We start from the raw sequence: 72,089 nt of genomic DNA on the forward strand, positions 1-72,089 counted from the left end.
ACTAACCAACTTATCTAAAAATGATTCAAATGGCTCTGAGCACTATGGGACTTAACATCTACGGTCATCAGTCCCCTAGAACTTAGAACTACTTAAACCTAACTAACCTAAGGACATCACACAACACCCAGTCATCACGAGGCAGTGAAAATCCCTGACCCCACCAGGAATCGAACCCGGGAACCTGGGCGTGGGAAGCGAGAACGCTACGCACGACCACGAGCTGCGGACTATCAACTTCTCTCCCTCATCAAAGATTCTAGGAACAATAACAGCCAAAAATCTGATGTGCAGTGTGCAAGAGGACATCAATATATATATGTGTTCTCTCCTCCTCTTTAGACCTCAAAATGGAGCTTGTATATACATTTATGCTTCCCATTCATTACAGCGATGTTTTGTTGCATGGTCATTCACAAGAGGGCTCGTGACTCTTGTTACTGGCTATGAACGCCTGTAAATAGATGTATATTGGGACACGAGCGCAGTTTTATAAATAGGGACATTTTATATAAAAATAACGTACAAAATCAAAAGCATCATTTTCTAAATAAAACAAAAGGGAAATATGCACACAGAAAATGGCATTTTCATATATAAATAACCGCAAAAACTCAATTTACACGCTCATGCCATCATAAGAGGGCAAACTGACAGGAATAAATTTAATAAGATAGCTGAAATTATACATTCAAATACGTTTTAAGTAAAGTAATGCACAGTCAGATTCAGAGCAAAAATTTCAGTTAATGGAACACCTTATCATTATTTTTAAGCTTCTTCATACCTTTATAAATCATTTTAATACTACTATCATCAAAAAACTGAAAGTTCCAACCAGTAATAAATTTTGAGTATCTGTCTCATTATTAAGCTTCACAAAAATGTTCTCCCCGTATCTAGTTTTTGAATATACTGTAATATACTGTAATAAACTTCATTTACCTCTAGATCACTAATGTTTTTAAACTGAATGGAATAACTTGTGTAATTAAGCTTCTTCAGTAGTATGTTCATTTTTATAAATTAAAAATTTAGTAAGTTGATAAATTTTTATCCTACAAATACATCTAATGTATGGGACTAATTTGAATTTGACATTCTTGTTGAGAGAAGTAATAGACCAGGAGCGACAAGTTGAATGAAATATTTGTAAAAAAATATTTTAAATCATATAGAACATTTGAGAAGTCAGTACTATATTGACAGAATTGATATATTAAATCAAATTTATGGAGAAGAAGAATGCAAAATTAGATTTAGTAGTTACAAGGAAATTTATATAGAGATTCTTCTATTATTTTTCAATTGCATTCAACTTCCTAAAATTCTCTTGTTTAGTTGGGGGATATTGCATATATTATCTGGTAGATAGTTACCTGCATCAAAGCGATCAATAATTGATTTTGTATCTTCATAGAAATATTCCGTTTGTATAATAGATTTGGCTGATAGTTGTCCACCTTCTTTAATATACTCTCATAATCGGCATAGATAACAACTGGAACTTTCTGTGTATTCCGATAATTTCCAAAACGTTCATATGATCTTTTCTGTGGTAATTGTACATTAATGGTTCTTTAACCAAGTAGTTTGGTGTGAGTCTACCTAATTTTTCATTCCTACTGAAGTGGAGTAAGCACATATCAGAAATATATTTTGATTCTATGTTTTGAGATTTGGACTGAAATGAGTTGCGATAAATCTTTAATCCAACAATAATATGAGTTTCCAACGTTCTATTGTTTTTAAAATATAATAAATTTACAAGTTTTTCTCTTTTACTTTATTAAATTTTTAATGGAAACACTTGAGCTTTTCTAGCAACTGAATAAACGTTAATAGATACATTAATTCCACTCTCAGTTTTTGGAATGTTGTCAAACACCACAGGAAATTCAAAATTTTCTAGTATCTGATCAAGATCAAGACCAACACTTCTCTACTTTACGACCTATTGTGGAATTTATTTACAGGATATAATGCAGATTTTATAGACCACAGAAAACATTTTTGATCATTTTTTTAAATAATACAAACTTGTTTTTTTTCTGGTAATTCGATCTTGAAGAACTGCTCAGTGTGACATATCTGTTAACTCCCAATCCAAGTCCAATAATTTTATTTAATGTCTATCCTCATCCTGTTCCTTGTAAATTAGATAATTTGGTTAAAAATCTCGTTTTCCATGCTCTAATTTTTTAATCAGATCCTTCTTCATAATGATAGTATAGGTCTGGTTTTGTTGTCCAAATTGCTGAACTTTATCATGTCTGCAATCTCTTCTCACAAGATAAATTAAAATTTATTTTCAAGCCATTAAATAGTTTTAAATTTTCTTTAATTGTTTTCAAAATTTTTGCTTTTTCTGCATTAAAGAAATGATTAGGTGCAACTGAGTTTATATTATTTTCAGAAGTTATAGTTCGCAATTTGCTTTTAAATGCTGTATCAACTAGATAATCTCTAATTGTTCTTCTGTCTCTGCTTCTCAAATACATTATTATAAAACGGAAACATTTTTTGCAATGATTTAGATTCTTTACTTTGGAAAGTTTCATCATCATTTCCAATTTAATAAAATGGTAGTTGTTTTCAAAGATGGCTGTTAATTGCAGATTCCAGGACCTTGCTGAAGACCGAGGTAAGGCTGATGGGACAGTAGGAGGAGACGGCCGACGGCGGTTTGCCAGGTTTAAGGAACATGAGGATACAGGAGGTTTTCCACAGGTCGGGGTAGTAACCGGTGGACAGGGCTACATTGTATAGCCTGGCCAGGGTGGAGAGGAAAGAGACAGGAGCTTCACGAAGGTGACGGTAGGTGACACGATCGTGACCGGGAGCGGTGTTGCGTTTCGTGCAGAGTATATCAATGAGATCCGGTGTTGTGATGGGGGCATTGAGTTCCGTGTGTGCAATGTTGTCCAAGTACTGGAAGCCAGGAGCGAGGGGAGGGACAGAGGTGTCAGTTCGATCGCGGATATCCGGGAAGAGGGAGTAATCGAACTGTGGATCATCGGGGATGGAAAAAACATCGGAGAGGTAGGAGGCAAAGTGATTGGCCTTCCTAAGGGTGTCAGGGAAAGGGTGATCATCATGGAGAAGAGGATAATAGGGGGAGGGTTTAGTTCTGGTAAGGCGACGGAAGGCCGACCAGAACTGGGATGAGTTGGTTGGTAGGGTAGCATTTAAACGGGTGCATGTCTGTCGCCAGTCGCGGCGTTTCTTAGCTGCGAGCAAATTACAAATGTGTCGCTGGAGTTGCCGGTGGCGTCGTAGTGTGTCCGGGTCACGCGTGCGGAGGAAGGCACGGTAGAGACGACGGGATTCACGGAGGAGGAGGACGGCCTGTGGGGGTAAGGTAGGACGGTGGGGGTGGATGGCGACAGTAGGGACGTGAGCCTCCACGGCCTCAGACAAGGTGTGCTGGAGAAAGGGGGCGGCATGGGAGACATCGTCAGGGTGGTGGTAGGTGAAGGGGTGGCTATGGCTATCGACCTGGGTGGGAAGGGTATCCCGGTAGGCATTCCAGTTGGCACGGGAATAGTCATGGACGTACTTAGGGGGAGGGTCAGTACGAGGGTCGGGGCGGGGGCGACGACCGTCTGAAATGGTGAGGAGGACAGGGAGATGGTCGCTACAAATAGGCTCCAGGACATCCACCGTTATGCGGCCAAGGGGGTTGGGGGAGGAGAGGATAACATCAGGAGTGGAGTTGGATTTGGGACGGGTGTGCTGGGGGATGGGGATGAGGTCGTCTTGAAGGGAGGAGAGGAACCGATGCCACCGCCGTACCTGGGCAGCGGAATGACTATGGATGTTGAGGTCGGCAGCGATCACGTAGGAGGAGAAGGTACGGTCGATGTGGGAGAGGAAGTCGAAAGGAATAGGGGCGTTGGGGCGGACATAGATGGTGGCGCAGGTAATGGTAAGGCCGGGGAAGAAGAGATTAAGGATCAGGTGTTCGGTGGGGTCGGGAAGGAGAAGTTGGAGCCGAACGGGGATCTGGCGGTGGTGACCAATGGCAACTCCGCCACACGCAATTGGGAGGGGTTATCTGAGTGGTGGAGGAGATAGGGTGAGGTGTGGATGGAGTGGTGGGGTTGGAGGAAGGTTTCATTGAGGAGGAAGGCATCCACGCGGTGGGTGGCAAGGGTCTGAGGGAAGAGGTTCTTGTTGGCGGGAAGGGAGCGGATATTGTTGAAAAGGATACCTTGCTGTCGCGCCATGACAGGGATTTAGACGAGGGTGTCAAGACGGGAGAAGGTGAAATGGGCCTGGTTGTTGGAGTAGGTGGCGTACATTTTGAGTTGGAAAATGGAACGGGCGGCAAGGGAGATCTGTTGGAGGATGTGGGGGCGCTGAAAGGGATGGACATTCTGATGGACGATGGTGATGAACCTGATGATGTCCTCAGCGGTAGGGGGGGAAGAAGGGAATTGCCAGGAGGGGTGGGGGCGTCCAGAGAACGGACAGGGACGGTGAGTTCAGGAGTGGTCGGAGGGGGTCAGGCTTCACACTTTTGGGAGTAGGTGGGTTGGGGGAGATTGCAGGTATTGCAGGAGGGAGGGGATTGAAGGATAGGGCATTGCCGGAGGAAGTGCGCTTGCCTACAATGCGGGCAGGTGGGGGCCTCGCGGCATTCAGCTGTTGGGTGTGTGTTATAGCGCAGACACCTCTGGCAGCGCAGGGATTGAGGAGGGGAACGGGAGGGGTCGACCTTGTAGCACTGGCTGAAGAGGAGGGCACCCTCCTTCAGGAGACGGTCAATGGAGGGGGCGTCCTCGGAGAAAACCCGCATAAGGCGAGTGGGGCCGGCCGAGTTGAAAATGCGGCGGACTGCCCGCTGATTTGTGGAAACTACCTGTAGTACACTGTTTGATGATAGTTTATCTCATGTTATGAAATACTTAGAATATACAGCGAGCATAAAATGGAAAAAAATACAGAACTTAGATTATGCATTTTGGAGTGTCATCTTCAGGCACAAACCAATATATATATTGACAATGTGTACTTTTTTGACTTCGTACCCTTGTGAATGTCTATTAAAAATTACTAAACAGTCAGTACTACAAGCAGAAATTTTCCATTGTGGAAAACACTGAAATGATGTAGCAGTTATTCCAAAAAACTAATAGCTCTTATTCCATGAACATAATATCTGCATCAACACTGACTTCCTCAAGAGATGGGTAAGTGACAAGTTCTTGTCAAAGTACAGGTGAGATTTTTGTTTTTGGTAGAAATGACCGCCAAACAACTGCATAAATATGTTAAAAGTTACTTTATTTTGCACTACCTGGTAAGAGGAAACCTCTTCCTCATTATCAGGTGCCTTTTTGTAGTTGCAATGGATAAAATACGCAAAAAAAAAAAAAAAAAATAAAATAAAATAAAATAATATTTACAGGTGAGAATTTGCTTCTGATAATTCGATACATCAAGTTTGTTCAAATCCAAGAACATAATAATTCCTGTATTAAAGTATTTAATAGAAGCAATTTTATTATGCCTCGTAGAAACAACGTGGCATTTGTGCAAAACAGGAAATAAGGTACATCTCTTACATTCAGGTGATCGCCCTACTGTGGCGTAATGCACAACTTCATCAAAATCATTCTGTAGAGATGAGAATCTTCTGTAATTAAATTTTCAGTCATTAAAAATGAAACACCTTGGACAAAAATCGGTGAAATATATCAGGAAAAGTATCGGCTGCTGACATTTTCCTTCATGTTAGGAAAACACACCTACTGAAATCAAAGGCGGTCTACCCATATTTCTCTGGTCCTTGCGTGAATGAAATCTAGTACGGAAATGCCTACGACACATATCTTTTAACTTGTTTCGATCACTGGGATTTGAATATTTCGTTGTCTGTTAGATATGTTCATACACTTACAAATAATGTTATGAATGGAATTCTATGTGAGAGCCTGTCGAAAATTAGTTGTCTGTAACTGCATTTTAGCAAAAATTCTGATCACATTCTTTCCTTTCGTTCACGCAATTATTGTGTGTTGCAATTACTTTACCGGTTACTGGAGACAAAAATGAACCACAAGCAAAAAATGTCTAAAATCACATACATCTAGACGCAAACTGTGCTCGGTTAGTAAGCAAAAAAGTTGAATAAACTCTTAATTGGGATGCATATATTTTATCCGTCATTGCAGACCTGCTGTTTTTCAGTTATTAAATACGTATGCCTACAACTGAGTTCTTGATTGCTAGGTTTCTAAGTATATCTTGCATCAAAGTTTACCAGTATTCAGAAATCCAGTATATGTGTACCCAGCACAACTTTAATTCATATAAAACTTTCATGGATGCAGTTTAGACAGAGGCGCTATCTGTTCTGAAGTGACAAGATGTTAGGACGCTGCCGGTCACATGACATCTTCTGTGTGACGTACGCGGTGCAGCCTGTCTTTCTTGTTGGTCGTCTTTCTCATTGGCCTCGTACGGGTCGTAACAAATGCAAAGCCACATGTGGGTTGCAATTTCCGGGTCACGCCACCTTCTTTCACAAGTCATAATTCTGGAACTAATTAGCAGGGGAAACTAATACTTTATACATGGGTGTTCCACACGTGTTAGAATTAGTGTACTGAATTTCAGTCAAATCAGAGACTATGAGCTGGAGCCCCTGGTTGAACTGACATGGAATGATCCCTGTGGTAAGTAGCAGCTTTACTAAATAAACCTGTGAAATGGTTCTGTTTAGTTTGAGTGTTAATTGTAATTTATAAACATAACCTGTATACATAGACCAAACTTTTATCATACTAATGTTACATAATCGATTATTTTTAGCAGGTTTGTGAGCTGCATTTCCATGCACACAGTATAGAAAGTACTACATCAGCATATTATGCTAAGACTGGAAGATTAATTACAGCGCCTCTTGACCGCCCACGTCTAAGGAAAGTTAAGTTGTTTGTTTACGGACTTCGAGTTAGGTTATATAATTATTGGATGAATCTCTTACGCTTTTGGTTTAAATGGTAAGGTACTGAGAATTAATTTTTTTTTATATAGTTGCAATACCAGCACTATTGCCAGGATGTCCTGAATATTTATCTACACCGTCAGCACCAAGAGAACATCCTGAAGATAGAAGACAGTGTTTGGAAAATGCTTTCATCAGATCTATGCTGAAAGTAAGTTTGATTACTCATGACAACCATAAGAAGGCAATATCATTCTCTTCATTGAAGAAATTATGTGATAAAATTAATAGTAGTGATTTGAATGAGTGGACCTATGTCAAAAAATTGAATAGTGTGTATTTTATTTTAATTAGTGAAGTGCCATTTTTGAAAGTTCTGTGTTATGTTACAATTAACACAAATCTCACTCTCACTGTCCATGTCAATGATTTACAGCTTGGTCAAACAGGGAACATAAAGTTTACAGTAACTGTAAGTACCACAACACAGCTAACTAATATTCTTAATATTGTCAAATTAAAATTTAGCAACAGAGAAGATCAGGAACCTAATGAGAGTATTGATTTCATAACCACTATTTTGAATAATTTATCTGAAAAGTTGCCAGATAAACATGAAATTATAAACTTTATGAAAGAGCAGATGTCATTGCTAAAATGCAAGAAGAATAGTGCAAGATATTCATGGGATATTTTAGTTTTGTGGTCATTAGTTCATTCTATTTACCCTCACTGTTACAAGTTTTTAAGAAGCAGTGGTATAATAACTATGCCTAGCCCTGCTACTCTGACTAGAATACGTGGTGGATTTGCTCATAATCCTGCTCTTGAACAAGTTCCTGCACATTTTCTTGGATACAAAACTAAGAAAGTGACATTTTAACTGAAGAAGACTGGATAGTTCTGCTCTCGATGGATGAAATCCATTTAAAGTCACAGATGGACTCCACAGGGGGAAACATAGTTGGCCAGGCCTATAATAGTAGTGAATGTGCATCTGCAGCCTACATATTCATGGTACGTAGTTTGGATACACAGCACACTGATGTAGCTTATATTCTGCTGGTCAAAGGTATGCAGGCCCCTGCTCTTTTCACCTTCTTTAAAAGATATTGTATTGAAGTTAGAAAGCATGGGGTTTGAAGTTGTTGGTATTGTATCTGATAATAATGCCATCGATAAGAAAGCTGTATCTTACTTCAGTGTTCCACCTGAACTTAAAATTAAGTACTGACACCCTTCTCCAGGTGATGGAAGTAGGCCTTTTTATTTTATATTTGATAGTGTGCACCTATTAAAATGCATACGTAAAAATTGGCTGAATCAGAAAGAAGAGATTATAGAGTTCCCAGATTTTAATAATGAGCTGGATGGTGGTTTTGTGTCTTTCAATAGTTTGAAATTTCTTCATTTGGTGGAAAAGGCAAATTTATTGAAATTTGCAAACAAGCTATGTGTTAAATCACTGTATCCCTCAACCATAGAAAGGCAGAATGTAAAACTTGCTCTCCATATTTTTGACCATACAGCAGCTATTGCTCTTAGGGAATTAGGCCGTAAACACAATATTGAATACTGCAACAATGCTGCAACTTTCATTGAGGTCATTTGCAAGTGGTGGGATGCAGTTAATGTAAAAATATTGTTAAAAGGTCAAAGGTTATTAAATAGGTTTCAAGAGCCAATAACCAGGAATTCTGAGCACATACCAGAGTTCCTACACCAGTTTGCAAATTGGGTAATAAAGGAAAATTCTCAGGGTTTAATTGGTCTTAGCAGACAAACACATTTAGCTCTTAGGCATACCACTCTTGCATTGGTGGATCTGGCTAGGTATTGGCTCAATGAGAAAAAGAAGCAATACTTTCTAACAGGCAAGGTTCAAACTGATGACCTGGAAAGCAGGTTTGGTAAATTTCGTCAGATGGCTGACGGTAATTACCATGTATCAATTAGACAAATTTTTGAGACAGAAAGTAAACTGAAGGTACAAAGCTATGTATCATTAATATTAAAGTCCCAAAAAATGGGTGATGTAATTGCCAAGGATGATATTTTTTCTAATGAGACAGACATAAATGACCTTCCAAAAGTGACATATAATGAAGAGTTAAATGTAGTTGTGGAAGATATTGATATACAGGAATTAGATGAGGATGTGTGGCCTGTACTTCACTACATAAGTGGTTACTGCTCATAAACAGTCATTAAGAAACTTAAATGTGATTATTGTAAAATGTATCTAACAGGAGATGATGAGAATGTAAAAGATGCCAGAAATCGTTGAACAACTGTGACCAGTAGAAGTGGTGTCTGCTATCCTAGTCAGGATGTTATAACATGTGTAGTATGTGTATATGTTACTGCACAGAAACTGCTTACAGAAAAAGAAGAGTTATTTCATCAGGAAAAGTGTCAAAGAAATGTATTGCTTTGTGTGTCATAGCAACTTGCCCGATGACATATTTGTTGGGTTTGCTTGCACTGCAAATCACTCTGTACATGAAATCATTGACAATATACTTGGTGCTGCTGTCAATATTCTTTTGAATAATTATACAAAGAGGGTCAATGACATTGTAAATACAAATAATGTTACAACCCCCAAGAGAAAGAGAAAAATGGACTGAAAATTTGGCTCTGTTTATTTTATTATGCTTTTAGATAATAAACAAATATGATAACTGTGTAAACATAAATACAAATTCATTGCTTATTGAATTCCCAAACATTTCCTTGATTTCTGTAAACACATTTATACAGATAATTCATGATTTCACTTAACTTCAAATTACTTAAGTTGAAAGGAGACTTTATGAAATAAAGTTTATTGTAAAAAAATAAGGAAACATTATTTAAAGTATTAGAATTTCTTTTTATTTTAGATAAATGAATTATTAGATAAACAGAAAGTCCAATACACACTTGCAGCTACAAGTTTCTCACGACTCAGAGCGCAGTGGTGTGACTCTTACGCTGACGTCACACATGTAGTGTAGCGGCCACATTCCTAGGTGGCACTGGTTGAAGGTGTTGCGAGTTTTAACTTTGAAGACGAAATTTTTGGCAGAGAGAAAGATCTGTGTTTGTTATTGTTTTCGTCAAGGTGGTAGATGCTGCACAGAACTCTTGTAGTAACTCAGTAATAGGCTTTGTACTATGGTGGTTTCTAAGAGACAAAAAACGGAACGCAAAATTATTGGAGAGAAAACAGCAAACATAATATACATTCTCATTCACGTCGGTTAAAATGATTGTGGTTAGAATACTGTATTTTCCCATAGAATATAAATGTATAGGATTTATTTAATATTGTGACTATGTACTCAAGCTGCACGTGTAGTGTTGTACTCATGAACATTATAAACGGCAGATTCAGTTTCATAGCTGTGTTGTATGGAACTTAGTACTGTTGTAAGGCTTCTTGAAAGGTAACTCTCGTTTAAACATATTGATATGTTAAGTAATGGAGTAGTTGAACTTTATTTTTACTCACTGGAGTATGTAGTGACGAAACTCGATAAAAACAGGAAGAGAAATGCAACAAAACTGCAATACTGTGGGAAATATGCATTTGCAAAACAAGGTGCTCAAATAGTAGGTAACGATTCATATGAATGTGTCACCGGGCATTCAGAAAATTCATAAATCAAATCAGCATCTAGTAAATTCACTCTTTATTATTATTCATAAGTACTATTACGGAGTAAATGGCTTAGGATATAAGTATTAGAAATTCATTGTTAGAATGGACAATTTTTAGATCTTAGCTGTGCTGCTTAGAAAGAAAATGCTGTAGGACAGATGGAATAAAAGTATGCTGTCAGCCCTGTTTGTGGGCCAGTATGGTGAGAAAGATCTCCTAATTGCAAAGCAGGAAGTACTGGCCTTTTTGGGTGGTACCAAAAAGATGCAAACTCTCAACAAATGTTCCAACAGTAATTAAGTTTCATCCTTGATAATTTAGTCCTATTTTCCTGCCAATCAGCAGTCATTGCCTCACCACTATTTCCTACCTGAGGCTAACGTGAGGTTATTCGCACAAGCTAAGGTGCTGATGTTACACCCGTCTGCTTTGACCTGTGATGTCTTGGTGAGTCTTGATGTTTTTGAGTCTTTGTGTTTGTAGATTGTGTGTTGTAGTATTTTGTAGCGCTCTCTTGTGCTGGAGGTTTGTTAGTGAGTTGTTTGAAATCAGTTGGATGCTTCGGGTTGCTATCGAAAGAATTTGTGCTGGCTTTCTGGTGTGTTACTTTGAATTTGCTTGTTTTGGCTGATGGATTCTTTTCTATGTTAGGAAATATTAGTGCTGTGTGTATCTTGTGGTCAGAAATTTTATATTTTTCTCTTTCCTTCAGTTGTGAAGAAGATACAGGTATTTATGAGTAGCTCATTGCTTGTTGCAATGGGAAAAGTTGTTTGTGTATATTGATATCAATGGTGATGAAAGTTTTCATGAATTTTCGGGATTTCCCTGTTAGCACTTGGCAATTGTTGGATTGTTATTGGTAGGTATTATGGGTAACTTCATACCATCATTGGTTAGGATACATTTCTGATATTAGTCATGTGAGCACGGTTTGGTGTGTTGTACTGAGAACTTTGGTTTAGATAGAGTAAGTGAAAGTGTGGTATCTAGGGCTTTGCTTGAGCTATGTGGGTGAAGTGAAATTTGCAATACCATGTTTTAGAGTGGTTGGTTCCTGGTATCGAGGGCTTTGTTGGAGCTATGTAGGTCAATGGAGGCGTCCGATCCCACCCATCGGCTTTGACCCGTGAAGTAAGGGTGTTGTGTTGTATGACATCATGACTTTGCGGACATTAGTTTATGAGTGTTTTGTGTTTGTAGATGTCGTCTTGTTGCCATTGGTGGTGTCATCTGGTGGTGTATTGGGTTCATTTTGGTGTAGGTGCTTGAAGTGTGCACTTACCGGTCGTGACTGTTATAGAATAACGGAAATTAGTTTCAGTGAGTTAAGAATTAAGTTTCCATTGTGTTTATGCGATTGCAGTGTCGTTTGATGTTATTGGTTTGCTGTTTGTCATGCGGTAAGTCGTTTAATTCAATTTGTGGCTTCTTTTGTTAGGTATCAATATGACTTCTAAGTTTAATAGTGTGCATCGTTGGCTGAAATGGGGGGCACATGTTGTCCGTCATTAAGTTTCTGCAACTTTTTGGGCTTGTGACAGAGATAGTAAAATGCGGCATATGCAAGAAGAATAATTATACAAATTGGGGTTAGTGTGTAGCCCCAGAACTTTTTTATGGTAAGTAGTCGGTGTTTTGGGACTATTGTTTGTGTGTTATGATGTTCTGTGGGATTTCTATGTGTTGTTAGGTCGGTGTTATTTACTGCATGTGTTGGTTGTTGGTGTTTTGGCATCGGCACTTGTTGCTTTAACTGTCTTGGGGGAAGTACTCAACTTCATTTTTTTTGGTGTCGTCAGTTGTATTTGAGCTGCATAGGTCATGGAAAGTGACCAATTGCAATTTGTCGTCATAGCTGTGTGTGTTTTGGTATCGTGAGCTGTTGACCTATATAGGTCAAGGGAAGTGTTCGATTCCAATCTTAGTTGCTGTTGACCTTTGTAGGTCACGGGAAGTGTCCGATTCCATGTGTCGTTTCATCTTTGTGTGTTGGTATCGTGAGCTGCTGTTGACCTACGTAGGTCAAGGGAAGTCCCTGATTCCAATTTTTGTTGTTTTAGGTGTTGGTTTTTTAGTATCGATAGTTGCAGTGTGATTATAATTTTTGGAGTAGTTGGTTTTTATTTTGTGGTATTGACAAATGCGGTTGAGCTATGTAGGTTAAGGGAAGTGATCGATTCCTGTCGGTGTTGTAAGTGTAGCAGAACTTGAGAATTTTGTGGTGTTTTATGTCACCGTTTTGTGTGGTTTGGAATCATGGTGTGTGTCTGTATGCGTTTATATCTAGTCTGTCCCCACCCAATAACCCCCAATTTCCTGCACTGGTCCCATTAGTTTGATTATATTTTTGGAGAGAGGTATGTGTGTTGGTTTTGTGTTTGTTGTCATTTATGTATTGATGTCATAGGCGCCATATTGGAGAGGATGGGAATGGTCTTTTCCGCCATATTGGCTACATCATGGGTCAAAGCAGAGGCTTCTGTATTCCCGTAAATTGTGTTGAGTTTTTGAGTTCTGTATGGGTTACTGGTATTGAGTTCTTCATTTGAGATATGTAAGTCACGTGAAATTTACAACACCAATAGTTTTAATTTATGTAATTTTTTTGTTGTTAATTTTTGAGGATTTTGTGTGCTTGATATTTTGGCGAATATTTGTTTTGCAGCAATGTCATTATTCTTATTGTCTTTTATTTAGTTTTTCCTCTTCATTTGGTTGTCCTGTTAGTTTCATTCTATTCCTGAAGTTAAATACTTCACATGTTATTATGTTCGTTCACAGGTGTAATTAGTGACATCGTGGTCACCATATTGTCTGTGCTTCAAATAGTGTGCACTATGTTGATGGCATTACAGGTCAAAACAGGTGGGTGGAGTCATTACTTAACACCAATCTACCTATTATAATAAAGAAGTAGATCACTTTATACACTCCTGGAAATTGAAATAACAACACTGTGAATTCATTGTCCCAGGAAGGGGAAACTTTATTGACACATTCCTGGGGTCAGATACATCACATGATCACACTGACAGTACCACAGGCACATAGACACAGGCAACAGAGCATGCACAATGTCGGCACTAGTACAGTGTATATCCACCTTTCGCAGCAATGCAGGCTGCTATTCTACCATGGAGACGATCGTAGAGATGCTGGATGTAGTCCTGTGGAACGGCTTGCCATGCCATTTCCACCTGGCGCCTCAGTTGGACCAGCGTTCGTGCTGGACGTGCAGACCGCGTGAGACGACGCTTCATCCAGTCCCAAACATGCTCAATGGGGGACAGATCTGGAGATCTTGCTGGCCAGGGTAGTTGACTTACACCTTCTAGAGCACGTTGGGTGGCACGGGATACATGCGGACGTGCATTGTCCTGTTGGAACAGCAAGTTCCCTTGCCTGTCTCTGAATGGTAGAACGATGGGTTCGATGACGGTTTGGATGTACCGTGCACTATTCAGTGTCCCCTCGACGATCACCAGTGGTGTACGGCCAGTGTAGGAGATCGCTCCCCACACCATGATGCCGGGTGTTGGCCCTGTGTGCCTCGGTCGTATGCAGTCCTGATTGTGGCGCTCACCTGCACGGCGCCAAACACGCATACGACCATCATTGGCACCAAGGCAGAAGCGACTCTCATTGCTGAAGATGACACGTCTCCATTCGTCCCTCCATTCACGCCTGTCGCGACACCACTGGAGGTGGGCTACTTGATGTTGGGGCGTGAGCGGAAGACGGCCTAACGGTGTGCGGGACCATAGCCCAGCTTCATGGAGATGGTTGCGAATGGTCCTCGCTGATACCCCAGGAGCAACAGTGTCCCTAATTTGCTGGGAAGTGGCGGTGCGGTCCCCTACGGCACTGCGTAGGATCCTACGGTCTTGGCGTGCATCCGTGCGTCGCTGCGGTCCGGTCCCAGGTCGACGGGCACGTGCACCTTCCGCTGACCACTGGCGACAACATCGATGTACTGTGGAGACCTCACGCCCCACGTTTTGAGCAATTCAGCGGTACACCACCCGGCCTCCCGCATGCCCACTATATGCCCTTGCTCAAAGTCCGTCAACTGCACATACGGTTCACATCCACGCTGTCGCGGCATGCTACCAGTGTTAAAGACTGCGATGGAGCTCCGTATGCCACGGCAAACTGGCTGACACTGACAGCGGCGGTGCACAAATGCTGCGCAGCTAGCGCCATTCGACGGTCAACACCGCGGTTCCTGGTGTGTCCGCTGTGCCGTGCGTGTGATCATTGCTTGTACAGCCCTCTCGCAGTGTCCGGAGCAAGTATGGTGGGTCTGACACACCGGTGTCAATGTGTTCTTTTTTCTATTTCGAGGAGTGTATAAAGTGATTATGTTCTTTGGATATAGTTTGTGTATGTTTTGATTAGTTAAAAATAATGCTGTGTTTCAAGGACCATTGGTCTGTTTGTGTCAAAATGGTGTAGATTACATTGGTTTTCCACTCTATGTCTTTTTTGTGTTTATGGCTACATACTGGCTATTTACAGTTTACCAGTCAGCTTATTAGTTGAAAAGTAAAAATAATGAACATATTCGTCTCCATCACTGCTCATGTTATTGTTACGGAATGTTTATATCTATTTAGAAATAGCACAAGCAATAATTGTAGTCTTTTATACCACAAGGTTTTTGTTAAATATCCATATTTAGAGCAGAAGTTGCCAGAAGAAGCAATTTCAGTTCAGATTTAAGTTTGTGTAAAGATTTACAGCAGCAAGTTGTCTTTGTTTTATTCTTCAGTTTGTATTTACCATGACTGGTTTCAAATTAACAAGTCATTTATCATCAGATGGTACATATTTATTGCATATTTGCGACATTCTTGTGGCTCATGTAGTTATGGCAAGAGAACGAAACATATGTTCACTGAATGTAGTGAGAAGTATGTACAGATCACACCTGGCCGCAGCAGCATAACTCCAGCAATGCTGCAAACATGCAATAAATATGTGCCATCTGATGATAGTGATTCAAAACTGGTCCTGGTGAATAACAATTGAAAAATAATACAAAAGGTGGCTGATAGCAGTAATTTCTGAAAAATTTTTGAAATTTTGGCACCTCTCAGATTATATTAGTTGGAAAATAATAGAAAACTTTTGTGGCTGTTGTTGAACACTTTCATGAACCTTCGGTAGGCTTAGTGATAAAGGATTATTATGTTTTCTTCTAAATTTTGATTGAAATAACCTCTTGGTTGACAGACAGCTATCGTTGCACTGGGTTGTTCGTTACATACATCATTCCACATATTTAGAACAAGCAAGAGTTGCACAATGCAAATTGAGCGAAACATACAATTAGATTACTTTCATTGTTATTGTCAGCAGTAGTGGGAAGTACATCAGTGGGGATGGTGGACAAGGCAACAGTTGTCCCTCCCCTTCCTGTGCATTGTACTGTGCCTGAGAAAGCTGTGTGGTGCCTAAAAAATGTCATTGTAGCGGGCACATGGGTGTCAAGAAAGAACTGAAGTTGGCTGACTCCTAGCCACTGCCACAGTCACAGAGTTATTTTAGTCAAGGTGTAGTGTGGCTGTGAAAACTCAGTTCAAGCTGAACTGTGATCTGCACTATCAATACAAGACATAAATATAACTTTTGTGTAAACATTGCATCCTTACCTAGGATTTAACAAAGTTGTGTACTATGGTATGAAGATATTTGAGCAGTTCACATCTAACATACAGTAAGTAATTAGTTATCTCAGCCAAATCAAAGGAAAATTTAAAAGATATCTCATTAGTGACTCCTTCCACTGATTATCTTAGTGCAAGGATTTGATTCCTTCTTTAGACGGATGACAATTAGTGTGTTGTAAACTGTCCTGTGTAATTACATATTTAGGTTACTGTTTTCTTTGAAAAAATACTTGATTAATGAAGTAAAATTTAAGTTTGTGATACGACAGCCTGCAGCTACCTAATATAACTAAAGTAGTAGCAGCTTTCTTTCTATTTCACTAGAAAACATTTAACTGGCACAAAAACAGAACTAATATTAAGCGGTATTGCGATAGTTTGTTAATATAGTGCACAGTTTAAGCAATGTTTGGTTGTCATTTGTTAATGTGTACCTTCACTTGTGTTTTAGCCCTGTAGGTTCACCTTCTTGGTGGGATGTACAGAATGTGGTGAATAAGTAGAAGAAGTCTCTATTCTTTGACAGTTGTGATGGTTTATTTATGTCAAGCCACAGTGAATGTATATAATGTGATGGTGCTCTTAAAATGCTTAATGCCTTGAACATGCTCCTACATAATGACTGTCAGTAAGTCTGTAGCATCACTATCTTCAGCTGCCCACTTGCAATGTGAATGCAATACACTATTAGATTAGCTGATTATGTGTTTCACCATTTGACAACTTAATATGTGCTCAAATGTAGGAGTTTTTACTAATGGGTACTTATTTTGAGAGTGATTTGAACTTCATTGTCGACAGAGTGGTGTATTCTACACACAAAATTTGTGTTACTGATCAGTACATATTTAATTCTTTTCTAATTTTACATGTAGTGATGTTATTCTAATGATATTATTCTATTTACAGTTGTTTCCATTACTTCCAGGTTCTATCAAAAAATATTCAATAATTCACTCGATATACCTTTGATTTATTTTCAGAAACAAGGTGCAAATCCAGTACGACAACAGAATAACTACAGGATTGCACAACCAAACGTTCTCTGCCACCAGACTATTTTTTCTGGGATGTTTACTAACCATCTGTGCCAAATTAATGTGTCTGGTAATGTATTAATGTTATGTCACTGTCTATTGTAGTATCATAGATACACTTTACGAAAATGAAATGGTTTACATTCCACTGTGAAAACTCACGGTCATGAAATGTTCGTTGAATTGGTTTGACATTTGTATCTGTTGTGTTGGAGCTACTGTTGCAAAGAATGGGATTTTTTAATATGATATGAAAAACAACTGCAGTAAAATAAATTTGTTTATTGAAAAATGAGTTACGTTTCTTACACATGTTATATCATCCCATTTATCATTACATCATTATCTTAGGTGTGTGTGTGTGTTTTCTCTCTCTCTCTCTCTCTCTCGGAAAGGGGGGGATGGAGGTGTGCACACCTCTCTCTCTCTCTCTCTCTCTCTCTCTCTCTCTCTTGGAAAGGGGGGGAGGGAGGTGTGCACACACTTTTGAGAAGAGTTCAATGGTCCATCCACTAATGATTATAGGTCCAAGTTCTGCATGAAATGTTGAATGTTTTGTTATAATATATTCAATTATTAAAAATTTATTCGCTTGCTGTGAACTATTAGACATCAGCTGTATTAGGTATAAATGTAATACCTATTAGAGACTTGTGAAAATTTCTGCCGGGCTTCAACTTGAACCTACATTTCTCTCATGTTGTGAGGTAATATTCCGTGAAGTTCTGGGTTTGCAGTCAGATGTTACTGAACCAGTCTTTTGACTGCATAACTGCCAGCAATCTGAATTTTTATGGGATGAAGAAATACTGAATATTCATCTGTCCTAGAAACCTCATCAGAGATTCACTGTGTATATGTTTAGAATAAGGTATAATGATTCTCTTGTAACACATTCAGCCAATGATACACAGCTTTTTATTTATCATGTATTCAGTTCTTTTTTCTTGATTCTTTCCACACATCACCTCTCCTCTGTTTGTAACTTCAGATTGATCTGTCCGTGAGAGTATGTAATGGGCTATGAAAACGAACCGTTATTTACTACTGTTTCTTCTAGATAAGTTCTGCTTGGTTTGACCTTTTGGATGCAACATGATCTTGAAGAAATAAAACAAGTAGGAGTAGCAACAGTTATGACCAGTGCGTGATTTGTAAAAAAGAAGAGGTACCAGTACTGTGACTTACTAGAGGTATCAGTATGGCGTAACATCAGAAATAGAGCACTGGTTATAACAACAAAAGCAATTGTTTGGTTTTCCTTTGTCATCTCACAGCAATAAAAAAAGAAAGATTTATGTTTGACAGTATTATGAAAAGAATAGTTGCTACTCATCATAGAGTGGGAGTCGCTGATTCGCAGATAAGCACAACAAAACGACTGTCAAACACTCCTTTTGGCTACAGTAGGTCTTCATTAGATTTAGACTGCACACAACACACAAATGCAATGTGTGCTGATGTGGCCACATTCTCTGGCTGCCAAGGAAAGACGTTGAGCATCTTGCACTGCTGCTCTCATGCCAGCTTTGGCAGCCAGAGACTGATGAGGTAGGTGTGTGTGTGTGTGTGTGTGTGTGTGTGTGTGTGTGTGTGTGTGTATGTGAGAGAGAGAGAGAGAGAGAGAGAGAGAGAGAGAGAGAGAGAGGGAGAGAGAGAGAGAGAGAGAGAGATATTCTTATGAAGGGCTGTTTGGCCAAAAGCTTTGTTTGACAGTCTTTTTATTGTATGTATCTATAACTCAGCACCTCCATTATGGATCTACATCTGCATCTACATCTGCATCTACATCTACATCCATACTCCACAATCCACCTGACGGTGTGTGGCGGAGGGTACCTTGAGTACCTCTATCGGTTCTCCCTTCTACTCCAGTCTCGTATTGTTCGTGGAAAGAAGGATTGTCAGTATGCTTCTGTATGGGCTCTAATCTCTCTGATTTTATCCTCATGGTCTCTTCGCGAGATATACGTAGGAGGGAGCAATATACTGCTTGACTCCTCGGTGGAGGTATGTTCTCCAAACTTCAACAAAAGCCTGTACCGAGCTACTGAGCATCTCTCCTGCAGAGTCTTCCACTGGAGTTTATCTATCATCTCCGTAACGCTTTCACGGTTACTAAATGATCCTGTAATGAAGTGCGCTGCTCTCCATTGGATCTTCTCTCTCTCTTCTATCAACCCTATCTGGTACGGATCCCACACTGCTGAGCAGTATTCGAGCAGTGCGCGAACAAGCGTACTGTAACCTACTTCCTTGGCTTTCGGATTGCATTTCCTTAGAATTCTTCCCATGAATCTCAGTCTGGCATCTGCTTTACCAACGATTAACGTTATATGATCATTCCATTTTAAATCACTCCTAATGCGTACTCCCAGATAATTTATGGAATTAACTGCTTCCAGTTGCTAACCTGCTATATTGCAGCTAAATGATAATGGATCTTTCTTTCTATGTATTCGCAGCACATTACACTTGTCTACATTGAGATTCATTTGCCATTCCCTGCACCATGAGTCAACTCGCTCAGATCCTCCTGCATTTCAGTACAATTTTCCATTGTTACAACCTCTCGATATACCACAGCATCATCCGCAAAAGGCCTCAGTGAACTTCAGATGTCATCCACTAGGTCATTTATGTATATTGTGAATAGCAACGGTCCTACGACACTCCCCTGTGGCACACCTAAAATCACTCTTACATTGGAAGACTTCTCTCCATTGAGAATGACATGCTGCGTTCTGTTATCTAGGAACTCTTCAATCCAATCACACAATTGGTCTGATGGTCCATATGCTCTTACTTTGTTCATTAAACGACTGTGGGGAACTGTATCGAACGCCTTGCGGAAGTCAAGAAACACGGCATCTACCTGGGAACCCGTGTCTGTGGCCCTCTGAGTCTCATGGACAAATAAAGCGAGCTGGGTTTCACACAACCGTCTTTTTCGAAACCCATGCTGAATCCTACAGAGTAGATTTCTAGTCTCCAGAAAAGTCATTGTACTCGAACATAACACGTGTTCCAAAATTCTACAACTGATCGACGTTACAGATATAGGTCTATAGTTGTGCATATCTGTTCGACGTCCCTTCTTCAAAACAGAGGTGACCTGTGCCCTTTTCCAATCCTTTGGGATGGCACGCTCTTCTAGAGACCTACAGTACACCGCTGCAAGAAGGGAGGCAAGTTCCTTCGCGTACTCTGTGTAAAATCAAACTGGTATCCCATCAGGTCCAGCAGCCTTTCCTCTTTGGATTTGTTATAATGTCCACCGTCATGCCATCTCCTTGTAAGACAATCAGTAGAAGGAGTCACTAATGAGATATGTTTTAAATTTTCCCTTGAATTATGTCCTTGTTCCCCCCAAAGAAACTGATAGATGAAATTGATCTTATGAATTTTTGTGTGGTGGAGGGGGGAGGGTGGAAACAGAGGGTATGGTTTGCACTGCTCACATGGAAAAATCTCTCTTAGCATGTGTTAATTAAGAAATCCCAACCTCATCATGGATCTGCCATTATAGATTTATCATTGAGTCAACATAGCAGAATTAATAAATTAATTTGAGAGTGATGAATGAAATCAAAATATTTTATTATTGGCTCTGCATGGGATCTAAACTCTGTCATATTCATCTTTTTTGTCATAATATATTTGGGTGCACTGATGCAAAACTTCAGAAAGAGTATACAAGATAAAAGCTCCATGTATAAGGGGCTGTCAAATGAAAATAAGACTGATGGAAAAAGTAAGTAAAATGTTTAGTATTACAAAAGTAATCACCATATCTGTGAATACATTTATGCCACTGTAAGACAAGATGGTCAATCACTCCATGGAAAAATGTTTGCGGTTATCTATGAAACCATAATTGTATCCATGAGTGCACCTCTTGGTGTGAACCAACGAATGGCCAAGAATGTTTTTTTAGTGCTTCAAAAATATGGAAATCACATGAGGAGAGACTGGGACACTATGGAGGTTGTGTGAAGGCTACCCAGACAAAACTGCAGCACAGTTTAAGCAACCTGCCAATAAAGTGTCTGCCAAGATTGTGCAGAGTATGCTGTAGAAGTTTTGCTGGGAAACACACATTATTCACAAAGTCCCAATCTGTCCTCATGTGATTTTCATATTTTTAGAGCCATGAAGAAAGGTATTCATGGCTGTCCCTTTGGTTCAGATAAAGAGGTACGTGCCTGGCAACTGCAAACATTTTTCCACCAAGGCATTGACCGTTGTAAATGTGTTAACAACTATGGCAAGTATTTCTGTATTAATGGGTAGTTTACTTACTTTTTCCCATCTTTTCCGTATTAATCTCACTGCCCTTGAATGCCACTCTATCTTAAGTTTGCTTTTGTAGATCTGTGTTCTATGTACACAAGTGGTCTATTACTGTTTCACAGCATTTTATTTTTTTTTAATACTGTGTTCACCTCAAACTTGCAGCTGTGTGCTGGATTAAATATATCCCAAATTTGGTAGGTTTTCATAATCCAGCTAGATTATCTGCAGTGCTAAAGCAATCAACAGTAGCTTAATAAACACTGATTGACATGCACAGTTTTGGATTTGAGAACTGTAGACTCACTTTTTTGAGGTGAGGGCACCAGAATACATGCTTCTAGTATACAGATGAGGAACTTGAAACTTAGCAAGTTGGAGTAAAAAGTCGTATTTAGGTAATGTATCAGTAAAATTAATTATTCATCAGTTCATCTGGGTTCTGCTAATGCCTATGGTATAGTTAATTTTTCACTGTACATGTTCTTTTAAGAGAAATATTTAGTTTGCTTTATTCAGAAGCCATATGCTCAGGAACATATTGTGAGCTAGCAGTTGAATATTTCCAGAATGACAAATTATTTGAAAGCACTCATTTCACTCTATCAGTAAACATCTTGTTATTTGTGAAAGTCATTAACTAAAATGTTGTTCACAATTAAAGTTTCCATACCCAGGAAATAATATTATTTGGACCTTTAAGTATGTTTATAAAATCATAGCTGTAATAATTTCTTGATGTAATTTTTCTGAACTAGAAAATAGCTTTGGTTATCAGAGTAATTTGACAGTTAAGAAAGGAAGAAAACTATCTTGTTAAATGTACAAGCGGGTAAGTAAATTCTCATGGAAGTGCACATGGTATGAATAAAGTAATCCGCCAACTTTTTTATTTCCCAATCATCTATCACATACATAAACCAAATTATTATTTTCTTCCCCATAATGTCATTGCCATTAATTTCGAAATTGCTCTCTTTATATAGCAACAGGAATTCAGGTCCTAGTAAAAGTTAGGAACTTCTGCACGGCAGAGTCACGACCAGCTACTTTCACCTTAATATCTCGATGTGAACATTCATAGAGTTCACTTGAACATTCCACATTCCAATGTCAGTCACTAATCTGAGCAGATCTTACTTTTACAGTCACTCAGTGTGATTATTTAATGAACTTGTTTGGAAAATCTGTCTAGTCGTCCACATAACTTCTTTGTATTAAAGTGTTAGTAAAGTTTTGGAGACAAAAATTCTTTGAAATTTTATTTTCTGAAGATTTACTTTTTTGTAGATTTGGATGATGACTTCGCCATGGAAAGAACCTGCCACCGTTTAGGGTTCGTAAAGTGTAGTAGCTGACTTGGTTTATTTGAATTATAAAAATAGCTGATAGCAGAAGTTAATCATCATTGTGTGTTTTGGCACCAAGAAATGTGAAGTAATCTCAAGTTTAAATCAATGATGTCATGTCCATCACTGAAATATTAGATTACAATTTCAACCAATTTCAGAGAATGAGACTTCAGAAGTTTAGCATTACAAAAGGATACCAGCCATATAACCAGGTCAGTAATGCTACGTAGTGTGTTTGGCTTTTCACTGGGCAACTCAGAATCCCTAATGATGATGAACAGCTTCCTAAAGATGCTTTAAACATAAAATGTGCCTACCCATACAACTAAGTATGAGAGCAGTGCACATTAAAAAAAAAAGCATTTTGTAAGGAACTTCCTTTCCAACTGAAAAAACAGGGTGCCCAAAACTGCAATACTAAGTTCTATACTGTACAGTGCACTCATTGACACAGCAAGCGAGCGAGCATGCTGGGACATACTAGAGACAGGATAATGAGCTGCTAATTGCAGCATCTGCAGGCTATGCTGGGACTGTGGGGGAAGTGGAGTAAAGTAGAGAAGGTAAAAGGATTCTGCCACTGCGCCAGTGGGATAGACGGTTGTGTAGGGCTCGAGTGGAAGCAGGGTAGGTTGAGATCAGGGCAGTGGTGTGGGTGGAAAGAATCCAGTCAGTGAAGCAGTCGTTGAGTTCGGGCATATCATGTTCGGTGGCATGCTCAGCAAATGGGTGATCCAGTTGTCCTTGGCCAGTTTGGCACTGGCCATTCATGTGGACACACAACTTGGCAGTGGTCCTGACATGTAGAATGACAGAAAGTGGTTGCAGATAACTTGGTAGATCACATGACTGCTTTCACGTTTGTCCTTGCCTTTGATGCGATGGGAGATGCCTGGGACATATGGTTCAGGTTTTACATCTATTACAGGATAAGCCCCATGGGAAAATTGTGGTGTGTGTGTGTGTGTCTGTGTGTGTGTGTGTGTGTGTGTGTGTGTGCAAGGGGGTGGGCAGGGGGGGGGGGGAAATTTTTCAATTCAGGACACGATGAGAGGTAGTCGAAACCCAGCCATTCTCTGAATCATTGTTAATGAATCCTGATGATGACAGAAAAATTATTATGAACTATCATTAATGCAATACAAATCACCATTTTAAGGAAACTAAAGAGTTTGGGCAGAGAGCCAAAACTCTTTGCCTTTACAAATGTCTGCTTGTGTGTGTGTGTGTGTGTGTGTGTGTGTGTGTGTGTGTGTGTGTGTGTGTGTCTTTCCGCTCCCGGGATTGGAATGACTCCTTACCCTCTCCCTTAAAACCCACATCCTTTCGTTTTTCCCTCTCCTTCCCTCTTTCCCGATGAAGCAACCGTTTGTTGCGAAAGCTTGAATTTCGTGTTTATGTTTGTGTGTCTATCGACCTGCCAGCACTTTCATTCAGTAAGTCACATCATCTTTGTTTTTAGATATATTTTTCCCACATGGAAGTTTCCCTCTATTGTATGTATATATATATATATATATATATATATATATATATATATATATATATATATATATATATATATATATATAAAAAAACAAAGATGAGGTGACTTACCGAACGAAAGCGCTGGCAGGTCGATAGACACACAAACATACACACAAAATTCAAGCTTTCGCAACAAACTGTTGCCTCATCAGGAAAGAGCAGTCATGTGATCTACCAAGTTATCTGCAACCACTTTCTGTCATTCTACATGTCAGGACCACTGCTTGTGTCTGTATGTGTGGATGGATATGTGCGTGTGTGCGAGTGTATACCTGTCCTTTTTTCCCCCTAAGGTAAGTCTTTCCGCTCCCGGGATTGGAATGACTCCTTACCCTCTCCCTTAAAACCCACTCTTTTCGTCTTCCCCTCTCCTTCCCTCTTTCCTGATGAGGCAACAGTTTGTTGCAAAAGCTTGAATTTTGTGTGTATGTTTGTGTTTGTTTGTGTGTCTATCGACCTGCCAGTGCTTTCGTTCGGTAAGTCACCTCATCTTTGTTTTTATATATAATTTTTCCCACGTGGAATGTTTCCTTCTATTATAATGATATATATATATATATATCCTTTCCTCAGACCATTTTGCAAAAAATAACTCAATTTTCTCCAAGAACTGCCCAAATGCTTCAATATTAGTGTCTAGCATACAGTACAAAAATATAGTTATGATTTTTAACATGGGCTGTATCAGTGCTGCTGCTTCCATTGCACTTTTTAGGTTTGTATCATCCACACTAAGGACACTGTATTGCACAAGTACTGTAAGCCCATCAGCCTGATTTATGTAGTCTCATCTATGATGCCTCTTCGGTAGCACATCAGTCTGAAGTCATAAAGCTGAAAAGTTTAATGACTTCAGGATAGTATTTCCTCAAAACTACAGACACACACCACAATTTTGGTTTCACTGTTTCATATGTTGTCTTCAGGGTCCTATTGTTGGATGGTGACCAATTTCTTAACTTCATATGAAAAAATTATTACTCAGGTTAGACTGTAATTATTAATAATAATTTTGTTGGTAAGAAGTGTAGTGATCTAGGACTTTGGAAAAGTATATGGAATCATTTTACACATCGGCATTGGCATTAATCCGTTTAAAGGTACAAGTTCAATACTGAACATCATGGGAAATTATGCAATATTCATAACTAATGGATCAATCAGTTAGTGAAGTGAGCCACCTTGTGCATAGAAAGTGGAGTAACAGAAGTACAGCAGTAAAAGATGAAATCTAATAAGCACAGAGCCAAAATCTACAACGTAAAATGTGTCTACTTCTGAACTTTAATGATAATTTTCTTGTATGTTAATTTTTTCCATAAAACTTTAACTATGTTAATGACAAGTTGGAATGCTAGTCTTTACAATGAGTGGTATCATCTTTAACAAATCTATTTATTAGCTCAAAATATTTTCACTGCTTTTTACTATAGTAAAATTTTTAATCAGACATAACTTTTAATTAACATGGTTTTAAACAAAACTAATTGTATTTTTGCTGTCAGATACTGAGACTACAACTGCAATAATGAAATCTGACCTAAATAACAAATGGGCAGATTTATGCCTACATCACATACAAATATTACTGAAAATCAGAACCAAAAGATGCCCAAGGTCAGAAAAGAGAGAAAAAAATTATTGGTAGTAGTTGCAGTGTAATTAGAGCAGGTGGCGGAAGCCAGCTCGATCTGCCACAGTATGCCATGACCATCCCCTGTGATATGTTCAGTTGTAGCTTACCTTCACTGAGCCAGTGTTTATTAACACACAATGTAGTCTTCTTGTTTACACCTAATAGACTACTAAGATTACCAATTTCATTTTTTAATGACCTGACATTTATATACCAGAATAATCATGAGTCATCACCACAAAATGGTAAAGGTGGATTCTTAGTCAGCAGCTCATCATTGTCTTCACTTTATACACAGTCTTCTGTTGAGAGGAGATTGCATACATACAACAGCAGATACCTCCTTGATTGCACTGAATGCAGATGCTCCCGATAAAGCAATTTGCTCAGAACTACCCATACAAAAACCACAGTTCCTTTCTCGTTCTGGCAGACTCTCATACAATGACTTCTTTCTTTTCATTCAAATTCTGTGTATTTGTTTTATGCAATGTCGTACTAATATAATTGAACATTTGTAATACTATTCTATGAAAGAAAAGTAATTGTTTCCTTTTTCATGGGTTTGTCCATGTGTTTGTAGCAGTATCAGTAAATATGAAAAGATGGCCAAATAATGTAATACTTAAATTTCAGTAATTGCATGGAATGCAAACAGTGATATAATGAAGTAATGTAATAATATCAGTTAGATCTTCTCAACTATTATCATGAAATAAACTAGAACTATTTATTGCATGTGGGTAAAAGACAGTATGACATTCCCCCACTGCATTTTTTGTAGATTATGTACAATATATGTCAAGCACTCATGAGATAATTGTTTATTATCCCTTATGTGCTTTCTGAATTTACCTTGCAGTTCATTTTATAACAAAAAGTGCACTAAATATTGCATGAACATAGACATCATGCTACTCTACAAATCAATGTGTTACATGTAGCTCCAAATAGCTTGGCACCCACACAGATCCAGATGTGTCTACCTTTTTGTTAAGAAGGAGTGACCATCTTAGTCTGCAATAATCTGCTGAGCAGTGTGCTTGGTCCACTACCTGCAGTTGCATTAATTATTAATGGGGTGATTTTCTTATTAGGCACTCCAGTCAGTTATATTATTAGTCATACTGGGATGAGCTGTCCATATGATCTTTCGCAGACTCGCTGACTGTAGCTTAGGAGTTCTGCTTTTGAGTAGGCCTCAGAATCTCCCCTTCCAGATAGTGCTCGCACACAACGAAATCCTCATCACTTCCACTGTACCCACCCATACAATGCCATCTGCACAGGTATGGGACAATATTTCACTCTTAACAATCTGTTTCCACATTCAGCTTGGCCACACGCAACCGAACTGTCACCTAACCACACTAACCTAATCCTCTGGTTACACTACACATCAGTCATCACAACAAAATGCTTGTTCAATCTTATTATGTCAGCGTTCATTTAGGGAGATAATGTAGGTGTTTACACATCCTCAAAATTAATTTGTGTAAGAATATAGCATCTGAAAGGTAGTGTTATGGAAGAATGGTGAAGATTATATGGGTACACTGGATAACTAAATAGCTGGTACTGAATAAATTTGGTAAGAAGAGAAATTAATGGCACAACTAAAAAATCGGGTTGGTTGTTATAATACATCTAGAGACATGGGGGAATTGTCAAGTAAATTTGGTACTGGAGGGAAGTGGGTGGGGTAAAATTACAGAGGCGCACCTAGGTTGGACTATGGTATGCGGTTTCAAATGTATGTAAGTTGTGCTTTATAAAAAAATGTAATGTAAGCTGTGCCTTATAATAAAATGTATCCAAGTTTCCTGAATAAATTAATTACAGTTACAGCCCATGCTTTTAAGTGTGATATCCTCATGGATTTGTGCATCAGTACAAATTGTCAGGGGTATCAAATACAAGTCTGTATCACTTTTATTTTCAATTAACTATTCTCATTTCAAATACTTACTATCAACAAACATTTGATATAATAGTCAGTGAATGTAGATGTATTTATAATGCATTTATAATATGATCCAGCATGTTGAAGAAAGTTTACAAGAAAAAACTCCATCTGAACAGCCCTTGAAGGACCAACGGTACTGACTGGCTGCCGTGTCATCCTCAGCCTTAGTCATCACCGGGTGTGGATGCAGAGGGGCGTGTGGTCAGCACACAACTCTCCCAGCCGCTGTCAGCTTTCGTGACCAGTGTTGCTACTGCTCAGTTAAGCAGCTCTCAATAGGCCTCACAAGAACTGAGTGCACCTCGCTTGCCAACAGCACTGCGCAGACCCCGATGGTGACCCATCCGAGTGCTAGCCGATCCCAACGGCATTAAGTATCGGCGATCTGACGGGAACTGATGTTACCACTGTGGCAAGACCATTGGCCAAGAAAAATATTGGTTTCCTTTTTTATTGTGTTGCGACCACAGGAAACTAAGGTGCAATTGACTTGCGCATGTTCCTTGGTGTAATACGTAACTCACAGACTTCAGCATGTTTACGCAAAAAACACTAAATACAAAATAATTTTTAATCATTATGGGCTCCAAATATTTAGGTATTCTGTGTAATATTTTCTCCCCTAGCAGATTTGTATGTTTGCGATATTATTTATTTCAGTGTTACAAGATCAGTGATTAAAAAATGGCTACTTAGAAATGGCTTTCACACAAATAAAGAGTATTAGATACGTATTTCAACACAGGAGGCAAGCTTACAGGATACTCCCTCAAGGTAAAATTCACATCTGTTGGCAATAGTTTGTCAGTGGTGTTACTAATGGAATATACCTTATGTCCTTGTTCCCTGCAAACCAAGTTGAACCTGGAATATTAGACAATGAATGCCGGTGTAATAAAATCTAAATCAGTACTGTAATGTTTAATACAGTTACAATTCCACATTTTGCTTGTCTTTACTCTCAGTGCATTTCCTTTGCCACAATTGAATAATAAATCTATAAAAATGTAATTGCAAAAACCACAGTACAGCGTGTAAATATACTATCAATACTGTACAGATTACAGTGAGTACTGATATTAGCTAACAAGAATAGACACTATGTTAACCATTTTTGATTATCATGTTGATGACTAATGTAGAATAGAAGCAAATTCTTCCGAGAATGGGACATTAATACAATGAAAAATCTTTATATACACTTCAAAATAAGAGTTTAAAACTGCATCAGAATAATGGCCACAAAAGATGAAACTCAAGAAATGTACCAAGAACTGTTCTTCACTTTTTGATAGGAATAATAAAACTACATTAAATGTGCACATCATAAGCTATTTATTTCACAACATTACTTGCCATCCCATGATTGGAATACAGTCATTTTTTGAGCATTCCCCTAACCTACTCTTTCTGCCCAGGTATCTTAAATAAGCCAAAAATCTATAGTCATTCTTGAAGCGCTTAACAATGCTGTATTTTATGCGCATTCCTCAAGCTTGCAGCAGCATCAGTATTTGGGCATAGTCTGAGAGCGTTAAGACAGTACACAGTAGTTGAAGCGGATTGGGTAACTTCTGTGAACTATGTTACTTCCCAACTGTGTTTAGCTTCACACTTGCAAATATCTATTTCAATTTTTTTCTTTTTTTTCCTTTATTGGATTTCGATTTCCCCCTGAGGGGCGGGCGGGCCTCGCAACAGCACAATACACCGCCCTGCAGCCTAGAGATAAGTTAACAAACAGAATTAGGAGATATGAGGACAATAAAAGCAGGCGATAAAATGGACACTGTTAAAAATTGAAACATGGAGAAGAACATGCGAAGAAAAGATAAAAACAAACAGTCGGCGATGCTGATTAAAACACATAGTAAATAAACAAGCACAATTTAAAAAAACATGGCGACAGTCTGGTTTCTGTTTTCATGAGATAACAACTAGCGACAGAATGGTGGGTGTTCACAACACTGTCAGGGGACACACAACACTGAACACTCAATTGAAACAGCACTATAGAGGTGACACGACACCAGATGGAGGGAGGGAGGACCCAGACCAATGAGGGGGAAAAGGGGGAGGAGAGGGAAAAAAAGGGGGGAGCCAATGGAGAGAGGGGACATAGAAAAAAGGGGGGCTGGGTGGACGCAAGAAGTGGGAAAGGCAGTGGAGGAGAGAGCAAAAGGGTTCAGGGGAGAGAAGAGAGTCAAGAGCGAGGGCGGGTGGGGGATAAACAGGATCGAAGGATGGGAAGAGGGAGGATAGGCAGGGAAAAAACAGGATGGAAGGACGGGGAGGGGGAGCCCAGGAAAAGGGTAGAGGAAGGGAGGGGGAGGTGAGGATCAGGGTTGATAGGAGGGATAAATGGAGGGATAGTGGTCATCATCTGGGAGCGGGAGTTGATGGAAGCCACTTTGGGAAAGGAGATTAAGGGTGCAGAGGTGGAGGGTAGGGGGGACACAATGGTGAAGGTGCGGCAGAAGGCAAGGGTTGGAGAGGAGAAGGGCAACCAGAGGATGAGGGGTATCAAGTTTGCGGAAGGTGTAAAGGATCCGAATATGTTCGAAGAAAATGAGCAGATGGGGGAAAGCAATCAGGTCATAGAGGATCCACGTGGGGACAGGAGGTGTACATGGATGGTGAGACAGAGTGCATCACGCTCAAGGATCTGGAGGGACTCGTAGAATTTGGCGGGGAGGGGGGGGGGGCAGATATCCAGGTGGGACTGGCGTAAGAGAGGATAGGATGAATTAAGGAATTGTAGGCGTGGAGGATGGTAGAGGGGTTCAAACCCCATGTCCGGCCAGAAAGGATTTGAATGAGTCAGAGGCGGTTCTGAGCTTTATATTGGATTTTTTTTTTTGCTTTTTTTAATCAATGCATTACCACAAGTGTTGCTGAGTGTGAAGAATTCTCCTTGCAAATAATTATTAAACTTGAGCACTTATACCAAATTTGTTAAACTATAAGTAAGCAATAAACATAGATAAAGCTTCTAATTGTGACATCAAATAAAAGGTTCTCCATTGCTTGCACTGTTGCTTGGTGTCACTAACAGATGTGAGCTCGGCACGATGCTGGGGAAAATATGGCGATCCTTTTACCACCTGGCTCCTGTCGCCATCTGATCTGCAGTGCCTGATAGAGCACAGTTGTATGTTGGTGATATTCTATGCACCCATTTGTAGCCCTGTATGGAAAGCCATTCTGGGCTTACATTTCAGAAAGATAATGCACATCTGCACATAGCCATAGTTTCTACTGCTTGTCTTCATGCTTAAAAACCCTTCCTTGGCCAGTGAGGTCGCAGGATCGCTCCTCATCTGAAAACGTATGTAACATTATTGGTGTGGCCATCAGACCATCTCAGGATTTTGATGAGCTAAAGCGCCAACTGGACAGTATATGGCTCGACATCCCTCAAGAGGACATCCAACAAATCTATCAATCAAAGCCAATACAAATAACTGCTAATATAAGGACCAGTGGTAGACCAACACTTTACTGACTTGCTTAATTCGTGGAGATCTTTCTCTTGAATAAGTTGATCAATTTTTCTGCAGATGTGACCAATTGGTTGGCTGTACATGTACATAACGTCTACCAATTTCAGTCCCAAGTGGATAATTTCTTCGAGGTGAGTTGCTTTTTTTTCAGTCAAACGTTTTCCCTGTGTGGGAATCACGAATTGTGCAAGTATAAGGGTTGTGACTATGTGACACATGTAAGTTTTGATTGATACTGAAAGTGTGCTCAGGTAGTTGTAGTTCTTAAGGCGAGCACTTGTGGTAAGCAACAAATCTGGGTTCGAATCCTGGTCTGTCACAAATTTTCTTCTGGTCCAAATGGCTGATGTCAATATAGTGTCTCAGAACATGAAGTTATTTTGTAACATTTCGGAAGTATTCATAGCTAGCTGTATTATTCAGCAACAAGAAATGCTTTTTTTTGTTATAACATTTAATATCCTCTTCACTTCAGCCAGAATCAGTTATTTTGCCACCTAATTGGGTAAAGTCGTATACTACTTCAATGTGTCATTTTCTAGTCTAATTCCCTCAGCATCAGCTGGTTTGTTTCAACTACATAGCTGTACCCTTGTTTTATTTTTGTCACTGTTCTTCATATGACCGCTTTTCAACACACTGTTCATTCCATTCAACTACTCTTCATAGCCTTTTGCTGTCTCCGAGAGAATTACAATATCATTATAAAACCTCAAAGCCTTTGTTGTTTGTCCCAGAACTTTAATTTCCCTCACAAGTTTCTGCTTGATTTCCTTTACTCCAAACTCAATGTACAGACTGAATAACACCAGTGGTACACTACAACCCAGTTTTCCCCACTTACCCAGTGCTTTCCTTTCACATTCTGTGACTCTTGCAACTGCAGTCTTGTTTCTGTACAAGTCTTGAATAATTGTTCACTCCATTTTCTAAAAATTTGTGATACCTTCAAACTTCAAAGAGTGTATATAAGTAAAAATTTTTACAATCTCTTTCTAAATTGGCCAATGCTATCAGAAGAAGAGCATAATATGTTATTTCTCAAGACAACAAATCTCTTGTGAACATTTACTAATTGTACACAGCCGAATGTGGTATCACTAGAAAGAGTTTTATTTGGCACTGCATACCATTTTGTGCCATGACTTACCATTTTCTGAAAATTTTAATACAAAAGACACTTTTAGCTATTGTAGGCAAACGGGCATCATGGATGTCCAGGTTCATACCTCACAATTTTACTCATTAATCACAAATAAGAGATGGTCTTTCTATACAATGTTATCACAAATGCCTTTTTATTTGTTTTAAAGTGCTTATTAAGTGGATAATTTGTACACAGCATTGTCATAAACAATAACTATGACCACTAAGGTAGTCCATTATCTCTGGCAATCGTGCAAGTTGACGTTTCTAAACAAATATACTTTCCGAATTGCTAAATATATTTGTTCAATTGTGCCTTGAATTGTAATTTACGTATTGCTTCTATGGTCTAATGTGCTTACTGTAGTTGAAAATGTTTGTCAACTTAATGTTTCAGGTTGTGTAGCCCTACTGCAAACCGCCATGGGGTCTATGGCAGAGGGTATGTCCCACTGTAGCAGTTAATAGGGTTACTTCCTGTTTCATTCTCGAATGGAGCATGGGAATAATCATTGTTTGACACACTCACAATCCCTGCATGAGCAATACATGGGGGGTGTAGCATATTTCTAGAGTAAACATTTAAAGCTTTTTCTCAAAACTTTAACAGGTTTTCTTGGGGTAGTTTATGTCTGTCTTCAAGAGTTTGCCATTTCAGATCCTTCAGTGTGTATATGACACTATCCCATGAATTAAACAAATTTGTTGTCACAGATGCTGCCCTTCTCTGTATAAGTTCAGTATATCAGTATATCTGGTATAGGTCCACACACTTGACCAGTAATCTAGGATGGGTCGCATAATTGATTTATAAGCAATATCTTTATTAGACTTATTGCACTTCAAGCATTCCAAGTACAAAACACATTTTAGAAAACACCAAAACGTATATACAAGGCTGTACCATAAATTCACAATTAGTATTTCCCATTATTCAGTTCATTTTCAGAGATGTTTCTCTTCATTCCCACAACAACCCATATCCCAGCAACTACACTTACTCCAGATGCTATCATTATCTGAAACTGTAAAAATGGAAGAGCATCACACTGCTCATCCAGTACCTTAAAGAAATACAATCCCACATTTGAATTGGAATGTTGAAATATCCCACATCTTCAAGATACTAAACTTTTCAGACGATACAATACATTTTCCATGTCTTAATATTATGCTAAAATTTTCTTTTTCTACTCCGTTAAGATGAATGTGGAGGGATTAAGACTAATGCTCTACAGCAAATCCTAATACGTTTGCTTAACGTTTTGATAAAATGTGTTAAGTGAACACATGGCCTTTCTGTATATATTGCAATAAATGCACATAAATCACTACATAACTCAGATATTATTCTATGTCTTAATATTATGCTTAAATTATGTTTTCCTACTCCATTAAAATGAATGTGGAGGAATGAATGCCAATGCTCTGCCAGTAATCCTAATGTATTTTTTGGATGTTATGTTAAAATTTATGAATTGAACATATGGCCTTTCTGAATATATTGTAATAAATGCACATAACTCAGTTCATAACTCAGAGTTTCTTGCCGATATAAGCAAAAATCGTACAAATTATGGCTAGTTCCCAGTGTATTTGGCATTATACTCTACTCATGGTTCATTCTTTCACATATGGCCAGTTGTATACATTAGATTAGAAACTCTTGATGATTCTTTCTTTTGGTAGGAATGGTAGAAATCACCTTAGATGGTATGTTCTTCTCATTTATGGGTACATGACCCCAACTGGGCTTGGTGGAACTCCAGTCTGATCAGACAGTTGGAATGTGTGATCTTCAGAAGCATCAATGAATGGGCTAACTTGTGAACAACAGAATTGCACAAATTGTGTTACCTGGCAGTGCTGTTAGTTATTTCTGTGTGAAGCCCTTCCTTTACTTTCAACAGAAATATTATTCTTTCTGTACAGTTTTGGCCACCATTCCTTAAACATTAGCACCTCTCCTGTTTTTGATATTTTCATTTCAAAATTCATCTTTTCGTGGGAGTCAATTATTAATTCTGCATCTTTCTTCACAAGATATATCCTATCCATCTTCCTAATTTTCCTCTTTATCTGTTGAAATCTCTATCACGTGCAAGGTAGCACTACCCTCCTGTTGGAAAGTAATGAGTGATGAATTGAAACCTTCACTCTGTTACAAGCATTAAACAAACCTCACCAGTGCATGGTTTTTATTTTTGCCTCCAAAACAGGCTTCATCAGAGCTTTTTCGTGATAGAAGTAATATATGGCCCTTGCACTCTGTAACTCGTGCACATTAAAGATATTTAATGAAATCTGACCCAAGTTAATTGGAAATTGAATTGGTATCTGAGGTAATTGCAAATTCTGCATACAATCAAACGAGAGGCCTGCGCTGGTAGAATCAGTGTCAGTTTTTGCTGTAACTGTGTGTAATTTCTTGAAGAATTAATCACCACACCTCTTGTGCACTATTAACTCAGCTATTGCTGCCCTTTTACCAGCATCATTCAGAGATGGACTTTTGATTTTTATCCAGATCTCTTCACATGTACTGCTCGTATACACCTGTGGTTCCCCAGATTTTAAATTAAAATGGAAAGTTTTCAAATAAAATTGATAATCAACTTGAATATCCATTTTAATAGTTTTGAACATGTGCCACATAATCTGCACGTGTTTTGGGGTCAAGATAATTAGATTCTTCATTGGCATAATGTGCTTCCCGGATTGGAAATGAGTCGATGTGCTTTTTATTTCCACTTCTTAAGCCACTGGTTCTGCATGGCCAGGGTTACATTTTCCCCTCTTACAACACACCAGTGCCTGTGTTATTCTGAATTACGATGCAATATCCCATGGGACAAGGACCCTCTTGATAAGTGGGTTATCTGGATTCGAGTGCCACTCTGGCAAAAATTTTCATTGTCGTCACTCCATTATACAGCTGTTGGTTGTCCATTTTCGCAACTGTGAATTCATTCCAGGTTTCCTCCTTTATCTCTTGGAGATTTACCTTCTTTTAACATATTGCTATATTCGTCCATTGCTGACATCACCAACACTTTGGAAGGCAGTTTTACAAACTTGAATTTTTCCTTCAGATCTTGATAGCCAAGAAATGCATGACTACAATTTTGGTTTCTTCCCAGTAAATTCCTTATCACTTCTAGGCTTCTTTCTTGCCACTTGTTTTACTTCTATGAGGCTTTGATAGATTCCATCCTGTTCATTTTTTGTTCTATCTTGCTGCCCTCTGTCATCTCAGTTGTCATGCTTTTCATCTGACAACTGGAAACAGAATGACATATTCAGTTGAACTTAATGTTCTACATTATTATGTTCGTTGTGGTAGTTAAACGTTGATTTTGAAGTAATGCTAAATTTCAGGTTAAGACGCACATGCTGATATAACCATTACATTTTGGTTGGTAACTATTCCCTCTCCAATTTATATATGCTTCATTTTCACTCTGCTCGCTATATGGCTATATGTTTTGGAACCTCCACTGCATTCTTTCTTTTTCCATTACTCCCTGATATTTGTCACTAACATCGCGACTGTCTGACATCTTACCACCAATAACAAAATAGATTAATAAAAGAGTAAGAGGAATATTGATTATTCTCCCTGCCTTAAACTGAGATGATAGTATAAAAATTTTAGTGAGCCAAAATCTTTTGTACCTGTGGGCTTTCACTTTGAGAGAATGTGATAACAATGGCTGCATAACAATACAAAATGTTTCAGGACATATGGGAATTCGTTACCTCTTGATTGGGCTACATCCTTAAAGCACAAACACAAATGTAACTCATGCTGTCAAAAATGGATGTGTTTGTTTTCGTAATATTCCCATTCATTTACAAAATAAATCAGTATTGCTTCTTCTGTTCTTACCTTACTCCTAAATCTGATCTGATAATTCTTGAGGTCATGTATTACTAATATTTACAATCAAAAACACTCTTGATCACAAATTATTTATTCTGATGACCAGTTTCGACCACAACTTTGGTCATTTTCAGACCAATGATTAAGAACCTCCTTCTGGTGGTAAATCACAGTAGTGATTACACTGGCACTGTAGTGATTTACCAGCAGGAGGAGGTTCTTCCTCATTGATATTAAGATGACCACAGTTGTGGTCGAAACCGGTCTCTGGAATAAATAATTTGTGATCAAGACTGTTTTTAATATTAAATATTTGTAATAGCTTTCATCACTGCATAATCCCACAATGTATTCGAAAGTAATTTCATGTATTACTGCCTATTCACTCATCTTGTAGATATTTCCTGGTAGTTTTTTACAGCCATACATATGCTGTATTTCATAAGTTATTAGGCAATAAATGGACAGATGGATCATAATCTACAACAGCAGTTTTAAAAGGCAAAGGGCGTGAAAGTAGAACAGTGGTTGAGAAGGGACTGAGGCAAGGTTGTAGTCTATTCACAGTGTCATTCAATCTGTGCACTGGACAAGCTGTCAAGGACACTGATAAAAATTTGGACATGTTTTTATAGTTCATGAAGAAGAAATTATGGGTTTAAGGTTTGCCAGTGACAGTATAGTTCTGTCACTGTTGGCAAAAGTCTTGCAGGGCAAGTTGAATGGAAGGAATAGTGTCTCAAAAAGAGATTATAAGATGAACATCAAGAAAAGTGGTTCCTTGCAGCTATTGTCATAGGGGAGTTGATCGTCATTTGTTTTACATGTCATTTGTTTCATGGGTAACAGTGCTCCACATTTGGTAACTGAGGGATCAAGTGTTTTAATTCATAATTAATTTTTTTATGTTTTGATGAGAAAGTCAAGATAATTACAATATTGTCCATGGGCGATTTTAAAGTCCTGATTACAGCTAGTTCTCTGCATTAAACACAGCTCTCTCTTCCTGGTATGACATAGATCGAACCAGAGGAAGGAAAGACTTCCTCTTTCTCATCCACTGGGTAAGTCTCCCCAGACCCAGTGTTCTGGGTGGCTTTCTCAGACACTACACATTTCCCAAACCTCACCAGCCTTATCCTTCACCCCTCTTGTTTCCCCTTCAATGCTTCTACAAGAAGAAGGAGCCACTGGCTCCTAAACTTGAGTATTTCTACAATATTTGTATATGTTTTCTCCTGCCACCGCTTATTGAGTAGACCTGTATCTACAAAATCACACTACGACTTCAATGAGAGGAGAAGACACAGGCTCAGACCACTATGTAGTTGAAATTAATATAAAATTCACACCTTTAAAGAAAATGAGTTACAACCCATCTCAACTGTTAAAAATGACAAGCAGCACCAAATAAAACAAAGCATTAAATTAAGAAATGACCTAGGTGAACTGATATCTAGTACAAAAATCAACAAAAAACTATCAGCCTCAAAACAACAAAACAACTTCCAGGAGTTACTGCAAAATCCTTGGGAAACAACTGCAGTAGTACTAACTATTTACGGTAATATTTGAGAATAAAGATAGAAGAAACACAGTAACAAAGAAAGTGCTGATACCATGACAGAAGCATTTCATAAACGTTTGGACTGTGAAAAAGGCAAATATATCTTTCAGACCGGTGTAAATAACACAACAAAAACCAAACCTAACAAATCAGGTTCTTAAAATTTCCTAGATGTTGAAGGAGAACTCACAGATCAAAAACTGGTAAGGTTGTGGCTGAAATGTGAATATATTTAAGTCACACTGTCAATATCTCCTTACACATAACTCTAACAGAAAGGTGGACGATGTAGCCATTCCCTGAACATTATACCACAACCGTCATCCAGATGGGGATAACAGCGGTCTGAATATCAACAGAGCAATCTCTCTCCTAGACTCCACATGCAAGACTTAGTCCTAGATTCTATGTGGAACAATTAAGGGACAACTAAAACAGGAGTTACAAGGAAATCTGGAAGGTTTCAGACCATGGAGAATTTGTGCAGAGCAGATCATTAGTTTAAAGTTGATTATGGTGTGCTGTAGGAGACAGAAAAATCTCTGGCAATAACGTTTGTACACTTTAAGAAGCCGTCAATTGTCTCCATGGAACTCCAGTTTTAAAAATTCTCAGAAATCTAAGACTTTATCCAAAATTAATTAAACTAGTAGAACTTACTCTAAACAACGCTAAATTGAAAGTAAGGTTTAGAGAAAAAAATTCTGAAACATTCCTCATAAAAACAGGCGTAAGACAAGGTGAATGCCTATTATCATTACTGTTCGACTGAGCACTGGAATATGTAATGAGAGAATGGTACAAGGATAATGCAAAGAACATAAGAATTGGAAGTGTGAAAACTGATAAAAGTTTAAACTGCTTGGGATTTGTTGCTGATAATATGCTCCGAGCCAAGAACGTTTAAGAAACTACTAAAGTAGTTAAATCATTAAAAAATAGCACAGACACTCAGCCTCAGAATATCATTTGGAAAAAGAAATTACGCCAGCTGGTCCACAAAAATACAGCGGAAGAACAGGAAATCAAAATCGATGATCAATTTCAATATTTAGGTGACATCATAATGGGAAATCTAAACGAGGAACATGGCAAAATAGAATAAATACCTCACTAAGGAAAATTAAATCAGCAAAAAAAAAAAAAAAAACATACAACAAAAAACGGCTGTCTGTAGTTGCAAATTTAAAACATTATAAAACAATCAAATGACCAGAAAAAACATATGCAGCAGCAACCATCTTCAGGACAAGGGCGTCTTCAGCCAAGGTACTGGCTCGATGCAGCTCTCCATGCATGGTGGCTGCAGAGAAATGGGGAGCTCTCTAGTGCATTCAGCAAATTAAAATAAAACCGTGTACTTACAGACATGTAATTTTGACTCTCATCCCTCGCCACTGTACGCCTTATAACATTATCAATCTATTTGCCGGGGAGCTCTCTAGTGCATACAGTAAAATGTAAATTAAAATAATAAGTAATTTTGACTAACATCCCTCGCCACTTTACGCCTTATAACATTATCAATGTATTTGCCGGTTCGCACCTAACGGCACGAACCCTCTAAAAATTGTAAATAATAATACGCCTTACAACGTTATCAATCTATTTGCCGAGCAGCTCTCTAGTGCATTCAGTAGAATGTAAATGAAGGTAAGACCGTTTACTTACAGACACATTTGCCGGTTTGCACCCTCCAACCTTCGCCACTTCACGCCGTATAACATTATCAATCTATTTGCCGGTTCGCACCTAACGGCACGAACCCTCCAAAAATTGAAAATAAGAAGTTTTATGTACTTTCACCTATTGTTTTTTTTTCTTTTTTTTTTCTTTATCTTTATTGAATTTCAGTTCCCCATCGGGGCGGGCTGGCAGCAGCATATGCACTGCTCTTCAGCCGAAAGACATAGAACAAAACAATAGAAGACATTTAAAAACAGCAAAGGAGAGAAGAAGGCGAACATAGATATAAAAAAGGGAGAACATCATGGAAGGCAATATACAAAAAACGAGGTGACTGTAAAATGGAGATAAAAAACTGTTTAAAAGTAGCACACACAAAAAGCCACACACTGCGACGAATAAAAGAACACAAGGCACAGTATGACTGGAGCATAAAGGTGTTGACAGATGGCATAGCACACAACGTAACACTGACGGCGAACCTCAAGGCAGTACACAATTAAAATCACACCTCTTGACGCACACGAGAAACAGCACTAAACACAACACTGACGTGGCACACTGATGATGATCAATACAGAGGATCTGCCAGGTTCAAGGAGATGAGGGATACCTGAAGAAGGGAGGGATGGGAAGAGATGGGGGAGGGGAATGGGGGGGCGCGCGGAAGAGTAGGGAGGGATGTGGGAAGGAGAGAGGCAAGTATGGGGTGCAAGGTCTCAGGGGAGGGGGATGGAGGAAAATCCGCCCTGGGAGAAGAAGGAAAGAGGAGAAAGGGGCCCTGGGGAAGGGGGGGAGGGGAACAAGGCCGGGCTATAGTTGGAAGGAAGGGTATATGTCACGGCAAAGTTCGTCATCCGGGAGGGGGAGGCGTTGGAAATTGCCCTGATGAAGGAGATGGAGGGTGTGGAGGTGGAGAGAGGGAGGGATACAGCGATAGAGGCGCGGCAACGGGCGGGGGGTGGAGAGGAAGGAGGAAACCAGAGGGTGGGGGGGATCAACCCTGCGAACAATGTAAAGGATGCGGAGATGTTGGAGGAACAAGAGGAGGTGGGGGAAGGGGATCAGTTCATACAGGAGCCGTGTGGGGGAAGGAAGGCGGATACGGAAGGCAAGGCGGAGCGCATGGCGTTCAAGGATTTGGAGAGCTTTGTAAAAGTGGGTAGGGGCGGAGATCCAGGCGACGCTGGCATAACAGAGGATAGGACGGATGAGGGATTTGTAGGTGTGGAGGATGGTAGAAGGATGCAATCCCCATGTCCGGCCGGACAGGAGTTTCAGCAGGCGGAGGCAGGAATGGGCTTTCTGCTGGATGGTCAGGAGATGAGGGGTCCAGGTGAGGTGTCGGTCAAGGGTGAGGCCAAGGTATTTCAGGGTGGGGGTGAGTTGGATAGGACGACCATAAAGGGTGAGGTAGAAATCTTGGAGGTGAAAGGAGCGAGTGGTGCGGCCTATGATGATTGCCTGGGTTTTGGAGGGGATGAGACGGAGGAGCCACTGGTTACACCAAGTGGTGAACTGGTTAAGGTGGGTTTGGAGGGTGCGTTGAGACCGTTGAAGGGTAGGATAGAGAGCCAGGAAGGCGGTGTCATCAGCATATTGGAGAAGGTGGACTGGTGGGGGTGGCTTGGGCATATCAGATGTATACAAGAGATAAAGGAGAGGGGAGAGGACAGAACCCTGGGGGACGCCAGCCGTGGGATAAAAGATACGTGAGTTGGTGTTGTGGAGGGTGACATAGGAAGGACGGTGTGAGAGGAAGGAAGCGACCAGACGGACAAAATTGATAGGCAGGGCGTAGGTTTGGAGTTTAAAGAGGAGACCGGGATACCATACACGGTCATAGGCATTTTGGAGGTCAAGGGAAACAAAAATGGCGGAGCGACGGGAGTTGAGCTGGAGGGACAGAAGGTGAACAAGGTTGAGGAGTTGGTGGTCAGCAGAGAAGGAGGGTCGGAAGCCACACTGGGTAAGGGGGAGGAGGTGGTGTTGAGCAAGGTGCCGATGGATACGGTGGGAGAGGATGGATTCAAGGACCTTACTGATGACGGAGGTGAGGCAGATGGGACGATAGGAAGAGACGGCAGAAGGGGGTTTGTTGGGTTTGAGGAATAGGAGGACGCGGGAGGTCTTCCACAGGTCAGGGTAGAAGCCAGTAGAGAGGATGACATTATAGAGATGGGCGAGGACAGTTAGGAAGGAATAGGGGCTTTCTCGAAGGTGACGGTAGGTGACACAGTCATGACCAGGGGCCGTGTTGAGTTTGGACTGGAGGAGAAGTTTAATGTCTTGTGCTGTGATGGGAGTGTTGACGTCGGAGGGGGGCAACTGCCCCAAGTACTGGAGACTAGGAGCAAGTGGAGCGACTGAGGTATCAGCACGTTCCATGACGGTGGGGAAAAGAGAATAATCAAAGTGGGGATCATCGGGGATGGAGAAGACCTCGGAAAGGTGGGAAGCAAAGTGGTTGGCCTTACTGAGGTTGTCTGGAAGGGGGCGATCGTTATGGGGAAGGGGGTAGTGGGGAGCAGAAAGGGAACCAGTAAGATGATGGAAGGCGGACCAGTACTTGGAGGAGTTGATAGGGAGGGTGGCATTGAGTCGTGTGCAGGTCTGGTGCCAGTCCCGGTGTTTCGTTGCTGTAATAAGGTTCCGTACGTGTCACTGTATTTGCCGGTGGCGTTGGAGTGTATCCCTGTCACGAGTGCGGAGGAAGGAGCGATAGAGGCGGCGGGATTCACGGAGGAGGAGGACAGCCCGCGGAGGGAGAGTGGGACGGTGTGGGTGGATGGTTTTAGTAGGAACATGGGCCTCCACGGCGTCAGTAATTACCGTCTGAAGGAAGGACGAGGCGCGGATGATGTCGTCAGGATGGCGATAGGTAAGAGGGTGGCTTTCGACCTGGGTGGAGATGGAGTCCCGGTAGGCATCCCAGTTGGCACGGCGATAGTCATGGACGACCTTGGGAGGGGGTGCAGGTTGCAGAGCCAGAGGGGGGCGGTTTGCAGACGTTATGGTGAGGAGGACAGGGAGGTGATCGCTACCTGTGGGGTCAAGGACGGCGACAGTGATACGCCCAAGGAGGTTGGCGGAGGCAATGACAACATCGGGGGTGGTGTTACTTTCGGGTCGGGTGTGCTGGGGAATGGGAACAAGGTCACCCTGGATTGTGGAGAGGAACTGATGCCACCGCCGAAGGGCAGCAGGAGTGCAGCTATGGATGTTGAGGTCGGCGGCAATCACATAGGTGGAGTAGGTGTGGTCAATGTGTGAGATGAAGTCATAAGGAAGAGGAGCAGTGGAGCGGACATAGATGGTGGCACAGGTAATGGTGAGGGCGGGGAAGAAGACGCTAAGGATAAGGTGTTCAGTGGGGTCATTGAGGAGAGGTTGTGGCCGGACGGGGATATGCTTAAGGTGGCCAATCGCAACTCCACCCTGCGCACGAGGACCAGGAGCATCAGTGCGGTGGAGGATATAGGGGGAGGTGCGGATAGAATGGTGGGGCTGGAGAAAGGTTTCGTTCAAGAGGAAGGTGTCGACCTGGTGGTGGGAGAGGGTGTGCATGAGGAGGTATTTGTTGGAGCGGAAGGAGCGAATATTCTGGAAGAGGATGCGAGACTCGTGCCGCGCCATGACGGGAAGGAGGTGGGGAAGAGAGGGAAGGGAAGAGACTTAAACTAGGGTGTCGAGGCGGGTGAAGGTGAAGTGGGCTTGGTTGTGGGAGTAAGTGGCGAAGGTGTTCAGGTGGAAAACAGAGCGAGCAGCAAGGGATATTTGTTGGAAGGTGTGCGGGCGCTGAAAAGGGTGAATGTTTTGGAGTACAATGGTAATAAACCGGATGATGTCCTCGGCCGTGGGGGGTGGACGGAGGGAATTGTTAGGATGGACAGGAGGATCGATGGGACGAACTGGGACTGTAAGTTCAGGGGTGGCTGGAGGGGGTTTAGCTTTACACTTGTGGGAGTATGTGGGATGGGGGCCATTGCAGGTATTACAGGAAGGAGGAGCAGCGAGGTTGGGGCAGTTCTTGAGAAAGTGGGAGGCCTTGCAATGGGGACAGGTGGGGGGGTTTGTGCAGTTGGGAGTCAGGTGGTCATTGTACATCAGGCACCGTTGGCAATGGTAGGATTGGGGAGGGGATTTGGAGGATTCAACAGGGTGGCGATGGTGGTATATCAGGGCACCCTGGGTGAGGAGATGGTCTATGGATGGGGCGGACTCTGAGAATACCCGCATGAGGTAGGTGGGACCAGAGGCATTGTGGATACGGCAGGCAGAGCGGATTTCCAAGTCCGGGTGGGAGTTCAGTTCTACCAACACTTCATCCTCTGTGATCACCGGGCTGAGTTTGGTAATCACAGCGGTGTAGGTGGGGGTGGCGACGGGGAGGCTGGGGCTGACGAGGAGTGGAAGTGGAAAGGAAGGGTGTCAGAGAGGCGTGGGGGCCAAACATAACTCGTGGGAGTTTTCGCAGGAGGTCTGTGTGAAAGAATGGGGACGGGGACTTGATAAGGACTGAGCCCTGCGGGGAATGAGTTGGGAGATGGGAGCACCAGGTAAGTACTTTCGTATTTCCTTGGTGAGGGTACGAGCGTCGAGGAACTTAGGATTGGGAGTTGACAGGACAAGGGTGTGGAGGGTGGGGGCCAAGGTAGGGGTGGCAGGAGGAGGGGTGGTGTCCATGGTGACGGCAGGGGGAGGGGGAGGTGGTGTTGATTTTTTGTGGGAAGTGGCGGGAGCAGAGTCGGTAAGGATGCGCTTTTGGAGTTTTTTGGAGACTGGAGGCTGGGAGGGGGGAGAGGGACGGGGAGGAGAGGGAGGTGGCGGGTGGTAGATCCCTGTGGCGTAGTGGAGGCACCGGGAGAAGCAACTGGTTCAGTGGTGGTGATGGTGGCTCGGCGCGACGTGATGCGTGCGGGAGATGCAGAAGACGAAGCGACGGGGTCGGTGAGAGAGGGGAAGCCAACCACCTGAGGGGTGGCAGCAGAGGCGGCAACAGAGGCGTACGTGAGGGCGGGGTTAGTAGTGGGAGCTGTTGAGGGTGTGGAGGCTGGAAGAAGGGTGTAGAGGTGTGGGTATGCAGCGGCGGGGGATGGGGGGGTGGGGGGTGGGGGAAGGGAGGGGGGGTGGAGGGAGGGAGGCCAGAGGCGGCGCTCCAGGGAGTGGCTGTGGGGGAGGGGGGGGAGGTGTAGATGACGGTGGAGGTGGGAGTACTCATTGCAGACGAACGGCGGCGAACAGACGGACGAACAGCGGGCGGCGTCGGCGTCGGCGTCGGCGTCGGCGTCGGCGTCGGCGGCGAGCAGACGGATGAACAGCAGGCGGCGGTGGCAGCGGTTGCGACGACGGCGATGGACAGCCAACAGGCGGACAGACGGACGAACGAACGAACAGCGACAGCAGCGGGCAGACAGACAGACACACACAATCTTCGAAGACGGAGATTCCACCCTGAGAGTAGCCCAGACTTTGCAATCTGACGCTTTCGAAGGAGGGGATCCAACCCTTTAGATGGCGTCACCTATTGATTTTTTTTTTTTTTTCGTTTATTGAATTTCAATTCCCCCCCGAAGGGGGCGGGCTGGCAGCAGCTTAGTACGCCGCTCTTCAGCTGACAGATTTTGTGACAAAGATCAAGAGAACAAATAATAAAAAACAGGCGATAAAATCGGAGACTTAGAGAGTAACAAGGTGAAAAGAAATCGTGGAACTTAAAACAACATCACAGGGATGATGACGCAAATAAAAATACATACGAAGCAGACAGGGAAAACAATAGACAATTAAAAAGAACACGGCGACAGTCTGGATTCTGTTCGCATAGGACATAAAATTCACACCGAGCGACAGCATGGTTTCTGTTCGCAACACGAGAAAGAGAAACAACACTGAATAGTCACTGGAACACTGTACTAAAAAGTTGGCAAATGTGACACCACAGTCGAGAGCAGGTGGGGGGAAACTGGACAGAAGATGGGAAAACAAAAAAGGGGGGGAAAGGTGAGTAAAAGCGAAGGGGGGAGCCGGGAAAGGAGCTGAAGGAGGATGAGGACCCATAAGAGGGGTGGGGGGCAGACGTGACAGGGAGTGGGGTAGGCAGAGGAGGGGAATACAAAAGGACTGGGGGGGGGAGAAGGGAGGTAGGGAGAGGTTTAGTGGGGAGAAAAACAGGATGGAAGGGGGGGGAAGAAGGAGCCCAGGGAAAGGACAGAGGAAAGGAGGGGGATTGAGGATCAGAGTTGATAGGAAGGATAAATGGAGGGAGAGAGGGTACCATCCGGGAGGAGGAGTTGACAGAAGCCACCTTGGGAAAGGAGATGGAGGGTGTAGAGATGGAGGGTAGGGGGGACACAACGGTGAAGACGTGGCTGGGGATGGGAGAGGAGAGGAGCAACCAGGGGGTGAGGAGGTTCAAGACGGCGGGAGGTGTAGAGGATGCGGATATGTTCGAGGAATAGGAGCAGATGGGGGAAAGGAATGAGATCATAGAGGATCTGCGTGGGGGACGGGAGGCGGATACGGAAGGCGAGGCAGGCGGAGTGCATGACGCTCAAGGTTCTGGAGGGACTGATAGAATTTGGGGGGGGGGGGGGCAGATATCCAGGCAGGACTGGCATAACAGAGGATGGGACGGATGAAGGATTTGTAGGTGTGGAGGATGGTAGAGGGTAGTGGTGGGCAGGAAATCGCGTATCTGTTAGAAATCGCAGTGACTGAGAAGTCACAGATATCACAGTAGCAACTTTACAGAATCTAACTGCGATTTCAGTCACAGTTAGCAGTCGCAAGTAGTATTTCACATTCAAAGACGTGGGCCATCTATTGGTCGAATTTAGCACTGCTTTCTGCGATTTCAGTGACAAGTCGCAACTAAGAGTCGCAAGTAGCAACTAAAAAGCGCGGTTAACAGTGGCATCTGTTGGCCGAAGTTCGTACTACGTCCATCTCTGCGGTACGCTATGGAGTCTAACTGCGATTTCCGTGACAAGTCGCAACTAAGAGTCGCAAGTAGCAACTAAAAAGCGCGGTTAACAGTGGCATCTGTTGGCCAAAGTTCGTACTACGTCCATCTCTGCGGTACGCTATGGAGTCTAACTGCGATTTCCGTGACAAGTCGCAACTAAGAGTCGCAAGTAGCAACTGGAAAGCGCGGTTAACAGTGCCATCTGTGGGTCAAAGTTCGTACTACGCCCATCTCTGCGGTACGCTATGGAGTCTAACTGCGATTTCCGTGACAAGTCGCAACTAAGAGTCGCAAGTAGCAACTAAAAAGCGCAGTTAGCACTGCCATCTGTTGAGCAAAGTTCATACTACGCTATTCGCTACCGAGTCAAACTGCGATTTCTGTGACAAATCGCAACTAAGAGTCGCAAGTAGCAACTAAAAAGCGCAGTTAACATACTTTTCCTAGTGTCATCTGTTGACCGACGTACGTACTTCGTTATGATAGCCTTGTGCCTCACGAGATCGATGTGCTGTGTGTGCATATGAAGGGCTTATTTCAATAGTGGTAAAAGTCCATTTTTGTTAATTTTGAGATATAGAGTCGTAAAGTTAAATGAGTGCAGTTGAGATACCAGAAATATTCAAGCATATGGCTTCTTGCTAGAGATGAACCTTTATTTATGTTTGTTTGGATCACTAATTTCAGAAGCATTATAGACAGAAAAGTGTAGGTAATGGACTTGTACCACTATTGAAATAAGCCCTTCATATTATATGACGACATGCACATTCAGCATCAGTTATGGTTGGTCAAATACTGCTGTGACTCTGAATGTATTATATTAATAAGAAGCAACATTGCCTTTTTCTCCTGAAAATATCAAGTAACGTAACAAATGTGTTTGATTCTGCTTCCAATATGACAGTTTTGGTTAATACTCCACATGCCTACAGGACTTTGCAATGTTAACACAGCAGAACTCAGACATCTGTATAAGTGCAGAGAAATGAAAACAGTCATATGAATGCCTCACTTTTGTTCCGACACAGTTCAAGACTCGGGAGAAAAGTTTTACACCTGGTGTTCTACATGGCAACTTCACACACAAGAACTTTTTGCCGACACTACTACCACCTACATAAGTAAGCTTTTCCTGTGTCACTTTCAAGTAATGCACTTAAGCTATTCCTGATTTAACTGGAAGATCTGTACTTCCCACTTTCATATCAACAGCCACAAAATGCATATTGTAGACTTTGGGATATGTTACAGGTCAGTGTCACACCAAGATTGTGGCGAAAGGGGGGGGGGGGGGGGGGCGGCACGTCGGTATCCAACAAATGTTTACCAATAAATAAGTGGCGGAAAATTACGGGTATAGGACAGCTTAACATGTGGAAAATGAGATTTTTATTATTCACTCAATGTATTTAACATTTATTATTCCTTTAAAATCGCACAACAACTTCAATAAAACACTTTAATCAGTCACACACTTATTTCAAAATTATTTCACTTTTAAACTGCAAATCCTCTAAGAGCTGTCTTGAATCTTCACGAGTCTCTCTCAACAGCCTTGATGTGGATAGATATGTACAGCAACCAGTAATCAGTCAGAACTGCGTCTGCAAAAACACAAGGATTATTAAACAATTTTTGCTGTCACTAATTACTAGCAATATAATTGACAGAGTAGATTGCTAATATTTGCTATATCACATTTGCTATATCACATTCGCAAGAACGATCTCACTGAAGTAATTAAGTCCATCAAAACGCTTAGAAACTAACCTCTCGTCTGACGAAAACGGTCTAAAGACTGGCAATTTCTTCAGATCTGTTGACAATGACATTGAGAATTATCACTTTACTGAGTGACTGAAATGTAGTTCAGGTACCTTTGAACATAACAATATGTTAGAATTCATTTTCTAAACACGAACTATTACGGTACTGTGCGGCTACTTACATATTAATTACACTATTAATATTTTCACAGTTGTTTCTTTAATACAAAATTAAAGCCAACGGAAGAATAAACGTAAAACATACTTACCAATGACAGGTTTGTTGAGATGCAATTTTCTGTGTGGACAGATGTAACTTTTTCATACGGTGGTACGTCGCAGAAATCGCGGAAGTTGCAGAAATAGCAGTTGCGGAGGGATACGCGACTTAGGTTCCTTATCTGCGACTCTTAACTGCGACAAATCACAGTTAAGAATAACAGATACTGAAAAGTAGCATTCACAGAAATCACTGATATCGGAAAATCGCAGTTTAGCCCATCACTAGTAGAGGGGTGCAGCCCCCAGGTCCGGCCAGAGGGGAGTTTGGGGAGTCGGAGGCGGTTGTGGGCTTTGGATTGGATGGAGCGGAGATGGGGTATCCAGGTGGGGTGACGGTCAGCGGTGAGGCCAGGGTAGGTGAGGGTGGGGGTGAGACCCTACTTATGTCTTTCTCATTTTTAAGGAACATGTCACCACAAATATTGCTGAGTGTGAAAAATTGTCTTTGTAAATAAAAAACAGACACGGATGAGCTTTCCACCTTTGTTGAGAAACTAAACATATTCAATTGCAGTAGATAAGGAGGTTTTTGTTATTCACAACCATTTCCTGTTAAGCTTCCTATTTCAACATCGAATAATCGGCCGGCGGTTGAATGTCCTGTTGCTTGGCGTCGCCGACAGATGTCAGAGCGATGCGCTGCCGGGAAAAACATGGCGAACCTTTCACCTCCATCTCCTGTCGCCGTCTGCTCTGCAGTGGCTGTATAGCGGAGCAAACACAGACTAATTGCAGTGAACACTAGCATTATTCTATGGAGGAGTGAATGCAAATGCTCTGCTGGTAAACCTAATATATTTTCTTGACGTTCTGTTAAAATTTATTAAGTGAACATATGGCCTTCTTGAATACAGTGCAATAAATGTACATAAATCAATACGTCACTCAGTTTATCGTAATATTGGCAAAAATCAAGTAAATTATGGCTAATTCGCATTGTCTTTCGCATTATACTGCACACGTGGTTCATTCTTTGACATATGGCCAATTGTATATGTTAGAATAGAAGTTCTTTATGATGTCTTGTTTTGGGAGGAATGGAAGAAATCGCCTTAGATGGTGCATGTTTCTCTCATTTATCGTTACAGGAGCCCAATTGAGCCTGATTTACAGGGCTTGGTGGAACTACAGTTTGATCAGAAAGTTGGAATGTGTGCTACTCTGCCACATCAATGAATGGCTTAACTTTAACAACACCACGAGTGTCTTATGAACAACAGAATTGCAAAAGTTGTGTTACATAAAAGAGCTGTTAGTTTCTGTGTGAAGCCCTTCCTTTCCTTTCAACAGAAATATTAGTATTTCTATGGAATTTTGGCCACCGCTCCTTAAAATTGGGAACCTCTTCTGTTTTTGATATTTTCACTACAAAATTTCTCTTTGTGTGGGATTCAGTTATTAATTCTGTATATTCTTTCAGAACATATATCCTATCAACCTTTCTAATTTTCCTTTTTGTCTGTTGATATGCCTATCATGTGCAAGGTAGGACTACCCTCCAGTTGGAAAGTAATCGGTGATGGACTGAAACCTTCCCTGTGCCACAAGCATTAAACAAACCTCACCATTGAATGGTTTTTATTTTGGCCTCCACAACAGTCAGAGAATGAGTGAAAGTCTTTAACACGTTGTCCAACATTTTCACTTATATAATTAAAAAGAAATGAACAAGCTCCATCAGAGCTTTTTCGTGCTATTCCTCCCATGATAGAGACAAAAACCTGGCTGTTCCACTCTGTAATTCTGCGCATTTAAGAAATTAATGAAAGCTGCCACAAGTGAAATGTAAGTTGTCTTTGTATCTGAGGTAATTGCAAATTCTGCATTATATCAAACGAGAGGCCTGCAATGGTAGAATCAGTGTCAGTTTTTGCTGTAACTGGGTGTAATTTCTTGTGCACTATTAACTCAGCTTTGCTGGCCTTTTAGCAGCATCATTCAGAGATGGACTTGTTACATTTATCTGAGGCTCTCCACATGTACTGCTCGCATACACCTGCAGTTGCCCAAATTTTAAATTAAAATGTCCATGCTTAATTTTCAAATAAAACTGATAATCAACTTGAATATGGGGTTAAAAAGTTTTGAACATCTGCCACATAATCTTCACATGTTAATGGTCCAGATAATTCTGTTCTTCATTGGCATAATGTGCTTTCTGGACTGGAAATGAGTTGATGTGATTTTTCATTTCCACTTCCTAAGCCACTAGTTTTGCACCGCCAGGATGACATTTTCCTCTCTTACAATACTCCAGCGCCTGTGTTACTCCGAATTACGATGCAATTAATTAATCTAGTAGAACTTACTCCAAACAACGTGAATTTGAAAGTAAAGCTTAGAGAAAAAATTTCTCAACCATTCTTCCTAAAAAGAGGTTTAAGACAAGGTGAATGCCTATCACCATTAGTGTTCGACTGTGCACTGGAATATGTAATGACCGAATGGTACAAGGTAAGGCATAGAATACAAGAACTGGAAGTTTGACAAATGGTAAAAGTTGAAACTGCTTGGGATTTGCTGCAGATCTTACTCTCCTAACCACAAATGTTCAAGAAACCACTCAACTATTTACATCTCTAAGAAATATCACAGAAAGTCACCCTCAGAATATCATTTGAAAAAACAAATTATGCCAGCTGGTCCACAAAATTTCAGTGGAAGAACAGGAAATCAAAATCGTTGATAAATTTAAATATTTAGGTGACATCATAACTGGAAATCTAAATGAGAAACAAACATGATAAAGTAGAATAAAAACCCCATCAAGGAAAATTAGATTAGCAAAAACGCATACAACAAAAAAGCCTGTCTATAGTTGCAAATTTAAAACATTGTAGAACAGTTACACAACCAGAAATAACATATGCATCTGCAACCATCTTCAAAATGACCGTTGTTGTTGTTGTCGTCTTCAGACCATGTACTGGCGTGATGCAGTTCTCCATGCATGGTAGCTGGAGGGAAGGGATGAGTTTTGTAGTGCATTCGAAAAATAAACAAGAATGGGTAATTGCAAACGTGTTACTGTAACTGGCACCCCAACATCTAACATTCACGAACTATTTGACGGCTCGCACAACACAGCAGAAGCCCTCCAAAATTTCCAAAATTTCGTAAACATTTAATGGTTTCATGTATAGGAATTTGTTGCTTTGTTTCTTTACTGTGGGAACGGCGTTGCCGCAGTGGATACACTGGTTCCCATGAGATCACAGGAGTTAAGCGCTGTCGAGCGTGGCTGGCAGTTGGATGGGTGGCCTGAAGACAGAGTGCTTTCTTTATTGTTTTTTCATTCCAATGCCCTATATGGGCAGGGAAGGCCTGTCAGCAGCACAATCCACTGCTCTTCTGCCGAGTGACATGACAGCTATGACAAGAATAAAATGTTACATACATAAGGCGATAAAATGGGGAACTTAAAACAGAGCAAGTGGAGATAATGGAGGTAAAAAGATACTGACATGGAGATGTTCATGGGGTGACAATTAAAAAAAGTCGACATAAGGTTAAAAAACACAAAGAAGACACTGAAGGCACACGCACAGATTAAAAGTCGGCCACAGTATTAAAAACCCTCCAGAATAACGCACTTAAAACCCACTTGGAGCACACACTATGAAGAATAAAACTACCATGTGGGAGCTGCTGAGGGAGAGGCCAGAGAGGATGGAGAAGGAGGGGAGAGCAAGGGGCAGCAAGGGAGGTGGTGGGATGAAAAGAGTAGGGGCGTCAGCGGGCAGGAGACTGGTGGGGCAGGAGATGAAGCGGGAAGACAAGGCAGGAGGGAGTGCAGGGACACTGAAGGGGAGCACAAGAGAGGGAGGGGGAGTAGGATGGGGAAGCCGCTCGGGAGAAGGGAGGGGGAGGAGAGGGAGCCCTGAAGAAGAGGCAGGAAGATGGGGTTAGAGTTGGTAGGAAGGGTAGATCTGAGGGCAAAGCGCATCATCTGGCAGGGGTAGACGGTGGAAGTTGCGTTGGGCAAGGAGGCGGAGGGTGTGGGGATGGAGAGAGGGTGGGGCACAACGGAAAGTGGATGCAGAAGGTGAAGCGGAGCACATGCTGTTCGAGGATTTGGAGGGATTTATAGGGCCTGGAACGAATTTACTTTTTTCCCCTTTATTGTTAATTTCACACCTTATACAGGTAGGCCACCAACAGCATACTACGCCGCTCTTCAGACACAGATAAAACTAATGATACAAAAGAAGACAATCACAGAACAGACATGGTGGATATAAAACGTAAAATTAAAACACACGGAGCCGTTCACAAGCGCAGAGTCCAAATTAAAAATGTTGAGACACGTGGACATGCGCAGAGATGGCAGACGACACACACAAACTTTAGTGCACAAACTATTAAACACTGGAACACTTGAGGACAAACACGACGGCACACACAAACACTAGGCGATGATCTCTGGTGCGCAAAAGTTCACTATACATGTACGGGTCCGGGAACCTGCCAAAAGGGGAGAGGAGGGAGAGGGGAGTGCGTAGATGCCAGTGGCAGAGGAGATGGGAGGGGCAGGAAAGAAGGTAAATGGGGTAGGGGAAGCCCGGGGGAGGAGGGAGGAAGGAAAGGAGAAGGGAGAGAAGGAAGAGAGACTGCCATTGGGAAAAAACACGGGGTGTGGTAGAGGAGAATCAATGTTGGCAGGAGGGGTGGATGGAGGGGATGAGGGCATCATCAGGGAGTTGGTGGAAGCCACCTTGGGAGAGGGTATGGAGAGTGGAGAGATGGAGTGCAGGTGGGATGTGAGAATGAAGGTGCGACACAGGACGTGGGTGGGAGAGGCTGGGAGAGACAAGCGGTTGAGGGGGATCAAGTTTGCAGGAGATGTAGAGGATCCGTATCCATTCGAGGAAGAGAAGGAGGTGCGGGATCAGAATAAGATAATATAGGATCCGCGTGGGGGACGGGAGACGGATGCAGTAGGCGAGGTGGTGCTCATGGCGTTCTAGAATTTGAAGGGATTTGTAAAAGGTAGGAGGGACAGAGATCCGGGTGGGATGAGTGTAGCAGAGGATAGGGCAGATAAGGGATTTATAGGTGTGGAGAATGGTGGAAGGGTCCTGACCCCATGTGCGGCCAGAAAGGAGATTGAGGAGACAGAGTCGAGAGTGTTCTTTGGCATGGATTGTCCAGAGATGGGGGTCCAGGAGAGGTGATGGTCAAGGGTGACGCCAAGGTACTTCATGGTGGGGGTGAGGACGATAGGACGGCCATAAATGGTGAGTTAGAAGTCCAGGAGACAGAAGGAAGTGGTGGTTTTGCCTACAATGATCGCCTGGGTTTTGGAAGGATAGACCTTGAGCAACACTGGTTACACCAAACGGTCAACCAGTCAAGATGGGATTGGAGAAAGTGTTGGGAGCGTTGCAGGGTGGGGGTGAGGGAAAGAGAGGCTGTTTCATCGAAGTACTGGAGAAGGTGGATGGGGGGTGAAGGCGGCGGCATATCCGCCGTATACAAAAGGTATAGAAGAGGGGAGAGGATGGAACCTTGGGCACACCGGCGGAGGGGTAGAAGGTGTAGGAATCCGTGTTATTGATGGTGACATAGGAAGGACGTTGGGAAAGAAAGGACCTGATCAGACAAACGTAGTTGATAGAAAGTGCAAAGATTTGGAACTTAAAGAGGAGACCAGAATGCTACACACCATCGTAGGCGCGTTCCAGGTCGAGGGAGAGGAAGATGGCGGAGTGACAGGAAATGAGCTGTTCGGAGAGGAGATGAGTGAGGTGAAGGAGAAGGTTGTCAGTAGAGAAGGATGGTCGAAAGCCACACTTGGGTAACAGAAAGGAGGCGGCGATGGCGGAGATGCTGGTGGTTGCGTCAGCTAAGGATTCATTCCAGGACCTTGCTAAAGACTGAGGTAAGGCTGAAGGGATGGTAGGAGGTGACATCGGATGGCGGTTTGTCGGGTTTGAGGAACATCAGGATAAGGGGAGGTCTGGCTAGGGTGGAGAGAAAGGAGGTGGGAGCTTCACGGAGGTGGCGATAGATAACACGATCGTGACTGGGAGTGGTGTTGTGTTTAGTGCAGAGTGTAGTGATGAAATCCTGAATAGTGATGTGGGCATTGAGTTCGTTGGGTGTAATGTTGTCCAAGTACTGAAAAACCAGGGGCGAATGGAGGACATAGGTGTCAGTTTGATCGCGGACATCTGGGAAGAGGGGGTAGTCGAACTGGGGATCGTAAGGGAGGGTAAAGATATTGGACAGGTAGGAGGCAAAGTAACTGGCCTTACTAAGGTTGTCAGGGAAATGTTGGTCATGATGAGGGAGAGGATGGTACGAGGGGGGGGGGGGAGGCAGACCAGTACTTGGACGAGTTGATAGGAAGTGTAACATTATGACAGGTGCATTTCTGTCGCCAGTCGCGGCGATTCTTAGCCTTGAGCCAGTTTTGGACGTGTCTTTGTAGTTGCCAGTGGCGTCGTACTGTGTCCAGGTCACACGTGTGAATGAAGGCATGGTAGAGACGTCAGGATTCACGGAGGGGAAGGACGGCCTGTGGGAGTAAAGGGGAATGGGAATAATCATGGACATACTTTGGGGGAGGGTCATTACGAGGGTCAGGGCGGGGGCGATGACCGTCTGAAACGGTGAGGAAGACAGACCAATGGGGTCCAGGACATCCACCGCTATGCCGCCAAGGAGGTGAGGGGAGGAGAGGATGACATCGGGAGTGGAGTTGGAATCAGGGCGGTTGTGCTGGGGGATGGGGACGAGGTCACCTTGGTGGGAGGAGAGGAACCTATGCGACCGCTGTTACTGGGTGGCGGAACAACTATGAATGTTGATGTCGGCGGCGATCACGTAGAAGGAGAAGGTGCAGTCGATGTAGGAAAGGAAGTAAAAAGGAATAGGGGCGTTAGGGCAGACGTGGATGGTGGCGCAGGTAACGGTGAGGCCGGGGAAGAAGAGACTAATGATCAGGTGTTCTGTGGGGTTGGGAAGGATGGGTTGGAGCCGAATAGGGATCTGGCGGTGGTGGACAATTATCAGAGCAGTTGAGGAGGTAGGGAGAAGTGTGGACAGTATGCTGAGGCTGTAGAAAGGTTTTGTTTAAGAGGAAGGCGTGCACACTGTGGGTCGTGAGGGTGTGCATGAGGTGGGTAGGGACTGGATGTTGTTAAACTAGATACAGTGCTGTCGCGCTATGACAGGAATTTAGACAAGTGTGCCGAGGCGGGAGAAGGTGGATTGGTTGTGGGAATAGGTGGCATAAGTATTAAGGTGGAAGGCGGATTGGGTGGCGAGGGATATCTGCTGGTGGGTGAGGGGGCACTGTAATGGGTGGACATTCTGGAGGACGATTGTGACAAACCAGATGATGTCCTCAGCAGTTGGGGGGGGGGGATGGAGGGAGTTGCCAGGAGGGGTGGGGGTGTCCAGAGGACGGATGGGGACGGTTACTTCAGGGGTATGGGTGGGCGGGGTTGGCGTTGCATTTCTGGGAGTAGGTGGGATGCGGGTGGTTGCAGTTGTTGCAGGAGAGAGGGGACTGGAGGTTGCGACAGTGCCTGAGGAAGTGCGCCTGTTTGCAGTGTGGGCAGATGGGGTACTTGCAGCACTCTGATGTTGGGTGTGCGTTGTAGTGCAGGCACCTCTGGCAGCAGATGGACTGAGGAGGGGAATAGGAGTGGTCGATCATGTACCAACGATGGAACAGAAGGGCACCCTCCTTCAGGAGAAGGAGAAGAGAGGGTGAGTAGCTTGGGGGATGGAATGAGGGGGGGCCAATTGGGCACACCACGTAATTGTGGTGGTGGGGGCAGAGGGAGAGGTATATACAATGGCGGTGGTGGTGGTGTTGGTGGTAGTGGTGGTGGTGGTGGTAGTGGTGGTTGTCATGATTACAATGAGAAAAGAAGGAAAAGAACAGGACAGGACTGGACAAAACTAAAGAAGAAAACAAGGAGCTCACAAAGACGGACGAAACGCTGACTGGGGCCGAATCCCCGCTCCACTGTTGCTGGCGGGAGGTGACCGCAGAGGCTGCTGGGATGGCAGGCTGGCAGGTCCTGGAACACCTAACACTTCGATAAGCGGCTATGCTGTGACTGAAGGGCGGTACTCTTTTGAGGTACCGCCAGAGATGAAATTTGTTTTTTTTTTCCTACAGACTTTGTTTTAAAAACATGAAGATAATAAATAATAAAAACAGGCGATAAAACCAGAGACTTAAATAGTAACACGACGAAAAAATCGTGGAACAAAAAACATAGAACAAAGGGATGATGACATAAATAAAATACATACGAAGCAGATGGGTAAAAATATAGAGACAATTAACAACATATGGCGACAGTCTGGTTTCTGTTCGCAAAAGACTTAAAATTCTCAGCCAGCGACAGCATGGTTTCTCTTCGCAACACTAGAAAGGCGAATAACACTGAACATTCACTGGAACACTGCACTATGAAGTTATCAAATGTGACATACCACAGCCGAGACAGATGATGGACAGATGATGGGAAAATAAAAAAGAAGGGATGGAGAGGAAAATCGAAGGGGGTGGAGGGGGGAGAGGAGCCAATGGAGGGGTGGGGGGAGCTGGGCAGATGCGACAGGCAGTGGGGAAGACAGAGGAGGGGAATACAAAAGGACTCAGCAGGGGGGGGGGGGGAGAAGGGAGGCAGGGAGAGGTTTGGCTGGGAGAAAACAGGATGGAAGGGGGGGAGGGAGACCAGGCAATGGACTGAGGAAAGGAAGGGGCGTGTGGATGAGAGTTGATAGGAGGGAAATATGGAGGGAAAGAGGGCATCATCCAGGAGGGGGAGTTGATGGAAGCCACCTTGGTAAAGGAGATGAAGGGTGTAGAGATGGAGGGTAGAGGGGACACAACAGTGAAGGCGTGGCAGGAGGTGGGGACAGGACAAGAGAGGAGCCACCAGGGGGTGAGGGGAATCAACACAGTGGCAGGTGTAGAGTAGGTGGATATGTTCGGGGAATAGGAGCAGATGGGGGAAAGGAATGAGGTCATAGAGGATCCACGTGGGGGATGGAAGGCGTATACAGAAGACTCCACTGGATACACCATGCAGCAAAAGGGTCAAGTGTATTCTGGAAAAGGCGTTGGGACAGTTGGAGGGTAGGAGCGAGGGCGAGGAATGCAGTGTCATCGGCATATTGCAAGATGTGTACTGGAGAGGGTGTTGGGGCACATCTGCCATGTACGGGAGGTAGAGGAGAGGGGAGAGGACAGAGCCCTGGGGCAACCCAGCAGAGGGGTAGAAGGTGTGGGAATTGGCATTATTGGTGGTAACATATGAGGGGCGGCGGGAGAGGAAGGAGGCCATCAGACGGATGTAGTTGACAGGAAGGGCTTAGGTTTGAAGTTTAAACAGGAGACCAGGATGCCAGACATATTCGTAGGCCTTTTCGAGATCGAGGGAGACGAAAATGGCGGAGCGACAGGAGTTAAGCTGGACGGAGAGGAGATGAGTGAGGTGGAGGAGTCGGTCATCGGCAGAGAAGGAAGGTCGAAAGCCACATTGGGTGTCGGGGAGGAGGTGGTTTTGGCGGAGGTGCTGATGGATGCGCCAGGAAAGGATGGATTCCCAGAGCTTGCTGAACACCGATGTGAGACAGATAGGACGTTAGGAAGAGGCATCAGATGGAGGCTTGTTGGGTTTGGAGAACTTCAGGATACGGGAGGTTTTCCACAGGTCAGGGTAGAAACCAGTGGTAAGGATGATATTATAGAGGGCGGCAAGGAGGGAAAGGAAGGAAGGAGGGCAGTGTTTGAGGTGGCGGTAGGTAACGCAGACGTGGCCGGGAGCAGTGTTGCGTTTAGTGCGGAGTGTGAGGCTGATGTCCTGTGTAGTGATGGGAGTGTTAAGTGCAGATGGTGGGGTGTGGCCCAAGTACTGGAAGCTAGGAGCAAGGGGAGGAACAGAGGTATCCGTACGGTCCATGACATCAGGGAAGAGGGAATAATCGAAGTGGGGATCATCTGGGATGGAAAAAACATCAGAGAGGTGGGAGGCAAAGTGGTTGACCTTACTGAGGTTGTCAGGAAAGGGACGGTCATTAAGGAGGAGAGGGTACTGGGGGGTGGGGCGGTTCGCAGTAAGGCGGTGGAAAGCAGACCAATACTTGGAAGAGTTTATTAGGAGCGTGGTGTTGAGTTGTGTACATGTCTGGCGGCAGGCATGGCGTTTCTTCGCAGTAACCAGGTTGCAGATATGTCGTCGTAATTGCCGGTAGCGGGTAAGTGTATCCCGACCACGAGTGCAGAGAAAAGAGCGGTAGAGGTGGCGGGACTATCGAATTAGGACGGCCTGTGGAGGCAGGGCAGGCCGGTGAGGGTGAATGGCTTAGATGGAGATATGGGTGGCGATGGCGTCAGACAAGATATGGTGCAGTAAGTCGGCAATGCGAGAGATGTCATCAGGAGATTGGAGGGCAAGGTCGTGGCCCTCACCCTGGGTGAAATGGAGTCCCGGTAGGCATCCCACTTGGCACAGGAGTAATCATGGACAAGTTTAGGAGGGACGTCATGGCGAGGAGCGTGGCGGGGATTGCGACCACTAGAGATAGTGAGGAGAACTGGTGCATGGTCACTGCCAATGAGGTGATGCGCCCAAGGAGGTTGGGAGAGGCAAGGACCACATCGGGAGTGGTGTTGGGTTCAGGTCGGGTGTGCTTGGGGAGGGGACCAGGTCTCCCTGTAGGGTGGTGATAAACCGATGCCACCACTGGAGATTGGCAGGATCACGGCTGTGGATATTGAGGTCAGTGGCAATCACGTAGGTGGAGAAGGTGCGGTCAGTGTGGGCCAGGAAATCGTACGGGATGGGGGTGTGAGGTCGGACATAAATGGTGGCACAGGTGACAGTAAGCGTGGGGAAGAAGAGGCTGATGGTGAGATGCTCGGCAGGATTGTTAAGGAGAGGTTGGGGTCAGACTGGGAGGTGCTGGAGGTGGCCTGTAGCATCTCTGCCATGCGCCAGAGGGTATGGGATATCGGTGTGGTGAAGGGTGTAAGGAGGTGTGGAGATGGAGATACGTGGTTGGAGGAAGGTTTCATTTAGGACAAAGGCATCCATGTGGTGCTGATGGATGATGTTGAGGAAGAGGAGTTTGTGGGTGGGCAGGGAGCAAATATTGTGGTACAGGATATGTTAGGGATGTTGTACCATGGGAGGGGAGAGCAAGACGAGGGTGGTGAGTGGGGTGAAGGTGAAGTGGGCCTGGTTGTGGAAGTAGGTGGCATAGGTGATAAGATGGAAGATGGAACGGGCATCGAGGGCGATCTGCGGAAGGGTGTAGGGGCGCTGAGGGGTGGATGTTTTGGAACACAATGGTGATGAAACGGATTACGTTCTCTGCGGTAGGCGGAGGGCAGAGAGAGTGTTTGGGGTGGATGGGATCATCAACAGGACGAGCAGGGATGGTGGGCTCAGGGGTGAGTGGAGGAGGTTTCGCTTTCCACTTCGAGGAGAAGGTAAGATGTAGTTTGTTACAGGTGTTGCAGGAGGGGGGAGAGGTGAAGTTGGGGCAGTTCTTGAGGAAGTGGGAAACTTTGCAGTGGGGACATGTAGGGGGGTTCTTCCAGGCAGAGTTAACATGGTCGCTGTATGTGAGGCAGCTTTGGCAGTGGTAAGATTGGACTGGGGAACGGGAGGGGTCCACCTTATGATGGCGATCATAGATGAGGGCTCCCTTGGTGAGGAGGCGGTCAATGGAGGAGGAGGATTAGGTGAATACCCGCATGAGAAAAGTCGGCCCGGCATCATTGAAGATGTGACGGGCCAAGCGGATTTCAATGTCGGACCGGGAGTTGAGTTCCGCCAACACCTCAGCCTCCGTGATCACGGGGCTAAGCTTCGTGATCACAGCGGTAAAGGTTGGCGGACGTCGGGGAGGTTGAGGCTGACGGGAGAGGACGGGGTGTGGTAGGGGGTGAGGGTGGCACGTTGGCCAAATTGGATACAGGGGATGCGGGAGAGGAGATCGGTGTGGAAGGAATCATTGGGGGATTTAATGAGGACCGAGTCCTTGCGAGGAATCAGAAGGGAGATGGGGGCATTGGGGTAGTATTTCCGGATGGCGAGGGTGAGGGAGCGGGCATCAAGGAATTGAGGGTCAGGATTGGAGAGGACAAAGGTATGGGTGGCAGGCATGGTGGGGGGGGGGGGTCAGGGCCGCGTCCATGGTGGTGGGCGGGTCACGGGGATTGGGGGTCTTTTTGGAGGAGACTTCGGGGGAAGGGTCAACATTCGGGCGCTTTGAAGGTACCGTGGTCACGATCGGGTGTAGAGGGGGCAGGGGGACGGGTTGCAGGGGGAGATGGCGGGGGGCAGGACCACCCTGAGCAGCGGATGATGCAGACGGACGGGGCGTGGGTGTCACAGAGACTGTGGAACGTCGAGCCGAAAACCGTGCTGGCTTGGAGCCCGTCGGAGGCGGTGCAGGGAGCAGCGGAAAGTCAGTAGCTGTCGATGGGGCGACAGTGATAGGGGAGGAGGAGTTGGGGGTGGTTACAGCCGAAAGTGGCGCAGGGGTGGGGTGGACAGGGAGAGAAGGAAGGACGGGAAGTGGGGTGGAGGATGAGCTCCATGTGATGGTGGTTGGAGCAGCGGAGGGAGAGGTGAAAATGATAGTGGTGGTGGGTTGAGACATGGTGGCGGCGCGCGAGAAGGGCGGCGGCGGCGGCGGCGAGCACCGGCAGGCGGCGACCAGGCGGCGGCGGCGAACAAACGGCGGCGGCGGCGGCGAGCACCGGCAGGCGGCGGCGGCGAGGAGGACCAGACGGCGAGCAGTAGTGACGGCAAGCAGACGACACGGCAAGGAAATGGATCTTCCACGTCGAAGATGCACCCTGAGAGTAGTCCAAGCAGTGAAAGTCTTCGCCGAAGAAGTGAGGGACTCTAACCCGCGAATGGAATTTGTTGCATATCTTTCACTGTTTTAACGAATGCATCATCACTAGTGTTGCTGAGTATGAAGAACTGTCTTTGGAAATAAATTAGAGACATGAATGGGGTTACCCCTTTGTTAACAGACAATCGATACTCAATAGATGCAGGTAAGGTGACTTTTCTTACTTCCAAATGTTTTCTGTTAAGCTTATTATTGCGACATCGATTAAACGGCCGTCCGTTGAATGCACTGTTGCCTGGCGTCGCCGACAGATGTCAGCTCGTTACGCTGCCGGGAAAAACTTCCGTCTCCTGTCTCCAATTGCTCTGCAATGCCTGTACGCTGGAGCAAACAACAGGCGAACGACCAGTCCTCAGAACAATTATAGTGTTCACTACAGTTGGCCTGAACTTACGAACAAGATTTTACGCAGTACGAATGAAAGACAGTACTGTCGGACGAATAATGAGCGAAGGAACACAAGCAATTCTCTTTCTTAGGCGCTAACCTCGCACAGCTACACACACACACACACACACACACACACATATCCAATAGAACGCTATTGTAGCGAAATACTTGCAATGAAAAGCCGTGATATCCACACAGGATAGTTGTGTATGTCAGCTGCGCTGTTGGTGATGCAGAAAGCAAAGCAGCGAAGGAAAGGAAAAATATTTGCGTCTGAATTTTCACAGAAGCTGACAAATACGTGGCGGCAGTTCACGAGTCATTGAATTACAGCTACAGACTTTATGAGGCGTGTGTCGAAATTTTACGTGTATGTCTGTGGACAATTACTGAATTCGATTTCTTCAGTATTCCGTTTGAAACGGATAAACATGCTAAGTGGTAAAACAACAGGGACTATGTAATGGCTACTGTACTGCTTTATACAAAATTACTAGTGCCGGTACTTAGACATGAAGTACTGACATGCTGAACTTCTCTAATTTGCAAAAGGTAATAACAAGCAACGCATTTCTACTGGGCTGTTTTTTACCTGAAGCTAGAGGGTGTGTAAGAAGAAAATGCCAGTAGGTAGGTCAGTGCAGCTCCCTTTCCTGAGGAGGAGTTGTTGATACCACCTGGGAAGCACCAGGAATTGCTACATCATCCATGTTACCTCAAACATAGCATCCTGAAAGGAACACGGAATTCAAGATACAGATATCTGAAAGCCGATTTTTGGTTATGATATCAATGTCAGCAACGTTCATGGTGATGTGATAGCAATGTGACAATTTTGGACAGCTTGTATTCTGTGATTCGAGCCAGTAAACGATAGATAATTGTAAGTGGGTGTTGGTTGTTTTAGGGGAAGGGGACAAAACAGTGAGGTCGTCGGTCGCATTGGATTAGGGTAGGACAGGAAAGGGGTCGGCCGTGACACTCAAAAGACCCATTCTGGCATTTGCCTGAAGCGATTTAGGGACAAAAACACGGATATCCTAAATCAGGTTGGCGGACATGAGTTTGAACCGCCGTCCTCCCGAATGCGAGTCCAGCGCTCTAACCACTGCGCAACCTCGATCGGTGTAGTGAGTGTGATGTGGGTGACTGCATGCTCATGAGTTGTGAGATGTGTGATGCTGGTAACTCCCAAGCGTAACACCACATTCCTCTCAAACCAATTCTCAGATTTCAACAGTTCTCGCAATAAAACGTGAGAGTCGCGAGCTGTAGTATTTCCAAACTTTACCCTTCGGAAATAGGTGACGCTTTTGCTTTGTTTACAAGGACTATCGAGTTTACAGAACCGCAGCGCAATAATTTTTTACTCTGCTGTTTATTTCTTTCCCTACGCATCCAATCATCAACTTCAGTTACCACAAATTTCAAAACTAAAGAGCTTCTATGACTTTCGTGTTACGATGTCAAGTGCTGGATAAATGCCGTGAAATTGCATTTTTTTTCCAATTGGTTCGGGGTCAGTCCTCCATTGCTTCACTATTCAGATGACGATAGAAGGAAGAAATTAATTTGTTTTCGTCTATGACAAGCCGTCCACGTTGACTTGTGACGGACCAGTGGTGCAGAAGATTGTGGGACGTGCGATAAGGCCGCACTCACATTGCCACTGACAATGGTCGTCAGACTCCGTCGCCAAAGGTTGCACTCCAACATCGTCTGACAGCTTGGTCACTGTGCGTCCCACCTGATTCGTTAGTTTTTGACGAGATCGAGGAGGTTAGATTGGGTCAGAACCTATTTTATGTATGAAGTAGGCTATATTCTAACCTACAATGATGGGATGGATACCACAGCACCTCTGTGCTTGAAGACGAGTGCTGCAGTTCGGCTTTTGCTGTTATAAGATGCACGTAAATCAGCTGCATCTGTCTCGAAACGAACGTGGCGAGTACTGCACAGTCTGTCCTCAGTTACTGTAATTACCAGACAAGTTTCACAAACATAAGGGATGAAAGATAAACACCGTGCCACAAATATTAAAATCGTTATTATTTTGTGGATCCACTTTCCTACTCTCACCAGCGATTAGAGTCAGAAGGGACCGCCACCTTAGAAACGATCAATCCATGATTGATTTTTTTCATATTTATACATGCGGCGTACAAAAATACACTCCTGGAAATTGAAATAAGAACACCGTGAATTCATTGTCCCAGGAAGGGGAAACTTTATCGACACATTCCTGGGGTCAGATACATCACATGATCACACTGACAGAACCACAGGCACCTAGACACAGGCAACAGAGCATGCACAATGTCGGCACTAGTACAGTGTATATCCACCTTTCGCAGCAATGCAGGCTGCTATTCTCCCATGGAGACGATCGTAGAGATGCTGGATGTAGTCCTGTGGAACGGCTTGCCATGCCATTTCCACCTGGCGCCTCAGTTGGACCAGCGTTCGTGCTGGACGTGCAGACCGCGTGAGACGACGCTTCATCCAGTCCCAAACATGCTCAATGGGGGACAGATCCGGAGATCTTGCTGGCCAGGGTAGTTGACTTACACCTTCTAGAGCACGTTGGGTGGCACGGGATACATGCGGACGTGCATTGTCCTGTTGGAACAGCAAGTTCCCTTGCCGGTCTAGGAATGGTAGAACGATGGGTTCGATGACGGTTTGGATGTACCGTGCACTATTCAGTGTCCCCTCGACGATCACCAGTGGTGTACGGCCAGTGTAGGAGATCGCTCCCCACACCATGATGCCGGGTGTTGGCCCTGTGTGCCTCGGTCGTATGCAGTCCTGATTGTGGCGCTCACCTGCACGGCGCCAAACACGCATACGACCATCATTGGCACCAAGGCAGAAGCGACTCTCATCGCTGAAGACGACACGTCTCCATTCGTCCCTCCATTCACGTCTGTCACGACACCACTGGAGGCGGGCTGCACGATGTTGGGGCGTGAGCGGAAGACGGCCTAACGGTGTGCGGGACCGTAGCCCAGCTTCATGGAGACGGTTGCGAATGGCCCTCGCCGATACCCCAGGAGCAACAGTGTCCCTAATTTGCTGGGAAGTGGCGGTGCGGTCCCCTACGGCACTGCGTAGGATCCTACGGTCTTGGCGTGCATCCGTGCGTCGCTGCGGTCCGGTCCCAGGTCGACGGGCACGTGCACCTTCCGCCGACCACTGGCGACAACATCGATGTACTGTGGAGACCTCACGCCCCACGTGTTGAGCAATTCGGCGGTACGTCCACCCGGCCTCCCGCATGCCCACTATACGCCCTCGCTCAAAGTCCGTCAACTGCACATACGGTTCACGTCCACGCTGTCGCGGAATGCTACCAGTGTTAAAGACTGCGATGGAGCTCCGTATGCCACGGCAAACTGGCTGACACTGACGGCGGCGGTGCACAAATGCTGCGCAGCTAGCGCCATTCGACTGCCAACACCGCGGTTCCTGGTGTGTCCGCTGTGCCGTGCGTGTGATCATTGCTTGTACAGCCCTCTCGCAGTGTCCGGACCAAGTATGGTGGGTCTGACACACCGGTGTCAATGTGTTCTTTTTTCCATTTCCAGGAGTGTATGTAGTTTCAGTGATACACAGCACTCATGATCTCTCCAAAACACAGACGCATAATGGGGCCCCTTAGGGATATGGCAGCAAGAGAGGGGAAGAAAACCAATGTGCACTCCGTGTGCATACCGGGGGGAGTCATTCCAGATGTGGAAAGGGTCCTTCCGGATTCCATGAAGGGTACAGGGTGCACCCATCTGCAGGTGGTCGCTCATGTCGGCACCAATGATGTGCGTCGCTATGGATTGGAGGAAATCGTCTCTGGTTTCCAGTGGCTCTCTGATTTGGTGAACACTGCCAGTCTCGCTAGCGGGATGAAAGCAGAGCTCACCATCTGCAGCATCGTCGATAGGACTGACTGCGGACCTTTGGTACAGAGCCGAGTGGAGGGTCTGAATCAGAAGCTGAGACTGTTCTGCGACCGTGTGGGCTGCAGATTCCTCGACTTCCGCCATAGGGTGGTGGGGTTTCGGGTTCCGCTGGATAGGTCAGGAGTCCACTACACGCAGCAAGCGGCTACACGGGTAGCAGGGGTTGTGTGGCGTGGACTGGGCGGATTTTTTAGGTTAGATGGCCTCGGGCAAGTACAGAAAGGGCAACAGCCTCAAAGGGTATGGGGCAAAGTCAGGACACACGGGGAACAAACAGCAATCAGTATTGTAATTGTAAACTTTCGAAGCTGCATTGGTAAAGTACCGGAACTTCAAGCGCTGATAGAAAGCACCGAAGCTGAAATCGTTATAGGTACAGAAATCTGGCTGAAGCCAGAGATAAATTCAGCTGAAATTTTTACAAAGGTGCAGACGGTGTTTAGAAAGGATAGATTGCATGCAACTGATGGTGGCGTGGTTGTCGCTGTTAGTAGTAGTTTATCCTGTAGTGAAGTAGAAGTGGATAGTTCCTGTGAATTATTATGGGTGGAGGTTACACTCAACAACCGAGCTAGGTTAATAATTGGCTCCTTTTACCGACCTCCCGACTCAGCAGCATTAGTGGCAGAACAACTGAGAGAAAATTTGGAATACGTTTCACGTAAATTTTCTCAGCATGTTACAGTCTTAGGTGGAGATTTCAATTTACCAGATATAGACTGGGACACTCAGATGTTTAGGACAGGTGGTAGGGACAGAGCATCGAGTGACATTATACTGAGTGCACTATCCGAAAATTACCTCGAACAATTAAACAGAGAACCGACTCGTGGAGATAACATCTTGGACCTACTGATAACAAACAGATCCGAACTTTTCGACTCTGTAAGAGCAGAATAGGGAATCAGTGATCATAAGGCCGTTGCAGCATCCCTGAATATGGAAATTAATAGGAATATAAAAAAAGGGAGGAAGGTTTATCTGTTTAGCAAGAGTAATAGAAGGCAGATTTCAGTCTACCTAACAGATCAAAACGAAAATTTCTGTTCCGACACTGACAATGTTGAGTGTTTATGGAAAAAGTTTAAGGCAATCGTAAAATGCGTTTTAGACAGGTACGTGCCGAGTAAAACTGTGAGGGACGGGAAAAACCCACCGTGGTTCAACAACAAAGTTAGGAAACTACTGCAAAAGCAAAGAGAGCTTCACTCCCAAGTTTAAACGCAGCCAAAACCTCTCAGACGAACAGAAGCAAAACGATGAAGTGTTCAGTGAATTTGAAAGTTAAATTCTATGTACCGACTTGACAGAAAATCCTAGGAAGTTCTGGTCTTACGTTAAATCAGTAAGTGGTTCGAAACAGTATATCCATACACTCCGGGGTGATGATGGCATTGAAACAGAGGATGACACGTGTAAAGCTGTAATACTAAACACCTTTTTCCAAAGCTTTTTCACAGAGGAAGACCGCACTGCAGTTCCTTCTCTAAATCCTCACACAAACGGAAAAATGGCTGACATCGAAATAAGTGTCCAAGTAATAGAAAAGCAGCTGGAATCACTCAACAGAGGAAAGTCCACTGGACCTGACGGGATACCAATTCAATTCTACACAGAGTACGCGAAAGAGCTTGCCCCCCTTCTAACAGCCGCGTACCGCAAGTCTCTAGAGGAAGGTTCCAAATGACTGGAAAAGAGTGTGCAGGGAGGAGACCCCCCAAGAGGGATCATTGCCGACAAAATTTTATTAAATGAATTTTTTATGCATAAAGTTCGGCCGTAGCCGGCTTGGGCATACTGTGGTGGAAGGTGCTGGCCGGAAGACCATGGTTGGCACATTCCTGCCACGCGCTCCTCGGTCAGACTCATGTCCGACGGGTTGGTTGCGCTGACGGGGCTACACTACTAGCAAGGCGCGTTGGCAGAATCAATCCTCCAATCAGAGACTAATCGTGTGATCACGTGGGGACGCGGGCGGGAGCGGCGAGGGCGGCTTGGAAACAGCACCGCGCTCTCTACTAAAGTAGTTAAAACATTAAAAAATAGCACAGAAACTCAGCCTCAGAATATCATTTGCAAAAACAAATTATGCCAGCTGGTCCACAAAAATACAGCGGAAGAACAGGAAATCAAAATCGATAAATCAATTTAAATATTTAGGTGACATCATAATGGGAAGTCTAAATGAGGAACATGGCAAAATAGAATAAAAAACCTCACTGAGGAAAATTAAATCAGCAAGAAAACATACAACATAAAACGGCTGTCTGTAGTTGCAAATTTAAAACATTATAAAACAATCACACGACCAGAGATAACATATGCAGCAGCAACCGTCTTCAGAACAAGGGTTGTTGTTCTTGTCGACAGGCGTCTAAAGCTAGCGAAATGAGGGATGCTCAACTACCGGACCTACCGATAGATGGCTCTACCAGCTGATCACTATCGTCTGTATTGCCCGCCATATTTGAATTTGCCAAGAAGTTTCTCTCGGTCTGTACGGTGTATAAGGAATTACGGATTATCGAAATGGTGATTTCTTGTTCTGCTTTCAATTGTACGAAGCGATGGAGTAAGGAAAGTGACTTACCATTTCACAGGTAATAGGACTACCGATACAATACGACAACAATACAGACTTAGTGCGTTTGCTAATTCGATGTTTTTGAACAGGTTTCCTCTAAAGCACCCAGAGCTGCTAAAGAAGTGGATTACTTCCGTGACGCGGAAAGATTTTAAACCTACGTCTTGCAGTTTTCTTTGCGGAAACCTTTTCCGACAAGATGATTACGTAGTGAGCCCTGGAACATGGAAGAAACGTCTCAGACTCGAAGCAGTGCCATCAGTTTTTGGCTTTCCGACACATTTGATGCCGCCAAATAAACAGCCACGACGACATGTTAGGATTTTGAGTGACAACGATGCTTCTCCATTTGAAGTAGCTTATTAATTTCCTTGCTATGTGTGTGCTCTTGACTTTTGTGAATTTATTTCGTACGGACACAAATGGGCTACATAGGTCTAAGCAGTGTTGTAATACAGTTCCATATTTTTGGTTTTAGCGTTCTGTCCTGGAATCCGTGCTTGATTTGCCCTCTGCAGAAGCTAGTGATTGCGTGGAGAATGTTGTCAATGAGAATTCTTCCGTGGAAAGCATGTCCCATTTATCCAATGCAGAAGCTGCGAATTGTGCCGAAAATGTTAGTATAAGGATGCTTTCACACCCCCAAAGTTTTCTTATAATATTTTTTCATCAAGCCTTGAGTTATTTCAATCATATATAACGAAATTATTTCTTTATTTCAGAGTGCAGTTGGTTCTCAAGTAATTGCATGTGATATACAGTCGAAAGTAGAAATGGAAGACAAGGCGACCGAAACTTGCAATTTTTTCTCAGACATTGTTCACGAATTAAAACGTAAACTGAAGTGTGTCTGAGAAAAACTTCGAAGAAGAGAGAAGAAAGTGTTTTCCATGGATAACATCATAAGTTCATTGAAGGAGAAGGGGCATCTTCCTGAGAAGTTACATAACTTCCTCAATCATAAGAAAGGAACACAAGTGGAATTAGTGTGCAATTTAGTGGACAACTCTCTCTCGTCAAAGGGTAATAGATACACAACAAATGTGAAAATGTTTGCGGTGACTGTGTACTTTTATTCACCAGCAGCATATGAATACCTGCAAAAATTAATGCCTCTGACCCATAAATCATTGATTTCCAAATGGGTGGCAAGTGTCGACTGTGAAACTGGCTTCTTAAAAGATGTTTTTAAGTACATTGATTCGAACCCAATTGTAAGAGACCAGTTCAGCGATTCATGTCTAATTGTAGACAGTGTGGCAATTAGGAAGCAAGTAGTTTGGGACCAAGGAACTAAGCAATACACAGGTTTTTTAGAGTTTGGTGGGGAAGTGCCAAAAGAAGTAATAGAGGCATCTGAGGCTCTGGTTTTCATGCTTGTCTCTATTAAAGGCAAATTTATATGCCCGATTGCATATTTCTTTATCAACGGTGTACAGGCAAATAATCAGGCCACACTGATAAAATCCGCTTTAGAGAGGCTGCAGAGTTATGGCATTAGGGTTTGATGTGTTACATGTGCAAGGCAAATATAAGCACTTTACGTACACTTGGCTGTACTTTAAATTTTTCCAAGGGTGATTTTAAGAGCTACAATGTTTACTGTATCTTGGACATGTCATATGATTAAGTTTGCCAGAAATGCTCTAGCAGAAGTATCTGCTATTGAGTCTCCAACTGGCATTATTAGATGGCATTTCATTGAGCAATTGAACAAGGTACAACAAGAAGAAGGTATGACATTTGCCAACAAACTATCAGGACAACATATAAGTTATGTAAATAGAAAAATGAATGTTTCATTAGCTCCACAGACTTTGAGTTCTAGTCTGGCAGATAGTATAGTGTTTTTGAGGAGGGCTGGTGATCCAAATATTAAAGGAAGTGAAGCAACAGTAGAATTTTTGTATAATATTGATAAGATTTTTGATATTCTGAACTCCAGAAATCCATTAGGTAAAGGGTATAAGAGCCCCCTGAGACTTGACACCATATCTGATTGGCTTGGTACTTAAAATAAAATTAAAAAAATGGTTCAAATGGCTTTGAGCACTATGGGACTTAACATCTATGGTCATCAGTCCCCTAGAACTACTTAAACCTAACTAACTTAAGGACATCACACAACACCCAGTCAACACGTTGGTATTTTCAGACACACTGAAAATTATATCAAAGTTTAAAAATCATTGGTGTTCCATTGCTGCTCCATTCAAGAAATACTTTTGCTTTTGGGATAATTTTCAATATGCAATCAGTAATGCACATAGCTCTGACAAGTATGCTTCGTGTTGAATCACCTTTGAAGTATTTGCTAACATATAAACTGTCACAAGACCACATAGAGCTTTTTTTCCCTGCATTCGGTCCAGATGTGGTTGGAACAACAATCCAAATGCATACCAGTTCAAATGTGCCATGAGAAAGTTGCTCTTGGGTAACAGTGTCACTGCAATGAATGGGAATTGCTCAAATTTTAATGTGTGTTGTTTGCCACCTGTTTATGATTTTCATGCAAGAAAGCATGTAGTAGAAAGTGATGAAAGTGCTGCAGAAAATGAAGTAGAGGAGTGGTGTGCACTTCTTGATGATCAGATTAAGTTCTCATTTCACAAGTAAAACATACTCTATTATATTGCAGGGTATGTGTCATTGCACCTTTCAAGGCAGATCACATGCAAAGACTGTCTTCACATACTGAAGCCACCAGTAGTTAAATCTGCATTAGAATGTGATTCTCTCTATGCTTTTCCCAATATGGCCAATAAAAATGCATTTGTAAATTTTGTTAACCGGGGAAAACTGGTTAAAACAAGTGACTGCGTGTACTCTGTTGTAGATTACTCAGAAACTGTTTCAGATGTTTGTGATTGCTGGGGATATGCGACAGATATATACACACGCCAAGATTTTGCATTGTGTTAAAAATAAATTTGTAGATTACCCATTTCCTGCTCTTGGTCATGATTACCATTATGAAATTAGGATTGAGGACTTACATCAGACTCAACTTGTTTGTAAGATTGAATCCCTATACTCCTGAATACGCTTAAAAACATGTGGAAAAAAAGCCTGCTGAGAAAATTTTAGACAACAAATCAAGTATAAGGCAGAAGTTAAATAAACTCCTATTGTTTTATCATGTATAGAGCTCAAATTGGAAAAATTATGTAACGGGACATTCTATGCAGATGGGTGTGACATTTTGACAGATTTTTTAAAACTATTTTGTCCATAGAGTTGTTGTTGTGTAATGATGAACTTTAAAATATGAATATCATTGAAGTAAAATTAAGTCTTTACATCCTGTGTACATATTGTAAAAAAATTGTAATTGTTTATTATATAAGCTTATTTTAAGAT

Source organism: Schistocerca serialis, chromosome 11, assembly GCF_023864345.2.
Source record: "Schistocerca serialis cubense isolate TAMUIC-IGC-003099 chromosome 11, iqSchSeri2.2, whole genome shotgun sequence".
Lineage (NCBI taxonomy): Eukaryota > Metazoa > Arthropoda > Insecta > Orthoptera > Acrididae > Schistocerca > Schistocerca serialis.